Below are 54,303 nucleotides of genomic sequence, written 5' to 3' on the forward strand. Positions count from 1 at the left end.
TTTGGACCTAAAAATGAAATATTTTTATTTTTTGTTGGCTTTTACCGGGTTGAGTTCTGAGAAGGCGCCCAGAGAGAACATATGACACAAAGAAGAGAGAAAGACAGGATTTGCCAGAATGCAGGGATGATCCATGCATTCTGCCACTTCTCGTTGTAAACATCAATTGATTTGAAATAAAGCTGCAGAGTACAAAGTTGTGAAATATGTTACAAAAGACTTCATATGAAGCTGCAAATACAAAGTTGAGAATCATATAACAAGTGACCACGTTACCAAATTTACCAAAGAAAGCGGGATTAAAAGAAAAGATTATCCAAACAAATATTCATCCTAATTTTTTGACCTTTGTAGGCAGAAAGTAAAAGCTTAGTTATCAAAGAATAAAATAGTTTCAATCCATCCAGTTTGGGAATTCCCAATCCAACCTGTCCTAGAATTATATAGGATTTAGAATGATGGTAGAGCGCCTAGTTCCATTTCCAATCCATCTTAAAAACATAAGTAACTTCAATCCATTTGAACACCTAATCTATACTATATATAAAGGGAGGTTCATATAAATAAAGCAATTAAAAATGGTGAGTTTTAACACCATTATATTTGTTCCTCCGAGTGTATTTAATGAAAACTTCTTATCATCTTCTTTCACATTTACCAAGTTTCTATAGATGATATAGATTCAGTTAGTAGTCGAACAAGTCATTTGGCAGATAACAATTTTCTTGAAAGTGCTAGTAGTTCAGTCTTTTCTTAATCTTCTTCTTAGACATATATAAGTGCCAATGTGTGGATTACCTCATAGCATATCCAACCCACAGACACGATAACAGCTACGGCCAAAGCATTTGTAAACTTCCTGTAAATATCCAGTTTAACAACCATCCGTCTAGCCTGTCACACCACATAAGCAAATAAAAGTCATCATCTAGATCTTTGTTTATTAAGATACAAAATTAGAAGAGGAGGCATTAATGAAGCTTAGGGCTTAAGCAAACCCACCCAATTCCAGCATATAAGGCACAAACAGGTAAAAGGTTTCACAGAGTTTAATTGTCAGGGCCTATTGTAAATGGACAGGTGTATGGAAGATTACAAACCAAGAGACAAATAATGAACATTCAGGATTTCAATCTTCTATTGTTCTCTTAATTTTTACAAAAACAACACCAAACACATTTATGTTGGTGCAGTACAAAGCACTTTGAGAAAACGTTATGTTGATTCCTATTATTATCAAACAGAAAATTCATTTAAGCTTAGCCTGCAGATAACTTAAGAAGGGTCATAATTGTATATAGATGCTTAGTTTGTTTTCAATTTGAGAACACAACAGAAAGGCCACGTCCTACACTACTCTGTTATGCCTATGACCCACTTACTTAGCATTGAGGAACAAAAGAAGTAGCCATCAAAACCATAAGATCTTCAAGAAACATAATAAAATATGAATAAGAGAAGATGCAAACCAAGTACCTGAAGCTTACTTAAAGTTGCAGAGAGGGAAGTAAATATCCAAAGAATGAAGAAAGCATCCAAGACTGCTACAGGAAGAACCAAAAAGAGTCTTGCCTTTCCTGAAAGATCGCTTATTGCACCGACATTTTCTACCAACTCAAGAACTTCAGATGCCACAAAGAAGGTGGCTCCAAGCATGATCACCTTTGAAGTAAGCCCACCAAGGGTAGGTCTCACAACACCAAAGCCCATCGAAACCATTAACATTATCAAACGAGCTACCGTACGTTTAACAGCGCCAAAGGTGACAGCCCACATGGTTATCCCAGTTGGTCTGATTCCAGTCTCATTGAATTCAGCATATTCAAAATACCAAAGAGTCATCTCAAACATGCCCAGTGCTATCACTATTGTTATGCAGTTCTGCAATGGAAGAACTTCTTTCCAAAATCTTGCATACTGAGAGAACCAAAAGATCCCAAGTATCACGAAAGCAAAGGACATGAATCCATAGAAATTCATAAGTGGTGCCATTCTACCAGGTAAGTAACCAGCAGGATTTTTCCATATTGATTTTCCCTCCACAGTCAAATCTTTAAGCTTTGGATCACAATGAATGAAATACACGTTATACATTCCAGTTTTAGTTATCTCTATGGATTTCGATGGCAACGTTGCAACTTCTTCATCTAAATCAAATGAGACCCCAAACACTTTGGGCCAACCAGGGTTCTCAGTAGAGGGGCGGTGAATGATTTCTCCTTCTGAACAGACACCTAGTTTTGCAAGATCTGCTGTGCAACAAACAGCTCTTTGACCCCCATAGGCTGAACCCCCAATCGTCTCTCTATCTTCCACCTCAAAAACAATGGCGTGCAGCAACCCCGAGCTGAAGTTAGCCAATTCCTTGCCTCTCCGGAATTTAACCTTCTCAAAACTGGTTTCATATTACCACATAAGGTCAGGCATTGGGAACAAATAATTCAAACATGGAGACCACAATGCAAGAGAGAAATGATGAAAAATGTTAAAAGTGTATGCTAGTTCTATCAATATATTTCTCTTAGTGTAAAATGAACACCATCAACTTCATTAAAAGCTACACTTAAAACTGCATCACCTTTATCCCGTAGAACACTAATGCCCTTGCCAGTACAAAAATTCAAAAAATTTCTCACATATTATAAACAGCATGTTGAGAGAACACACAACCCTTTTTTTTTTTTTTTTTTTCATACAAATTCCACAGTTAAATCATGTAACAACTTCACTTTTTTAAACTTTATTTATTCATGGAAAAAAAAATGATTTATTAGAGGCTCTCAAGTTGTGATCAATTTCGCTCAACTACAACAATACAAAGGGTCCGTTTGGTTAGGTGTTTTGAGAGCCTAAAAGAGCGTTTTTAAAACCCAAAACTCTATTTTGCAACAATAACTACTCGTAACTTTTTTTTATAAACGCTCATTTTAAACTCAAAACACAATTTTGCAACCATTTATACAAATGCACCCAAAGCCTTAGTTCCAGAACTACAAGGTCAAGAATATATCCTCAACAAACTAATTGGATTCATTCACGTGCATTCTTTTGCGCCATTCTATCTTATCCAAAATCATACTCTCAATAATCTCCTTAATTAACATGTCCTTTTTTTACTAATTCTAAAGGTGTTATTTTAGATCTTACTTTCATTCCCTCGACTTGAATCAAATCACTCTTCCTTCATTCTCTCTCTCTCTCTCTCTATCTCTCACGCGTAAATTTTATTCACCAAATTCAACATCTTAGTATGAAAATACATACAGATTAACAGTTATATTGACAGAAATGAAATTTTGACTTGGTTTGGTGCAAGAATCCGAATGTTCATTTATATTCTTCAAAAGCGTAACTCAGTCATTATCGTATTGTTCATACTTCATATAATCAATAATCTCAGCCCCCCTAAATTTCAGTTCGCATCAAACTCACACACACATTTTCGCACCAGATCTCAACAAAATTCACATAATTGAAACAAAAATTAAGCACAGATTCTTCAAAATTACCGAATGTACGAGTCGCCATTGTCGGTGAGGGAGGTGGAATTGCGGTGAGAAGGGGCAGAAGAGTAAATTCCCTCGCTTCCGCCGTGGACGACGAAGGCGCCACCTTTGGCGACGAATCTGTCGCCGGAATATTCGTGCACCGACGCCTGTACCGTCACGTACTCACTGCACGCAAAGTACAACAGCAACAGAAGCCGCAAGGTCAGAACCGTACGGGAGGAACCGGACGGCCACGTCATTTTTCGATTCAAAGATTTTGGACACAGAGAAGGTTCTGGATCTGAGATTCTGAATTGAGGTAAAGAAGAGTCGGCCTTTATGTTTTTTTTTTTGTCTGAAACTGTGAAGTAAGATACTTTTGGGTTTTAGTAAGTGAGTCTCAGTCTATAGAAATTTTATTGTACTTTGGGTTTTGCTCTGCTGGCTTACTTTAATTTTTTGGAGCTTAATAATTAAGGTTTAACTGAGTGAGGTTAGTGAATGATTGGGAGATATACTCTGTGGCAAAGTGTATAACTAGTTGCATTAAATTAATATTAAGATCATACTCCCATGTTGGATTTTATCACATTCCTATTCAAATAAATTTATTGGTTACGGTGCTCTAAGACAATTGTTAATAAACTATTTTAAAAAAGTTTTGATAGCATTTTTTTTACAATTTTTTATATTTCTCATAAAAGTATAACAAAAATATTTTTAAAATGGTTCATTAAGAGGATCCTTAAATAAATATTGACTAACATTATTTTAGTATCTATTTAAATAAATATTTACTAACTTTGTTTTAGTATCTATTTAAAATTTTGATGACGTGACAAAATCTAACTCACTCATCTCACAATATGTTAAATAAAATTTTACAATGGAGTTACCAACATTTGATTCGCCTAATATTATATTGCATTGTAATGTTAGATCATAGGAATCTTTGATTCATGTAATCACGTTATAACAATAAAAGATTATAACATTTAGTTTATTAGTCACATTGCCATCATAATGCCATGTGTAGTTTGGTCACTTTTGTGGTTAAATGTTCCCCCATATTGAATTTAACCAAATAAATGCAATTTGTTGGGACTTTTATTTGGCTTAAATTTATTTTACTTGGATTTACTCAAAAATAAATAAATTACTTGGATTGCCATGTCACTTGTGATTTTTTTTTTTATATTAATTTTATTTGAGATAGAATTCTACTATAACATAATCAAAGTATATGTGTTTAAAACATTCTCTTGAAAACTTCAATCCTGACCCTTATGATTTTCTAACTGTTTATCTCTTGTTTTGCCACTTATACCATTTAAATTATTATTTAAACCTCAGTAATCATTTTCCCATCCTCTCCCTTTATTAATTACATGATACACCTCCCATTACATTGAGAGAGAGAAGAAGAAGAAGAAGAAGAAGAATAATGGATACATCTTGCACAAGCAATAATCCAAATACTAAGTATAGATTTTGGATCAAGAAGCAGGGTGAAGAGTGCATGGTTCTTGATAGCATAGTCATAATCTATTGGATTACATAGATTTCCTATTGAAATTGATGCGATTCAAATCCAATTTTGTTGGGTTTGCTACAGGTGGGGGCTGGATCTAGCTATAATTTTTGGATAATTTAGTTGTAATTGAAGAAGGTGGAAGCAAGGGTACTAGACACTTGATTAGTTCATCTCCTTTTTGCAAATGGGTACTTTGATGATCTTCTGATTAAAATGTTGTGGATAAACAAAGGAATACATAGGAAATATCTACAGCTTTACAACCAGATTTTTAAAAGGATATCTTATATTTCTATATAAAAAAAAAAATAAAATAAAAAATAAAAAAAGAGAGATTTGAGAATTTTAAAAGTGACACACAACATTTAACATTGGACAAAACACCCAATCATTTACCCCTTCAGCTTCAGGGGTTAAAAATGATGCAAGTTCTTGTCCTGGTTATAGTATTAGTTTAAATTCATCAAATATATTGCAAAATTATAGAAAGCCAGCTCCATCCTTTACTTTGATACTCGAGAAAGAGATGACCCTGCATAAGATATTGGTAACTTTTTTGGAAAGGGCATTCCAAGTAGATAGTTCTTTCAGTTAAAGGTGCATAATTATACTTGAACTCTCCCTATTTGAAAGTCTAGAGGCCGATAAGCTAAGTTTAGTCAAGTTTTGAGAGATTTTAAAGGTTTAACAAGTGATCCACATTCAAATATTGAGTGGATTTGTTTCATCAATTAATTTTAACCTCAATTTGAAGGTGCTTTAGTTCCACAAAATCATCTAACAACAACTTTTGCAATGACAAAATCAACTGAAACACTATTACACCAATTCCAATCTTCTAAGCTTTCTCAACAATTTGAGGGTATATTTTAGATCCATAGACAAAAATATTACTGTAGTTCTTAATCTGACTGATAGGATTACTTTAAATACTAATAAAGATTCACCCACTATCAGATATGTGATCCCTAAAAGTACTCAATTGCTAAGTTTAAATTACTCCACTACTGATCTTGATAACTCATATTAATATCAGTTAGTTTAAATTTAGAATTTAAACTTACTTATCAAATAAACATGTGGACGATCCATGGGCCATGGTTTATGAGTTGGGTCAAAATCAACCCAATTTCTAACAACGACAAATGTCCGAGTACTGTTCTATGATTAACTTGTTCATAGTTGACAACCACAAACCTATTGTGATCTAAGCTTTTGATTAAGAACTTTGTTCTTTAATCGTCACCAATATCTCAATGCATGTCCTAGATTTATCCATGAATCATCTAAACTATACCAATAAATTTTTCCAACTAAAATAATTTGTTCAAGCAATTGCATCAACATATTTAAGAGACTTATCATGTTACCAAGAGCCTTATAACTCAACTAGTTGGCATTTTATGGTATTTCCAAACAAAAATGTTAAAGATTCAAATCCCTCATCTCCTTGTAACTATTGAATTATTTAAATTAAAAAAAAAAAGAAAAAAAAAAGGAAAAGACTCATCATGTTGATATTATTTGATTGGCATCTAAGCAGTGTGATCCCCTTTTATCATGTAAATTGTGTTTTTCTCTTGTAATTTTAAAAAATGTATTTATTTATGGACAAAGTTTGACAATAAACTTGAATGTAGGTTAAGGCGTCAGATCCATTCAATATCTTTTTATTAAATGTAAAGTTTAACAAATCTACCATTGAATTACATTTTCTTCTTATATTCTCTATGCTTGCAAAATTTTCAGAAGATCAAATATCAATAGTTATGTCATCAATTTTTTAATCTAAAATTATGCATAAAAAATAAATTTATAAATCGAATAATAAATAATATACGATTGACATGAAATTTGACATGTGTGTTAATTATAAACAACATGCAATCTATCGGTTAAATTTTCAAAATATGTAGTCATGTTAATTATTTTAATAGAAATTGTAACCTTATATTACAACCAAATTTATAGTCAAATTTTATTCTTTATTTATTTTTCAAATCTATAATCATAACCAAACATGTTGTTCTTGAGCTACAAGCATTCTAATCAATCTCTCAGCTTAGGTTTGGGACAACATAATAACCAACCCAATATTTCTCTCCAAAATAATAACAATAATAATAATAATAACTCAAAATACATGTTGTACAATGCCCGGGGGCTATCTTTTTTGTATTTATGTGTGTTTTTTTTTTTTTAACAAAAGAAAAATTCTTTCAAGAAATAAGCTAAACAATCATGGCTTAATAAAGTAAGAAAGAAGAAACTTTCAAATTCTTGAGGTGCATATAAAGATAACAAAATACTAGAAATTGCAATTTAGAAATATAGAGAATTAACACTTGTTGGCAAATCTAAAGAATGCATAAATACGAGTTTCTCAAATTATATTTAAAATTGGTGGAAGATTTAAATTTTATAAACATAAAGATGTAATTTAGTGTCACGTAATTTAAAGCATCAAGTATAATACTGTCAGTTTTAGCTATTATTTAGTGAAATTATATTTTAAATGATATGAAACCACATGCATTTTTCAATTTGTTCAAGTTACACCCTTACTATGAAATGAAATAATATCAATCAATTTTAAAATAAATAAAAAGAGAGATATCTATTATGTCGCAGCATTTAATATCTTTTCTTATTCCACCAAATTTTGAATGACCATGAACTATGTATAGCTTCTTTATTTTTTTTATTTTTTTAAGAGGTACAATTTATCACTTTAAAATTTTGAAAATATCCCTTAAAGAAATTTTGAAAATATCTTTTTATTTTTTTATTTTTACAATCCTTTTGACCCTTAGATATATGAGAACAAAATATTTTCTTCACTAAAAAATAGTATTGACAAAAATGAAAAAAGAATGGAGACTATTATCATTCTAGTGAAGTTGGATTCACAGATGGAGAAATACAAAGGGTGCAAGTGTAATCGGGAGTTTCTGAACATTTCTACTTCTTTATAATTTGCTGATTGGCAAAAGTCATTGTCGGTGATTGGCTTGCATTTCCTTTGTTTTTTGAAAACGGCTTGCATTTCCTTTGGTGGTATCTTTTTTTTTTAGCAAATCCTTTTGTATCCTTTTCTCTCTTGGAATATAATTTGTTTTTTTCTACCCTCAATGTCTTGTCACTAATGACCTGAATAGTTGCTTGCATTTACATGAACCAAACTGATATACACACACCCATATATATATATATATATATATATATATTTTTTTTTTTTTTTTCAACTAATTCATAATAATTACTTTTTATCATAAAAGTCAAAACACAGATTAATTTTTGATGTAGATGAATGTTAAATACCATATTTTTTATTCAACGATTTACTGTTATTTCATAATAATTACTTTGTATCATCAAAAAAAAGACAACAGTTGATTTTTGGTATAGATAAAAGTTGAGTACTAAGTTTTTTATTCAACTATATGAGACTTACAGACATACTTACAGACATAATTATGTTTAAAACAAAGAAAGAAGAAAGAACTTATATATATTTTTCAATGGATTGGGTATTTGTCTTTGTAATACAACAGATTCAAGCCATCATCAACCATACAAATCACCTAATTTCCCTGTGTCGTTGACTTGAGAAAGGCAAAGATAACAATTTGACCAATAAATTTGAACCAAATCGTCAAAAAAATTATTTGCGTGAAACCCGCCAAATAATAGAAAAATTAGAAAAAGTCCACACTTTGGTGAGAAATTATTCAATTATCCTCTATTACAAATCAAAAGCTGCATTCCAAGATAGAGACCCCATTGATTGACGGATGGGGAAGTAATCCCATTCAATTATTAAAAGCTTCCATTTATAAATGAATTTTTCACATACAAATATCTATGCTATAGCTGCTATGAATAGTTAACATGTCTTAATTGATTTAGACATGTACAATGAATGTTGTATTAACATAGCTTGTGATTATGATTATTTTATTTTTATGATGTATCTTAAACCCATGACCTCACATCCCACCTAAGACCTATAAAGAAAGATGTTGATTGAGGTTAAGCTCATTGGCAAGTATATGGCTAAAATAATTGAACACATTTTAAAACTTTAAAAGACAACTTGGCTTAGAGGAAGCACTTGCCCTCAAGCTTGCTCGAAATGAAAATGTATGCTTAAAACCTATTGCATCATCCTATTAGAACATACTAACCATTGTAGATTTCAATGACTATGTGGAACTCCTTGAAATTAAGGATGGATAAGAAGTAGCTTCTCTTTATTTGTTGAAATGAAAATATGGACACCCTTCTATTGTTTTGAATAATTTCTCATAATTGAGAGCATTTGTTAACTACACAAGGGTTGCCACCAGTTAACAGGAAATTACAAAGCCATCATATTCATATACATGGAAAATAGCTTTCCACTAATTTCTTTTTTTTTTTTTTTGGTTAAACTGTTAGACTTTACAAATTACAAGTGCAAGCATAGCAATGGTCCATGAATTTCAAATCCGAACTAAAGACATCAATCTTCTAAAGCAGACAAATACTTGTATGATGTAATCACTCAAACAAATATTACACAGAACGAATTTGAACAACGTTCAAACTTCAAATTCTAAATTTCTAATTCCCAAAGATTTGACCATCTAAGATCTAACATAACCCAACCAGCCAAAAGATGGGGAAAAAGAAAGAACAAATTAAAAAAAGAAATGAAAAGAGAAATGCCGCTATAATATTTGCGGGTCGACATGTGAAGAACTTCATGAAGTAGCAAATCTCATTAATCCAAATCAAGGAATTCCATTCTTTTCCTCATGGTACCTTTAAGATCTGAAGCCTCCCTTTCTGCTTTCTGTGCCTGCACATTTATGATACAGGTCAAAATTTTTGATGAAATCCAGTCAAAAAAGCAGCCCAACTTTCTCACGATCTTCATTACCAAAAAAATGATGAAAAATTGAACTACACAAATGATTGTAAGCTCAGCAAGTTAATAAACTGGATTACATCATAGACCTGGAGTATGATGTTGAGAGTATCAATCAAAATCCCATGTAAAAGAAGATCCTCTTTGAGAAAAATGATTGAGCTATTTGACTCCAGAAAATCCTATCACATATACTAGTGCACAAGAAATTATGATGTGGGAGACACAAGAAGATTTTTATTTAGTATTATTTATGTTTGCAAGTCAATTGTATTTTTATGCTTTAGTAGTTTATTAGCTATTAGTTTATTAGCTATTAGTATTTTAATATTTGGAAGCAAGATTATTTTTTGTAACAATTAGAACTAGGGTTTAGTTTTGCCTATATAAGCAAGCTATTGTACTCTTTTTGGAGATAATTGGTATTTTGATGAATGAAAAAAATAGCTAACTCTTTGTGGTTTTCCCACTTGGTGTGCTGACATCTATGTCATATCCATTTATTTTTATGTCTTTCAATTTTACTGTTCGATTGTTCTGGTTGTCCTGCATCATTTTATCTCAATATGGAACTTACAATATGGAAATTACAGTGTTATTTACTAAAGATGGGAGATATACCATCAATGTATAAGTTGACTTGCCAAATATAAAAAGAGAACCACACTTCAGAACTGCACAATCCACCTAATACTCTCACTTTGCAGCTTTTATTCCTCTAATTTTCTAAGAGTTTACATTTCTTTCTTTGTAAAATAAAAAATATGTTTCTTCCTTTTTTTTTTTGGGAAAGGTAGATAGTAGGAAGAGGGAAGAGGGGTTCAAACTATAGACATGGAACACTACAAAAGATAACATTACAACTGGGCTATCATACGAAACTCTTATTTATTTTTAGATACGTAGATAGTGAGGGAGGGGAGGGGGGCGGGGTTTCAGACCACATTTTTTGAAATCATGCTAAAACAGATTGGCAAGATTCCAAATTTACTACTGTACAGCTTCAAACAGACTGTTGTATCACAGCAATATCCTCTCCCCAATTACACGTGCCCTATTTCTTACTTTGTTCACATTCCTCTTCTTTAAGCATTTCTCTTTCAGGTCTTAATTGTATCCTTCTTTCCCCATTTTCAAAAAGTCCCACATGTGGCTTCCACTCATCACTTCTCACCTCACATTTGCACTGGTAACTAAATATGACACGCAAGATAACCCATTGAGCACAAAATTTTCAGATGCCATCATCTAGACAATGTCCCGACATATTAGTAGAAACTATTGCGTGAGCATCTATGGTCTAGCTATACAACCAAGGGCTTTATGCCACAGATGATTCCACACCTCTTTTGAATAACTAACTACCAGCTCTCTACATTAATTCTGCATCTCCCTCCCAAACTAGCTTAAAGTGCTAGAGTAGAACTCCGCAGTATTGCACTCATATTTTTTTGGCATGGAACCTCAACAAGACAGGGCCTTTGGATCAACCCCTAGGAAGTAAACCACAGATACACAACCCTACCTGCCAAAATCGTGTATCAAGTAATCTAGGGAAACTCCTAGTGGGATCGAACCTAGGACGATTGGGTCTACAGCTCATCCCAAGCCTCCAACCACTAGGCTACACCCTGTCTGGATATTGTACTCATATCTGAACCTTGTAATCTGTCTATCCCATCAAATTTCATGGTAGAGAATATGAAAAGAAGCATTCCAAAGGTTGGGCATCTCAGCCAATCAGAAGAGTTTGTTTTCAAGGTAGACCTTCAAAATAACAGAAGCAAAGTTTTTGAAGTTTCATTTAACCTATGTTTGGTGGAAGCAGCTAGTAACAGTTGACTCAAATATGTCATGTGATCCCTTAAGTGACAGGAATATGAGCATCTACTAATATTATTGGGGTTTCAGTCTTCACTACTCAATAAAACCTTCTACATTTGTTACTGCATCTCTAATTGAAGAAGCCTACTCAAATATAGGTACATAGTCTCATATAATAAAAATTCATTATAGTCCCGAACAGATAAAAGCCATTCTCAAATTGTACTGAAAAAATGAAAAATCTATCCATAGCTCAACCAACTCCCATCTATACGAACTCAGTAACTTGACATGCATGATGTAACAAGTAGATTTTGACATGATAAAGCAGAGAAGAACAAAGTTTGGGAGTTCTTATTCAATCACAATGCACCATCAAAAAACAATGCACCATCAAAAAAATCACAAACACATTCTTTTTAATGCAAGTAAAATCACACATAAAGAGACATCAACAAATTCATAACTTGATACACAATCTATATTTATTTGTATTATGACATCACACATTTACACTTTTGTGTATTTGTCTACCCCTTCTTCTCAACCTCTATAAATATCTGACCTTATACTTTTTTTTGATAAGTAATAAGATATATTGATATAAAGGGGACACCCTAGTGCACAGGGAGTGTACAAGGGAAAAGAAATCAAATACAAAAATTGCAAGAGTCTAGGAAATCAAAAAAAGAGGGGAAAGATTTATCTTGCAAAGCAAACAACCAATCCCTTAAAGTTCTGAAAAAGAGAAGCTTGAGGTCAGGAATAGATTTCTCAGTATCTTCAAAACATCTACTATTCCTCTCCCTCCAAAACATCTACTATCTTCAAAACACCTTATATTTCTTAAATAGCAGTCATTTAAATGAATACTAAATATAAGACCAACCAAATTAATCTCTGACTCTAGGGCCTATATTATTACAACATGACAAAATTACTAACCATATCATCATTAACTCCACCCCTAAGGAAGAAATAGCATAAATATATATATATATGGGTGGGTCAAGATCAAGTTATAGATGATGTAATTTTAAGCAATGTTACACCATAAACATAAGATTTCGTGTTCAAAAAAATCCCACCACTGGACGCATGACAAATTTAGTGCCAACTCGATGTTATTTACTATTCAATCCATAAACTCAAGTTTTAAGTATAATTTTAAAATACCAAAAATTAAACATTTATAGATGAGATAATAAATAATCTTAGATAATCTTGAAGTTTTACAAGTAGAGTGGGTATAAGAAGAATATGTAATCCAACTGTTCATTTGTTAAAATTTGTATCCGATTAAAAAATATTGAGTAGTGTAACAATATTTAAAGTTAAACTTGGTGTAACTTGAACCCAACCTTATATATATTTAAAGGGACAAAACTAATATATTAAAGGAAACTATGGAAACAAGGTGAATTGAAAACCCACTACTAGAGCCATGGTTTATGTATATCAAAGTATACTTTATTATCTACAATAATTTTTTTCTTTTAAACCTTAATTCATGTACTAAAAGAATATCAAGATTCAAGATAGTTGAGCTTACGCTGCTTACCCTTTTAATTTCTGCTGCTGAAACACGAGTCATATGTGGGGGAAGTTCCTCTTTCTCCAAGTCCTAAAAAAACAAGTACAATCTTAAGAAAACACAAGGGTGTGTATTACAAAGGAACCATCGACAGACATGAAAGGAAATAACAACCCATCATACCAGCTCGCCAATTAGAACAACATTCTCCCCACGAATTATATATAGGCCCAAAGGGATGTCACAATAAAGTTCACCAACAATAACTCTCTCACATGCCTCCTCAAGAACAGCATTGGCTGCAATATGAGGAATACTAAATTCTCAGTCACTAAAGAAATTATAGCAAATGAAACCCTACACAATGAGAGTAGCAAAATTCATACCAAATTGATCAAAAGAACGGAGTATCCCCAAGAGCTTTCGACCATCTCGCAGAAGTACAAGAAGTTTCTCTGCAGCATTAACAAGTTTAAGACCACAGAAAATAATCGCAAGAAGAAAAACTGCTCCAAACAATTTATAAGCCAATTTGAATATACAAGTCATTTTGATTGTAGTTCCATTGAAAATGAATTGCAGGTGGAATACAGTGGAAACATAGGAAAAGCAAAAGTCTAAATATGAAAAAAAAAATGCTAAAATAGAACCATTCGATCAATATCTCACTAGAATATAAACACAGGGCCCAGAAAGGTTGAACCTTGAAATTCAGAGCACCAAGCAGGCATACTACTTGAATTTTCCTGGTTACTAATAAAACCATATAGAGGGATAAAAAACTAAATTAGCAAAAACCCAGATGACCCTTTGCATACTAGACCAAAATTACAACAACCCATTAGTATAGACATGTCAAAACAACTAGCAGTCCATCTCTTTCTTGCTTATCATAGAATCATACATCATTTAAAAACTCAACGCAGGAAAAAAAAAGATACAATCTTTAAACTAGTAATATCCAAAACCAACCATATCAAGAAGTTCAAAGGCTAATATATGCATAGTGAATCATAACCCAGATTACAAAAAAATCAATCTTTAAACCAGTAGCATCCAAAATCAACCATATAGAGAAATTCAAAGGTCAATATATGCATAACCCAGAAAACAAAAATCCAATCTTTAAACTAGTAGCATCCAGAAATCAACCATATCAAGCAATTCAAAGGTCATTCTATGCATAACCCAGAAATCAAAATCCAATCTTTGAACTACTAATATCCATAATCAACCATATCAAGCAAGAGAGAGAGAGAGAGAGAAACAGAGAGAGCATACTGTCAAGATAGCTAGCAAGAGAGGTAGAGAGGTAGATATCTTCAGGGCCTGCCCAAGACATTGATGAGCTCAAAATGAAGCCTTTTTCGGTCTCAAAAAAAACACCGAAAAATAATCCTTTCTAAACCAAACCAATAATGGCATTGGCAGCCCCAAATTTCTCTCTGATTTTCCCACCTTATCAAACCCTTCAAAAACCCTAAATTTCTCAGATCCAAAAAAAAAAAAAAAAAAAAAAAAAAAAAAAAAAAACCCCACCCTAGAAATTGAATCACCAAACAACCTGAGGTAATTGGGATTTTTTTTTTTTCTCTTCCGGATTGATGGGTCTGTAAAAACACTCAGATCAAATCTCACCGGAAGAGATTCAATATGGAATATTGAGAGAGAACTCAAAAAATATATATTGTTTTGAATGGAAAGAGAGAGAAAGTGTGGGAAAACTTTTTAAAGGTGTGATTTTTTTTTTTTAATTTTAATTTTTGGGTTTTTTGTTTTGTTTTGTTTTGTGGGTTAATAATGTGTTGGGTTTGTTTAGGGTTTGAAAGAGTAGAACATGGTTGCAGACTTGCAGTGTGGTGGTTTAACTTGGGTTGTACTGTAGCAATTGGTTGAAGTTTAAAAGCTAGTTCTTCCATTTGGGTTTTGGGTTTGGATTTTGTGTGTTTGATTGATAGATGGAAAATTAGGAGGGTAAATTTTGTGTGTGTGAGCGTGACATGTGTGATTTCGATTGGTAAAATGGTATGGTAAAAAGTTGGTAATTATATGTTGAAAGTTGGTAAAACGACTTGTAGCACAATTGTGGACCATAGAAAACTTGCTTTTTTTTCTTCTAATGTTGATGTATTCTCTGCTTCTTCTTTTTTTGGGTCTTCTATACTTCTATACTATTATTTAAGAAGCTTCCCTTATTTGGGATCTTTATTTTTTTTTGTTCAAAAATGTTCCTACACTTCTATGTTTAAGTAGAGACAAAATTAAAGAACAATCCGATAAAAATACAACTCTAATTCCTACTAAAACTAAGGTCGGCCCTTCCACTGGGCTAATTAGGCAATTGCTTAAGGCCCCTAAGTGGAAGGGGGCCCCAAAATTTTAGAAAAAAAAGGGTAGTAGGGGCCAAAAAAAAAAAAAGTTTAGGGTGAATTACAAAAATTTGGCACATCCTTTTAACCAAAAAAACAAAAAATTTGGTAGATCCGATTAAACATTGGTTCTAAACAAAATCATTGCCCAAAAATAACATTATTATCCTCTAGACAAACCAAAAATCAACAAGATAAACTACAAATCCGGTCTAAGAGATTAACCACAAAACAATTACAAATAAAACAACTCAAATCCCTAAAAATTTTACCGTTCCCTTTGCTTCTTTCTCTTTGCTCTCCGCATCTCTCTGTCTCTCATTCTTTCTTTGATATTCTCTCCACTGTTCTCAACTGCTCAAGCAAGCTTCCTCCGCCTGGACCGCCTCTCTCAACTGCTCAAGCAAGCTTTCTCCGCCTCTCTCAACTGCTCAAGCAAGCTTTCTCCGCTTCTCTCATTCTTCCTCTGAATCTGATTCTTTGCTCTCTGCCTCTCTCAACTGCTCACCGTATCAAACTATCAAGTATAAATATTTGGGCGCTTCATTTGGCTAGTTGGCTTTCTCTTCATTTTATTTGTTAAGATAATAAGATTGGGCATTTGGGTTTGTTTGGGCCTTCAATTTTATTTTATTTATTTATTTTTTTTTTTTTTTGGGGTTATAGATAGGATTTGTTTTATGTTTTTTTGTGGGTGGGTCTTATTAATAGGCTTTGTGTTATGGTTGTGTTTAAAATTTTGTTATACTTGTGCTTAATTTTTTTTTAAATTTTAATCTTGTGTTTATATATATATATATATATATTTTTTTTTTTTTAGTTAGTGGTAATATATTGAATAAGTCTTTATTTATGCAGGTTGAGATTGCTAAAAACTTGTTATTGTTTGGCGAAATTACAACAATACTTTTTATATAAATCAGATTCTATTTCTCATTTGCTCCCCACTTGAAAGTTATTTTTTATTTTAGTCTTTATAAATATATTATTTGATTAGAAATGTCTACTAGAAAATATGCATCTGGATATGAAAAACTTAAAAAAAGAAAAAAAAAAAATTAATGGAGTCTCAAAAAGGATCAATGGATAAATTTGTTATTAGTAATAAACAAAATATAACACAAAATTTAGATGAAAATATCACAAATGAGCAAGAAATTCACCAAAAAGAGTTAGAAGATAATGAAATGATACAATTGCAAGATAACAATGATGTTCAATTTTGCAATACAACAAATCTTGATAATGAACCTCAAAATAATTTAGAAGAAAATGAAAATAATGATGAAAATATCACAAATAAACAAGTTCACCATAATGATGTTCAACTAGAAGAAAATGAAATTAATAATGACATGTTGAATTATATTCCTTCAAATATTTATGATCCAGGTAATTGGAAAAATATTGACAGAAAATTAAGAGATTAATTAGTAGAAAGAGATCCAATTAGTGACAATGATATAATTTTTCCTAGAGGTGATGACACTAGACATTTTTCTACTATTCATTACACTCGAATATTATCAAATTGGGAGAAGCATGATAGAAAATGGCTAGTGTATTCAAAAGATACGGACCAAGTATTTTGTTTTTGTTGCAAATTGTTTGAGTCTAAACGTACTAGCCAACTATGTAATGAAGGAACTCGAGATTGGAAAAATATTAGTTCTAAAATTAGAAACCATAAAACAACTAGAGAGCATATTACTAACATGAACACTTGGCTAGACTTGGAAATGAGATTGTCAAAAACTAAATTATAGATAAAAATATCTAAGAACAAATTAACAAAGAGAAAGATCATTGGAAAAAGGTTTTATTAAGAATTATTGCTATAGTAAAGAATCTTGGTAAAAATAATTTGGCATTCTGAGGAAAAAAATGAAAAGATTTATGAAGAAAATAATGGAAAATTTTTAAGTCTAATTGAAATGATTGCAGAATTTGATCTAGTTATGTAAGAACATATTAGACATATTCAAAGTGGAATCCTTAAAAATTATCTTGGACATAAAATAAAAAATGAATTGATACAACCGTTAGCAAATGAGATTAAATGTAAAATTATCAAAAAGATCAAAGAAGCAAAATATTTTTCAATTATACTTGATTGTACACCAGATGCAAGTCATCAAGAACAAATGTCTCTCATATTATGATGTGTTGATATTTCAACAAGTCCAATAAAAATAATAGAACATTTTGTTGAATTTGTAAAAGTTGATGACACTACCGGAAAAGGTCTTTTTGATGAAATTATAAATGTAATAAATATTCTTGAGCTTGATATTAATGATATACGTGGACAAGGATATGATAATGGGTTTAATATGAAAGGAAAACATCAAGGGGTACAAAAAAGACTTCTTGATATAAATCCTAGAGCACTTTACACACCATGTGGTTGTCATAGTCTTAACCTTGTACCATGTGATATGACCAATTCTTGTCCAAAAGCTATATCATTTTTTGGAGTTATACAACACATATATACATTGTTTTCTTCTTCTACAAAAAGATGGAAAATTTTACAAGATAATGTGTCAGGTTTAACTTTAAGTCATTATCACAAACATGCTAGGAGAGTCGCATTGAAAGTGTAAAAGAAATAAAATTCCAAGCTCCACAAATAAGAGATGCTTTATTACAATTAGCACAAACAAGTGAAGATCCTGAAATAAATAGTGAAGCTGATTGTTTAGCAACATATGAAATTGAAAGTTTTGAGTTCTTATTGGGTATGACTATTTGGTATGGCATATTATTTGATGTCAACTATGTTAGTAAAAGCTTACAATCAAAAGACATGCACATTGATGTTGCTATAGATCAATTAAATGGTCTCATTTCTTATTTTAAAGGATATAGAGAAAATGGATTTACATCTGCAATGAATTCATCTAAAAAAATTGCATTGAAAATGGACATAGAACATGTATTTCGTGAGAAACGTATAATTCATAGAAAGAAACAATTTGATGAAAATGTTCATAATGAGACAACATGTTCTGTTGAAGAATCTTTTAGAATTAATTATTTCTTATATATAGTAGATAAAGCAATTAGTTCAATTGAGAATAGATTTGAACAATTTCAAATATATGAAGATATTTTTGGTTTTCTATTTAACTTCACAAAATTGAAGTCACTAGATGATGATAGTTTACAAAAATACTGTCTTAAAATTGAAGATTTTCTCAAACATGATGTTTATTATGATATTGATGGTTTTGATTTACTTTCAGAGTTAAATGTTTTAAAAGAAATTTGACAAATAAAAGATTATACTCCAATTGACATACTAAATTGTATAAAAAGATTAGATTCATTTCCAAATACATGCATTGCTTATAGGATTTTACTAACAATACTTGTTACAGTAGTTTCTGCAGAAAGAAGTTTTTCAAAATTAAAATTAATAAAATCATATCTAAGATTGACAATGTCCCAAGAAAGATTAAGTGGATTAGCTATATTATCGATTGAAAATGAGATGTTAGAAGAACTTGAATACAAAAATTTAATTAGTCAATTTGCATCTCAAAAGACAAGAAAAATAAATTTTAAATGAAATATATTATAATATAAAAATATTAAATAAACATTAATTTAATTAATATATAAGTATAAAAAATGTCTCATTTTTAGTTCTCACCTTAGGCCCAAAATATTTAGGGCCGGCCCTGACTAAAACATTGCCTAAGAAATAGAGTCACTCTTCTGTTAATTTTCAAATTACTTTATTCACTTATAAATTAAATTCTCAAAATAAAAATTATATATAATAAGGACATTTTTTTTTTGGCTATAAAATTGGACCACAAAGCCCAATGTCACTTTTTAAAAATAAATAAATAAAATTATGAAACTAAACCAAAAAAATACATATTTCAAAAAATATATGAGGCTAGTCTATTTTATTAGGATGTTGCATACCATGATTACTTTCAAAAGAGCAATAGGCAGATCAGAAAAATATATTTCTAACTTATTTATTTATTTTTATCTTTTATAATTTGATATTTGATGATGGGGCATTTGAATCCTATAAATGTATTTGTTAGAAATACAACAAGATATCAGTTGAGCTATATAACTCTTGACTTCTAACTTATCTTTTACTTTATTTATTTTTGTGTGTTAATGGTAAGACGCTCTAGAATCAAAAGATTTTCTATTAAGACTGACTAAAACAAAGTATATGGAATGTAAGTTCAGTAAAAGGATAAAAATAATAATAATAATAATAAAGGCGTTGTAGACTCGATAGATGAAAGATACCAAAGAGTGACAACTTTTAATATCTTGGATCAACAATTCCTAAAGATGGAGAGATTGAAAACGATGTGAATCATAAGATAAGAGCAAGATGGATGAAGTGGAGAAGCTTATCAAGAGTCCTGTGTGATCATAGAATACCTATAAAGTTGAAGGATAAATTTCACAAGACTACTATTCTACTAGTTATGCTCCATGGTATTGAATGTTGGGATTCTAAGAAACAATATATTCATAGAATGAGTGCAACTGAAATGAGAATGTTAAGATGAAAGTAAAAATACACAAAAAGATAAGATTTGAAATGAAAAAATTTGATTAAAGACAGGAGTAGGCGAGTAGCCTTTATTGATAAAAGATGAGGGAAAGTTACTTGAGATGGTTTGATCGTATTTACAAAAATGCGACTAATATACCAATAAGAAATAATGAGTTGATCTATGGTAAGGGAACAAAAAAAGATAGAGGAAGTCAAAAAATCACATTAGTAGAAGTAATAAAAAATATGTCTATTAAGGAATTAACAGAGAGTATAACTTTAGATCAAATAAATGGACAAAAAAAAAAAAAAAAAAACATGTGGCCGGCCCTAACTAATCTATTTGAGAATAAATAAATGACCCCAAAATTTTTGAGACTAAGACTTGGTTGTTGCTTGTGTTATATCCTCTTAAATTTAAGATATAGTGTATTAATTATTGTTCTTTTAGAAAAAAAAAAAATTGAAAATTTTAAATATGACCAACATAAAGAGACAAGGAGATCAAGTTGTATTTGTTTTCGTTGGAAAATTTATAGCACACTTTTATGACTAAAAAGGACTTTTATGAACCTCACTTGCTTAATGATTTGTGGTTTTATGCTAACATGCATGGGATTCTGGTATTGGTCTTGGGGTTTACTCAAAACAAAAATTGTGCAGTTAAATTTTATCATTTGTTGTCAAGAATCTTGTGATCCAAGGATTGATGGTTGTCTACCATTTTATTTGAGAGATAATATATTAAATATTATTCTTTTAATTTTTTTTTTAAATGACCTACAAAAAGAGACCAGGGTAGTTGTACTTGTATTTGTTTGGTTGGAAAATTTATAGCTCACTTTTACGACTAAAGGACTTTTTTATGATGGACCTCACTTGCTCAATGATTTGTAGTTTTATGCTAAACTACATGGCATTATGGTAATGGTCTTGGGGTTATTTAAAAAAGTTTTACGATTAAATTTATTATTTATTGTCAAGAGTATTGTGATCCAGTGATATTGTTTAATTATCCCTAGTGAGCATTCACATCGGCTCTTGGATAATTGTGTATAAATGTGGAAAATACACATTTTGACCATTTTTACACATTTTGAAGCAAAAAACACACTACATCAGTCCATTTAAAATCGTGTATAATCATCTAAAATTTTCAATGAGCTACAGTACCCGTGTAAATTTACACGGGCACTGTAGCATGTGTATTTAGTTTTTCATTAATTTCCGTTCGCACCAATTTTTCTCTCTCTTCTCCGTGCACAACGACCTCAACTCCTCATCTTCTTTTCCTCATATGCACACAAACACATCCTCAGAGAAAAATCAACATAGAGATATATTTGCTAAAAAAAAATCTTTTCCTCAGATGCACACAAACACATCCTCACAGAAAAATCAACACAGAGATATACTTGCTGAAAAAAAAAAAAAAAAAAAAAAAAAAAAAAAAAAAAAAAAAAAAAAAAAAAGATACACAAACACACCCACACACAAACAAACCCAAACGGAAAAACAAAAAAGAGACAGATCGGTGCTTGTTGGAACGATCGGAGCTTGTGGGTCTCGCTTGATCGGAGATCGTGGGTATGGGTCTTGCTTGATCGGAGCCTGATCGAAGCTAGGGAGATCGGTGCTTGTGGATCGAAGCTAGGGAGAACTGAGCTGTGGATCGGTGCTTGTGATCAGAGCTATGGATCGGTGCAGCTGTGGATCGGTGCTGCTGTGGATCGATGCTTGTGATCGGAGCTGTGATGATGTGGATTGGTTTGTGACCGAAAGGGAGAGAGATGAGATAGAGAGATAGACCGAGAGGTAGAGACTGGGTATGGAGAGATAGAAGAGAGAGAGAAAAAAAAAACAGAAAATATGAGAGAGGGAGAGAGAGAGCGCGTATAAAAACGGGTTTAGGTGAGAGAAATAATAAAATAATTAAGAAAATTGATTATTTAAATAAGAGAGGTGATAGAATAGATGAACTGATGTGGGTGTTTTGTAAAAGTGATGGTGTAAAATAGAAAAAGTAGATTTTTGGTGTAAAATAGACGGAATATTTTAGATGAGCTGATGTGAATGCTTTAAAGAGAATTTGGATTCAAAGTTCTTTCCCCACTTGTTGGAATTGAAAAAAAAAAGGGTTGATCCTCCACGTTGATATGTTTGGTATGCAGACAAAAATCCATCCTTTTTCAACGTACGTACTAATAATAAAACACTTTTCCTTCACAGATGCAACCTTTTCAATAAATAATAATAACTATATATTCATATTATATACTAAAAGGCACCTAAAGAAATATTCTTCAAACATGAGAACCTATAGTAATATTCTTCAACCAATTTTTCTTATTAGTACTAGAGAGTAAGCTATGGAGGTACATCTTCTTTTTTTCTTTAACCTTTTTTTTCTGGACCAATGTGTGAATGTGATTTAGATAAAGGAGATGCTTCCTCTTTGCCAAATGCCAATTGCCTTATAGCAATGAAAATTGTAATTACATTCTGTGGAAGCATGTTAATTCTACATTTTGTGTTTGGCACTTTGAGAACTTTTTATAGACTTCCCTCAGCATCCATTTTGTATGAATGGGATGATGAAGATGATGTGTTGGTTGCACAAATCTGATTTAATAAATTAAGAACTCATACTAGTCAATAAGCTCTGCTCTACTCAAAGCCTTCTATACATTGTTGGGAGTTGGGACTTTCATTATCTATTACTATAATTTTTTTTTTAATGACAGTCACTTGCTATCAACAGAACTTTATGCTATACACATCAACTTATTTTGGCGGGGTTACTGCCTTTATAACTTATAAACAGCCTCCTTTATTTTTTATAATCCAATAGTTAAAGGAGGGGATTCACTCCGTTGAAAATACCATAAAGTATCACTTAAGTTGCATGACTCTTAGCTAAACGGCCTTCTTAATATGGTGTTATTGTAACGAAAGTTCTCAAATGCTTCACAGAGATATATTATCAGGACAACCCTTTCATCTTAAAAAACCCCAAATGTTTCCTCAACAACTTATTTTTGAAGTATTAGATTTATTTTTTAAAGCTAATGAATCTTTTTCTCCATTGAATTTTTTGTTATTTTCAAGTTAAGTGATTTATTTTGATAAGCCCACTATAGAACGACCCAGTTAATTTGATCATTTGGATCATGTTATAATTTTTTTTTTTTCTCTTCCTTTTTTCTTTTTCAGTTTAGCTGTAAATAAAAGGCATTGGAAATTTTGCAGCATGTCACCGAATTGAATTGTTCATCTATGGCATCTTGAACTAACTGGAATATAAAACCTGCTTAGCTACAAGAAGCAAAAACGCTTCCATGGAAATTAACTTTGTTGGGTGTGCATTGCACCACGTGGGTCCAGCCAACACTTTGTCTTAGCTCATAAAATGAGCTTGTTGACAAATTGCCAAGAAGTCAGCAAAGCAAATTGAACTTGCTGGAGAAGCTTTCCAATGAGAAGAATTGAAGTCATCTTTATGTACAAAAGTCCAGACAAGTTGGCTTGCATTTATTGTGACTTGATGTGAAGAGTGTGGAAGAAAGAAAAGAAGAAAAAGATGAAGAAATAAAAGGAGAGGCCATTCGGCCAGTGAGAAAGAAGAGGAGTCCCAGTGAGTGAGACTGAGGAGGAAAGTGCTGTCTTGGAGAACTACGTGAGTAAGAGCAAGCAAAAGAGGAGAAAAATATAGAGAGTAAGAGAAAATTGGGAGAGATACACAGTAAAGAAAAGAGTAGTGAGTGAAAAAAAAAAGATAGTTTTTTTTTTTTACTCAAGTTGTATCTCTAAGTGTTATAATCTCTAGTGATATTATTCAAAATTTATCCCGTGGTTTTTCCCGAAAAAGGGTTTTCACGTAACTCTTTGTGTTTTTGTGTGGTTGTACTTCCACTGTGCTTGTTAAAATTTATTCACAGTTATATAGAATTTTTCCCAACAAACTTGTCTGAATAAGCTAAGAGTATCTCCATGATTCCATGTCAATCTAATATTATTCCCCTTAAAATATCTTACAAAAGGTGTAGTAAAATAGATTGAAAAATGTAAAATAAATGCTAGCATTGCCAGTACAGCTACAGAAACCCTTTTGACGATATTTCATAACATGCACTGTACCGTGTCTATCCACAGATACAACCATGAAAAAAAGGGGAAGCACCGTCAACAAAAGAAAGAAAACTATATATATGGATCAGCCAATTTGTGGTCCTCTCATGAGCCACCACTAAAATGAATCTTGATGATTTGTAATCCCAACTATCTGAGATCCTTAGAACCCAATCCATAAACATTTGAATCCTGCAAAATTATATTTTTATTAGAAAGCATATTCAAAATTATACTCTTAAGAAAGATGAAATTGTTTTCTTTGGTGAAGCTCAAAGAGGGGATTCCCTTACCTTGTAAGTGAAGTGATAGTGTAGATCAAAGCAGATTTATATCTCTAGAACAATATCTGCAATCAAAGAACATATCCAATTTATGCCAGATTTTGTGCAATATTCTTTTATTGTATTTTGAAATCTATGTCTTAATCTATTTGTGTTTGTTATGTATGTGAATTTCATTCTAATTGCAAACCAAAAGTAACCTTACATTCAGAATCTGTCTTGACCCATTTGCATCCATCATTGGTTTTGTTCCGCGGTTCATCATCTTTTTCCTTCTTTGGCTTTTGTTTGTCCTCTAGATATCTCTTTGCAGATGATGGCCGAGCATTATTTTGATGGTTCATCTTCTTGTGAAGCATTACTCTCAAAAGCTGTAGGCCAATATGGCAAAAAACTCTTTTAGTACTAAAACAATATGTACAAGTTTTATAAATCTAGCCTGGAAATAGGATGGTAATGTTATAAAAGTTTAGCATATGCACAAAATGATGTTAAAATTTCAGATCCATGTTTGGTGGGCTTTGCCTCAAAATGGAATGCATTTCAATGCCAAGACAGAGCAGCATAGGCAAGCTCAAGGTGAATTCACACCTTGGCCAACTTGCACACATTTGATACATGTATGTGTGAGCATGTAGGCTAATACATATTTGTGTGTATACCTTCTCCATTCTTGACTCTTGAAGTGTATCTCTCAAACTGGGTGCTGGTGCAAAGCCACTGCTACAAACAAACATTTTCTTGAGAAGGAAAGAAATTGATTTCTTCCCAATCACTTTCTTGTTATTATCTGCACAAATGTCTTTACATTTATCAAGTATGACACTAATTGTCCGGTCGATATCTTCATCTCTTTGATCTGAATCACTACAAAGAGCATTACTAATTCTTCGATCAACCTCCAAGCTTGATGGGCAATTAAGGAATCTATCCAATGGAAGATCAACAATTTGCTTCTCCACATTTGGTTTACGTAAGAGCTTTGTCAACTCCTGTTGTAACTTTCCTACTTCTTCTGGAGTAAAATCTACTATTTCTTCAGATGAAGAGGGACCCTCTTGAGTATTTTGGCTTTCAGAATTTTCTTTTAAATCATTGTTTCCAAAGGTTCCAATTGCTAGCAAACCATGGGGCCAATCATTGAATTCTTCACGGGGCTCTTGTTTCACATGATCTACACAATAGAAGGACAGAAATTTTACTCATCTAATAATATGTGCTCAAGGCTCATTTTAATGAGATAAGATCACTAAATAAATAATAAATAAAACATGGAAAATCTAGCAGATAGAGGTTACATAAGTACCAAATTTTAAGAATTAGAAATATGTAGTTAGCTTTCAGAAAAAAAATTTAAAAAAAAAAAAAAAAAAAGAGAGAGAAAAGAAAAGAAAAGGAATGTGTAGTAGTTAGGCAAAAAAAAAAGGTTGAAATATGTGAAAACAAAAGGTATCCTTGCAATTCCAATGAAAATATTTTAATTAATATATTATACAATATACAGATCAGGCATACCATATTATGAGTTATATACTATAAATCAAAGAGCTGGGTTGAAATGATCAAGGGCTACTGCCATTTTATCAAAAGCCTCTATATTATCAAGAGGTAGGATTTGTAGTTTCGATAGGCATAACATTTTTCACAATTTTTTTCTCATACTTTCTAGTATAACTTATTATGATTGGTACATAATAAAAATAGTTGTGGTAGACCAAAGTCAAGATGATGTTGCTCCAAGCACAAAAGAATATATCAATTATAGTGGAAAAAAATTTGTGAAAAATATTATATGTTACCAACAGGCAACAATACTCGTTCCAATAAGATATCTGAACAGACAAGCGGTCCAAATTGCTATGGAAAAATGGACTAATAAAAAATCAAAGCACTTTGGGATCTGATTTTTGACTCACTGGAATTACAATTAATTATGGTATAGTAAAGAACTTCAAAAAATTTTCCTAGGAAATCTCATAGATAGCCAACAAAAGTATAATATATTTGCAATATAAATCTAGTGACATTTCTATTTTCCCCATAAACAATGTGCCAAATAAATTTTTTTAATTCTAACCCAAGCACACTCTAAGTTTGAGGGAAGTGATAAATAAAATCAAATGCAAACTTTACGTCAACATGTTCTGAACTTGTACGGTTATTGAACTTAATCAAAACATTAATTTGAATGGGATTAGGATCCATCCTATTGACTTATATCTCTTTAATAAGATCTTGATCCAACCCGTTAACTAAAATCTTTTTATAAGATCCAACTTGTTGACTTAAATTTTTTTATAAGATCCAATCCGTTGACTTAAATATTTTTTTTTATAAGATCATGATCTGACTCACTAAATATCATAAATATTTTTTTTGTTTCATGATTAAATTAATCTTAATCAGCTTGTACATCAATCTTTTGACCTAATGATAAAGCAATCATACAATGAATATTATTCGTCTAAACCTTAACTATTACAATATAAATAAATATTTAATCTTAGTAAATATAGATATAAATTCAAATTCTAAAATCGGATCTAGATCCAACCCGTCAAACACACACACTTCAATTCCTTCAATGTTGAATTGAACATGAATGTTGATCATACCAAATTAAAATTAATACTTTAATTTAACCTCTCTCTCTCTCTCTCTCCAACACAATTACTTGAATGTTTATAATCCATCAATATGGATGGCTTGTTGAGAGAGCATTTGCATGAGGAAGTAAAGAGAGTGAAAACTGAAAACACACCATTGACAACGAAAAAAGATAATACAGAAGTTGATAGAATGCTTACTAGTAGTTGAAGCTGTGTGTGGTTTTTTGTTCCCTTGTTTCCCATTAAGCTTATTTTGCATCCAACTAAGAAGCTGCAATAAAAAATAATAAAAAAAATTGACAACTATCATTTGAGAACCATAAACTTCAATCCATTTTACGTGAGAGTGAATCTCTCCATCTTTCTCTTACTCAGAGAGAGAGAGAGAGAGAGAGAGAAGCAAGCACAAATAAATGAAATAATGTAAACTCTCTCTCTCTCATACACACGCACACACAAACTTACCTTCATTTTCACAATAGAATTGAGAGCTCTTTGAAAGGTGGTGGATGTGGCGGGTTGTGACTGAAATGAGGTGCTTGGAAAACTGAGGTGTTCAAAGCAGATCTTAAAAGCCAATGAAAATTGAGCTTTGGGAGTTTAAAATTCAAGATGGGGTTTTGCTGAATTTGATGGCCAAGCAAATTGTGAGAGTGATTTTATATTGGTTCAAGTTCCCAAAGACGGCCTTTTAACCCTTCATCCCTCTTTCCCACCTTTATGTCTTTGTATTGAAACCTTTCTTCTCTAACCTCTCAAACTCATATAAACTAATTATATATAAAAAAAATTCATACCCCACTAGCATAAAAGACATTCTCTTCCAATTTAGAATGCATGTGCATGTCTATAAAATATATAACGCATGGGCAAGTATAGAGGGGTTGATTCTGGAACATAAGCTGTTTATACCTAGGAGACCTCGTGTCACCATTTACATCCACTAGATCATAATTTTACAGATCTTAAGACAACTTTTTCAAGTAAGAAACTTGGAATCAATCTCAATACATTTGTTATCGAATGGTAATTGGAGTGACACGAGGGGATCCCAAAGATGTTGTTACAAAAGTGGTTCAATGACCACAAGTTTTTATAATTTTTTTTGAACCTTTTCACCTTTTTGCTTTCATGACTCTTCTTCAACCCTTTATAGCATTAATTGGCCGTACCATTAGTCACACAATGTTCTTCTACGATGATACAATTGCGCTTGCAATTGATCATATGTTGATCACTTGTCAATTTTTCATAAATTAGATAGGGAACCATTCATTGAAGGTTGTTTTGAGGTCGATGGTTTTTGCTAAATTACTGTGGATGCTAATGATGTAGATCAATTTTTCATTTCAAAGTTGGGCAACTTGTCTACATAATGTAGTAATTGAGTAACAACATAAAGCGTTGATATAAAGCTTGGGTTCAAGTCGTACAAAATACATTAGTATCAAAGTTGGCAGGGTCATTTAGCACAGGAGTTTAACTTGTCACGATGAAAAGTGATTTGTTCTCAAGATTCCACGTTTTTATTCAGGAAAAAAAAAGAGCAAAATTTCCATCATTAAGACTATACGATTGTCCAATCACATTGGCAAATTGGCAAATATGGCCTAATCCATGAACTCTACACAAATACGACACATAGATCATATTCTAATCTTAAAAGATTTAAGTGAATTCATCGAACCAAATAGGCACGATTTCCGATTGGGGTTGACTCACAATAGTTTGCCTAACCCGAATTTTAAAGACCATTTTTACCATATTACTCATTTTTAAGAGTCTTTTGGCCGAATATTGCTAAATCCGGAGTTTATTTGCGTTATAGGCACTGTTCCAAGTTATTTAGGGAATTGAGGAAAGAGAGTGAATTTCGGCAACGGTGTTGCCGAAATTCAACAAAAGTATGAGAGAGAAAGAGAAAAGGTGGGAGAAAGAAAATTTTGAATTTTGGTAATCACATTACCGAAATTCCTGCTACCCAAACTTGCTGACCGAAAACACCATTGCCGAAATAGGGGAAAAAAAAATTTTGTGGCAATTGTGGCAATGCCATTGCAGAAAATGGAAGGAAAAAAAATAAATAAATAATGGTTGCCAAAATCTGGGGAGGAATTAAAAAAAATGCTACATCCACAATATTTTTACAATATTTTCACAACAAATCATAGGTGATTAGTTATTATTAGTTCAAATTTGAATTTAACACTGAAATTACTTTTTTAATCCAACACCCTTCCTATTTCGGCAATACCATTGCCACAAATCCATTCCACTTTCTTTTTTTTTTTAAGAAATTATATGTGCACACAATTTTTACAATATTTTTACAACAAATTTTAAGTAGTAGGTTGTTATTGTTGGATTAAAAAAGTAATCTCAATGTTAAATTCAAATTTGAACTAATAATAACTAATCACCTATGATTTATTGTGAAAATATTGTGGACGTAGCATTTTTTTTTAATTCCTCCCCAGATTTCAGCAACCATTTATTTATTTTTTTTCCTCCCATTTTTGGCAATGGCATTGCCACAATTGATTTTCGGTCAGCAGGTTTGGGTAGAAGGAATTTCGGTAATGTGATTACCGAAATTCAAAATTTTCTCTCTCACTTTTTCTCTTTCTCTCTCATACTTTTGTTGAATTTCGGCAACGGTACTCTCTCATACTTTTGTTGAATGGTATTGTCGAAATTCACTATCTTTCCTCAATTCCCTAAATAACTTGGAACAGTGCCTATAACGCAAATAAACTCCAAATTTAGCAATATTCGGCCAAAAGACTCCATTTTTAAACCCCAGCTATAACCTTTTTTTTTTTTTTTTTTCTCCCTCTCTCATTCATTATTAATATTTATCCTCTTTTGCTTGTTTAATTAGGAGGAAAAAATACTTTTGGCAGACAAATGGCCTGAGCTATTTGATAATGGGGTAATAAGCAGCATGGGGCAACATCTCAGAAGTCAGAATAAACTAAAGTCCCCCAAAACAAATTAACAAAGTACAAATAAATATGATGAAGTAAAGTCAAGGAAGATATGGGTCATATACTCAGATTCAGGGCCAACAGGAGGAACACCTAATTAAAGAAACCTAATTTTGGCATGGGAATGTCCCTCACTAACCAGACCAGCTACTGAATCCCACCCGCCCTTTGTTGTGGTGCCCTTTAAATCCTTCTGGACCCTGATTTGATGTCATGAACTTTGGTCACTAGGGTCAAAAGGAATCTGATGATAACAATGGGTTTTTTTTAATAATTTTATTTTGGGGGGTTTTCCTATCATGTCAAATTAAAATATTTATCAATGTCATTTGGAATATTATGAATGGATTTTCTGGTTCAAATGCATCGACAAAAAAAAAAAAAAAAAAAAAAAAAAAAAAAAAAAAAAAAGAAAGAGGGTAAATTGTAAATTATATCCCTAAATTTAGTGGTATTTGGATTTTACAGCCTAAAGTTTTAGAATTTGAATTTTACCCCCTGAAGTTTGGAATGTTTGGATTTTACACCCTAACGTTTCAGAGTTTAGATTTTACACCTACAAATTCTGAAACTTCAGGTGTAAAATTCAAACACCCTTAAATTTTGGAGAGTAAAATCCAAACACTCTAAATTTTAGGAGGTAAAATTCAAATTTTGAAATATCAAAATGTAAAATTCAAACTCCCAAATTTCATGGGGTAAAATCCAAATTCTGAAACTTTAGAGTGTAAAATCTAAACACTCTCAAACTTTAGAGGTGTAATTTGTAATTTACCAAAAAAAAAAAAAGCAATTTTACTCTTGAAGTAGCTAGATGATCACTTGTCATCTTCACTCGTGTCTTGAAATGTCAATTGAGAATTAGGGGAGAGCTAATAATTATGTTTTGGAAGGGAGAGTTTGATGAAGAATTTTTTTTCTTTAGGAAAGAGGACCAATCACTGGAAACTATATTAACACATGTCCGTTTGATATTGGTTTCTTAATAAATAAGATACGGTCTCGTCCCGAGAGATTGTCCCATGCATAATAATGTATATGACCACCGCCATAGAAAATCCTAGAAACCCAAAGCTTCTTCGAGCAAATTAAAGTGAGCAGAGATCTCTCTTGACAAGAGAAACGTGATGAGCTAACTACAAATCCCCCATGACAAGGGACACACATAGAAGAACAGTTATGGATGAGATTGAAATGCTAATTCAGGCTATCTCAGTGTAAACTCATACAAGTTGGCATGTTAAACTACAAAAGGTAGCTAGACATATCAAAATTCAAACCCAAAAATAAAGTAAATAAGAATGAAGATATAATAATCCCTTATTCCCAAATTAATTAATATGAAGATTAAATTTCACCACATTAATGAATATGCAAGTGCAAGATGCAATCACCATGAAAAAATAGGAGTTGGCCTCCCAAATATTTAAGTTAGTTTGATGATGCCTTTATAAAATTAATTGGTCTAACAGTTACAAAGACAATACTTTATTTTTCTCAATTTCATTTTTTTATTATAAAATATGTTCTTATATCTGTTAAATTTTTTATAAAGTTTGGCATTAAATACGTTTGGATCTGTTTTTTTCAACCCATTATGTGGTGATTAAATAAGTTATTAACTTATTTCAAAAAATATTATGACTAAAACCATACATGAGATATCTTTTTAGTTGCCACATAATGGGTTAGAGCGAGATAAATTCAAATATGCTTGAAGCTAAACTTGTTCCTTTACGTTTTGGATCATTCATGTTTTTTAAAATTTAATTAGTTCAATTGAAATATTTTTTACTCAGTTTGGTATACAATTTGAAACAATACTAAGTTCTTTTTGTCTTGATTAATATATTAAGAGTATGTTTAGATACTGCTTATTTGTTGAAAACTGAAAATTTATTGTTGAAAATATTGTAGCAAAATGTTTTTTAAAAGGCAAAATACTGCTCACTTGCTACTGTTCATGCGTTTTTGTGTTTTGGCTAGTCCATGAATAGTGTCATGGGACCAACCAAAAAACGCAAACGCAACTTCAACGCAGACGCGTTGCTAAACAAACGCACACTTAGTGTCACAACTTGGCCTCTAAATAAAAATTTATGGCTATCTTGATGAAATGGTTTCTAATCGTCATGCATGACGCTCGAATAAATTTTGGTTCCTCAAATACTCCCTATCATTTTTTTAATTTCCAGTAACAAATACTTCAATTTGCACTTTTGACTGTTTCTTTTACTTGATCGGCTTTAAGTTCATTGAGTTAGCAAAGATATTACCATGGGTAAAAATGTGTACCATACTTGGATGGCACGAGCAACCATGCCATGTGACAGAACTAAAATTCAACAGCAGTAAACCGAGTAATGTACTTTCCAATTTGCCATTTACGGATTTACCAGTACTATGTAATATAAAGTACTCGAACTTTTCAGAAACTCACAAACAGAGATGTACAACCACAACTAAAATTGGCAAGAAAACCAGACAAAATCGTCCTTCATTAGTGTAACTCAATGTATGCTAGATATTGTCCTCTTTTCAATTATCTTCCTTCATGTTTTATAAAATTTAATTAGTTCAATTGAAACATTTTTTACTCAGTTTGGTATACAATTTGAAACGAACATAATTTTGATGGAAAATACTAAGCTCTTTTTGTCTTGACTAATATATTAGTGTCACAACTTGGTCTTTAGACAAAAATTCCTAGCTACCTTAGCGAAATGGTTTCTAATCGTCATTCATGACGCTCGAAGAAATTTTGGTTTCTCGAATACTCCCCATCATTTTTTTAATTTCCAATAACAAATACTTCAATTTTTCCTTTTGACTGTTAACTATTTCTTTTACTTGATCGGGTTTATGTTCATTGAGTTTACCAGTACTATGTAATATTAAAGTACTCGAGCTTTTCAGAAACTCTCAAACAGAGATGTACAACCACCACAAAATTTGGCAAGAAAACTAGATAAAGTCGTCCTTCATTAGTGTAACTCAATGAATGCTAGATATTGTCCTCTTTTCGATGGTTAATAGTAAGTTCAGTACCATTTGCCACCAAAAACAAGAACATCTCTCAATAATGGAAATATGTACAGTAACGTTCCAGCTAATGTAGTAACTTTGATCACTGCTAAATACACGCGTGGGTTAATGCAAAAAAGTCCTTTATAGTATAGACCATTATCAATCACACCCTCTTGCTACGAAATTGACCTTTCAAACCTTTTTGATAATTAGAATAACACAATCGGTCCTTCTGTTAAACTTATGTTACATTTATTAGACAAAAAATGACCGCATAACGTTACATGAACCACAAAACATGTACTCAGTAATCAATTATTACCTACCACATATGTTAATATGGTCATTTTTCGTCCAATAAAAGTGACAAAAGCCTAACAAAATGATCTATTTATAATTTTGAATATTACAAAAGTTTAAAAAGTCAATTTTATAACACTAGAAATATGTTTGATAATGACCCATATGAGAGGAGGTGTGTTCCACACTATTCTTAAAGTACCATGTTGAGTATGAGAAAATATCTCTTACATATGATATGCACATATTATCTCTTTTATGATATGTTCTCCATATAATTGTAAAATTCACATACTATAGAAAAGATGATATATATATATATATATATATATATGAGGTAAATTATTGGTTAAGCATCAATCCAATCAAATTATGAGATAAATTATTGGTTAAGCACCAATCCAAAGGGTTTAGTGACAACAAGAAAGCAAATTCATGTTATACCCTCCCCAGAACTTAATAATACACGGTACTTTCCGAGAAGGAACCTCCAAATTGCCTAGGTGTTGCCTTCAATGTTCAAACTTCTTCTTAAGATATTAGAAGATAATGCGGGCCCGTTGGGCACCACCCAATCACATGACTGGTTGATCAAGTGGGACCATGCTATAGCCTATCAGTTATTTTATATATGGACACATTTCTCCACACACTTTAACACAATTTACACATTTGTTAACATATGATTGAATAGTATCACTTATATACAGGTCCATCACTTGAACTTAGTAAAGAACAATCCAATTACCGTTGATCTCATCTCTAAGTTGTGTTAAAGTGTATATAAGAGTGTGTCACCCTAAACTTTTTGATAGTCCATATAGCTTACTACATAAATTACCACAATTTTTGTCACAATTATTTTTTGATAGTCCACAATTTACCACATGGACAGCTTGTAGCACAGGTTAGTAACATTTTATATAGTGTTAGAATTTTTCTTGAATAAGGCAACAAAAATGGCAGTTGGCTACGTGTCACGACAAAGTAAATCCCATCATCTTATGTCGGACCTACACGTGCACCAAAGGGGTCGGGTTGACTTCAAACGTGAGGTAACTTTTATGAGTTCCCCCAAGTCCCTAATAAACTCCCAATTGGTAGAACAACCATCTCTCTTAGATTTCAGCATTTAACTTTTTCATTAGCCAGATCTTCACTTAAACATGATTGGACTTGGCTATTATAAACAGTATCTAAGGCAAACCATGATAATTAAAATGGGCATAAGCACAATTTACTTGGCTAAGTGTTCTGTTTCGTCACTCACTCACATTTCATAATACAATAAATAATAAGGTCATGTTTAACATTTTCCATCTGATTGGTGGACATAAGAGTAACTCACTCTCTCTCAATGGACCACACTCTTAAACAACCTACATGCCAAAATGTGCCAGCCTCCAAGCAAGGTGCACCACAAAAATATGCTAAAGATTGATTAAAGCATGTAGTTTAGGATTTAAGGATGTTTAAGAACTCCAATGAGCTACGTGTAAAGAATTTCAACACAACTAAAACAAGTAGCATTGCTCAAAAACCCTTATGATCAAATTTAATCAATGAATGAAGAATGAAAATATCTTAAGCATATATCGTCATTCAACCCGTCACTACTCACTACAATGCTTAAAAGTTTCCTTTTTTTTTTTTTCCTGAATTGAAAACTCCTCGAGATTGCAGGTAAGTGAAAAGAGTTGAAATGAATCACTCCCACCAAGAAACAACTTTTTAACAAAAACAATAGAAGCCATGTGGTTATCGCATCTACTAGATGTCTAGGGTTTAGGAATCAAATCTGAATAAAGCATAAATGGAGTAAACTTACTATTTGTGGAATGTTATACACTTACCCCAAAGTAAACTAAGACCTTGTATGATGTGGACCTCTATCCTCCATAATGGTGGTGGCCATCATTGTTTGACTAGCTCAATTTTCGTTGGACTTCGGTAAAATTATTAAATAAAAGTGTTTTGCATTAAGATTAAGCAAATGTTTCATCTTGCAAGAAAACCCCTTCAGACCTCACTAATCAGCATATATTATCTTACTAACACGAAAATAATAAATTATGGCCTGTGTCCCTCAAAACACAAATTGAAAGCCATTATTCTTGGCCACTAATTAGGACCTTGTTGGTATCCTTTCTTTCGGATGGAGGGCAAATCCTGTAGTCAGTAATCTAGCTGTATTTTTAGAAATCTCGGACCTGTGATCATTGCCAGTAGTAACCGGTAGCTTTTGAATAATCACATTACAACTTACGATTATAAAACAAGCAGCCTTAAACTCGTGGTATAGTTTCAAATCTTTGGGCTCTGAAAGAAAAGAAAGAAAAAGGTAGTAATCATAGCACCATTTAACCCCTACATGGTTTTGAGCTTGCAAGTTTACTTTTCTTAAAGAAAAAGGCAGTAATCATAGCATCATTTAAGCCCTAAATTCGAGCCCTAGTGAAGGATGAGGTCATGAGTTTAAGACCCAATAGACGCGTGTTTAACTTAGTACCTGTTTGGGTACTAATGAAAAGGCAGAATCTTGCATCTGCGTTTTCTTCTTCTTTTTTCTTTATTTTTTTAGATGGACGTTCTGTGGCTGTGGTGTGTTTCCAATGGGTCTCGTGTACTATTTACAGGACCCACAAACCTCTTTTTTTCCATGGTTTTGAAACTCGGACCATTCAATGAATAGTAAAAGAGATAAATTCAAGGTTTTTGAGGTTGAATTGAAGTCAAACCGTGATAACGTCATTATTAATTTTATAATTATTTAAAATATAAATAAATATATTAAATTAGTAAAAATTGAAAAATTTTATCTAAAAATAAAGATAAATAATTATATGCATACATATATATATTTAAAAAATTTGTTAGAGCTCTTAAGTCATGACAAATCTCATTTGAGTACCCAATAATTTTTATTTTTATTTTATGAGACCTAATAAAATGGTAAAGAGATAAATTAATCTATTGACAACCCAAACAATTTTTTTATGCCCTAAGCCCATTTGAATAGTCCATCATTTATGAATTAAAAAAGAAAAAAAATTACTACTGTAGGATATCCACCCATTTAAAAAAGGTTAAATAGGAAAGCTAGAGCCTAGAAGTGGTTGACAGTAAAGCAAATGTTGGTGGTTGACAGTAAAGCAACAGCCAAAAAGAGGACTCCGTTTACCAAAAACAGAAGAAGACTCCATAGGGAAAATGAAAAAACAGCATTGTCAAAAACGCAGAGAGGGAGTGCAAGCGAGACTGAGAAGAATAGGAAGATGGCAGTGCGATCTCAAGTCTGATAGCATCTCACAGTGGTTGAAGCTTCAGCCTTGAACAATGGCGGTAAGCGTAGAAGTACTCTGAAGGGAGCTGCGTGATGTACTCTAAAGGGAGTAGAATTTAAAGTTTTTTTTTTTTTTTTTTTTCAAGATTCAGATTCAAAGAGAAGTAGAGAAGCGTGAGAAGTGGTCTGATCACGGTTCTTAAAACCGTGTGATTGGACTGTAGTTTGAACGGTTCTTTGCTTTTTTGACATAGGCCGATTCTTAAGATTAAAAAAACTATGTTTGTGTATTTGTGAGAGGTTGACAATTAACCTAGTCAGACCGTACGGTCGGATCCGAATTTAAAAATCATGTTTTTTCAACAAAATTTTCATTAAAAATAGATTCTATATTACTATTCACACATTTAAAAATTATTTTAATACAATATTTTTAAATATCAATTTTAGCAAAATAAACAATATTTAAACGCACCCTTACCGATCAAAAAAATATTTAAAACAACAAAACAGAGCACCATACCATGCCTTACATGCTATACAAACATGAGACATCATAGGTCTCTAATTCTAACAAGGTTCTAGTCCCTATTTATTTACTTCAAGGAATCTGACAGTTAAAACTTAAAAAGTGATTTACCTATCAAAAAAAAAACTTAAAAAGTGATTTCCAGAAAGCAGGTGGTGCTTGCAACCTGTTAAGAGGTTTTTATTTTTTAATTTAATGGAAACTGAATTTGTACATATATATATATATATATATATATATGAACTCTCTCTCTCTCTCTCACGGCCCTTGAACCAAGGAACTTGCCTGAACACATCTTATTTGGACATCTCTCTTTCCCACAAGAATGACTTCAGTCATAGGATATCTTATAATACTATTGATGACCAAAAATAGTTCTTATCTGCAAGTGATTACCTTACTCTTAAGACAGTCGTTTAATGATGTAAGAATGGACCATCCATACAATAAACATCAAGTTCAAGGTGGAAAGACTGAGCTATAAAAAGATCCAAGGTGTTGAACATGCCAGAAAGAAGAGTATAATGTAGACTGATAAATGGAACAATCTACATAGTAAAGTGTACCAAACGAGATGATAATTGGGGTTCCAGCCTAAAAATGAAACTATGAACAGCCATTGAATAAACAGATTGAGATATTAACATCCATGCTAAAATGTTTTCTTCCCTCTTCCTCTTTAACATATTTAAGACTACAATATTTTACTACATTGATGCTTTTTGAAAGGTAGACACAATACTTCAACAAAATTTTATTTATCTCTATCACATAGGAGAAGTTGGAAAAATAAATAAATAAATAAATAAAAATGAGCTAGATGCATAATAGGAGAAATTGAAAAATTTGTCTATGTATGCTAGTGCCTCAGGTTTAGGAGGATTTATGAATTTATGGTTTAGAACCTTTAGAAAGAAAGGGTTAGGATTCAAGAATGACTAGGGTTTTAATAGGGAAGAGAAAAGAATTGATTTAGGATTGCAAACAAGTAAGAAGAAACAGAAACTGAATCTGCCCACAATCTGCCTCAACACTAAACCCTCAATGAATTGAACCAAAACCCACACATAAACACCCATAACTAAATAAAACTTATTAATAAAATAAAACCCAAGGCCCACAGCTGTGGCCCCATACCCAAGAATTATGGAATTTACTAAAATACCCTGGACTAGAGAAAAACTAAAAAAAATGCTAATAACCTAATTATCTATCATGAACATTTATTCTTGGACTTTGCCTTAATCTTAGGTTTCCAAGGAGATTATTGTTTCCTCTAACAACGTTATGGTTGCACCATCACCACATGCATGTGCAATCAGATAGATAAATATGATTGATTTTTCCTGGCTTCTAAGATCCTGCATTACTTAAGGCACAAAATAAACCTTTGTAAATTTCAATTGAACAAGTTCCAAAATGCAGATTCATTGACTTTGCATGTCCATGACCAATCTTACAAAAAATTCATCTTTACCTACCACATTTTCAGTTTATGTTCTAAATAATAAACTGTCAGCATCATATTCCCTGTAGAGAGCTAAGCATCACATCCTCTAATAGAAATAAGATCACTTTTTTCTCAAAATTCACCCTCCTTGATTCAGATTAACTATGGTGTGTAGATAAGTAATTAACAATCTCCTCTATACTTCATGTTGCTTTTCAGTGACTTCACCATAGCCACACTGGATAATAACTTACAAAAACTAACTCTTATGTAAAAGGGACCTCCTTCCAGAAAAAAGTAGTAGCAAATAAACAGTTCGGCAATCTCCATGGAATTGTGCTGACTGAATTTTCAACTGCTTCCCTAAATATAAGTAGAATCTTGCTGACAATGTTGCTTGAATCACTAAAATAATAGAAGTTTTGTATTATCTGACAGACAAACTGTGCCGGTGTTTATATATCACAAGAACCTATTTAATTGCACAGGACTTGAAAGATTTACGGGACAACTTTTAGCAACAAATGGCCTAACCAACATAAAGGAATTGCCAGAGAAGTTATCCAATTTGGAAAATTGTAAGAGTAGAAGTGTAAAGGCTAAAGAGACTTGTACCCGTTACAGTTCGTCGTGTTCAGTAACCACTCCTCCTGTCAAAAAAGAAATAAAGCAACCAAAATATATTTCAAGTGTTTCCTTTCAAGCAAGATGCAATTTAGAAGTATAAAGTATTAGATATTTATTCAAGTACAAAATGGTTCTTTTTTTCTTGTGCAAATCAAGTGCTATATGTCATGTTTCAGTTCATCTCATTTAACGAGTTGATCCCATTTTATCTTTCCAACGTAAATAAAAGAACACCAAAGCCACAAATTGATGTTCACACCAACACAGTGTACCTTCCTCCCTCTGCTGGTACAAGCAGATCATCATAATCCTTTTCATTTTTTAGATTGCAGATTAGACTTTGATTTGGATTCTTGCATCTATTTGGGTTGGAATGTTAGTTACAAAATTTTAAAATTTAAATTTGCTCTCCTTAATCTTCAACAAACGGAGCTTCAAAAGTAAGCAAAGAAATAAGCTACCAGAGGAAAAAGGAGAGTAACAGACTATTATCATGATTACAATTAATAATTTCAAATATTTGGGTTCATAGTTGGACAAAATATCAGTGTATATACTGCATATACAAGTTTGAAACACAAACTTGTCACAATCCGATCTCCCATGCTATATCACTTGAGATTTGGATTCTCACATCTATTTGGGTTGGAATGTTAGTTACAAAATTTTTTTAATTTTCAAATTTTAATTTGCTCTCCTTAATCTTCAACAAATTGAGATTCAGAAGTAGGCAAAGAAATGAGCTTTGAAACACAAACTTGTCACAATCCGATCTCCCATGCTATATCGCTTGAGATTTGGATTCTCACATCTATTTGGGTTGGAATGTTAGTTACAAAATTTTTTTAATTTTCAAATTTTAATTTGCTCTCCTTAATCTTCAACAAATTGAGATTCAGAAGTAGGCAAAGAAATGAGCTACTAGAGAAAAAAGGAGAGTAACATATTGTTATCATGATTACAATTCATAATTTCAAATATTTTGGTTTCACAGTTGGACAAAATATCAGCGTATATACTGCATACTCAAGTTTGAAACACAAACTTGTCACAATCTGATCTCCCATGCTATATCACTTTTTAAGGCTACTGATGTTACAGAAGCTACTATATAACAACAGATAATTGTCATTCCCCAACAAAGATTGAACAACAAAGAAGGAAAAAAAATTACAAAGAAGAACAAAGGTATCCTACAGCAACCCATACCCAAATGAAAAAAGCTCTCTCTCTCTCTCTCTCTCTCTCTTCCTGTGGAGATATTTATAACTACTTGTTGATGCATATTGCATAAATTTAGTGAACATGTATCAAGATAAATAAAGATCCCGTGGTATGGTGTTTAATTTTATCATTGTGGATGGGAAAGTGAAACTTTCCAAATTATACGATGGCAGATAGCAAATGAGCCAAACATCAAGAGGTAAAGTATAAATTTTAACCAGCAGAGTATCATTTTATCCTTTTTTTTAAAACAAAAAAAAATTCAGTAAGTTACACATGTAGCCAGTGGGTAATGAACCCAAGACCTCAACCTGAAGCTCCATCTTGCTCTTAAAAGGGGAGGATGTGTCATTTGAGCTAGAGCTCATTATACCCAAGAAAAGCATAAGCTTTAGCATAAAAGAACACATCTTTCCATAATGACTGAAAAAAGAGGATAGGAATTGACCTGCAGACACCTCTTTAAAGAAAAATGAGATCTCTCTTTCTGCTGATTGAGTAGAATCTGAACCATGAACACAATTCTTTTCTGAATCTAACCCACACAGTGCTCTTATGCTGAAAATAAAACCAGAACTAATAATTATGAAATCCTACAAAGAACTATTTGACAGATACAATCATGAGATTTTTACTAATTGAATTCAAGGATCTAACATTAAAAGACAAAGTGAAAAGGGAGAAGGGACCATATACTTATAAGACAAACGAAAGACAGACAGAAAAAGAGATACAAGCACAAAGAGGATTAAAATGAGAACATAAATCACCTGTGGGGATGACTAATCTTAGCCTTGCGAGCATCAGTTGGCCCAATTAGAGTGCGCCAATCAGTGACAGCATTTTCCTTCTCCAAAACCATAACCAACACTGGACCACTGGTAGCACCAGAGTCATACAGAGAGAGAAAACATTTCCAAAGTAATTACTATAGACTATTCAATACCATCATAGAAGCAACCTTAGTACCTTACTATGCAAAGTAATTTCATGATCGTTCAAATTCAATATGATGAGAACTACAACGAAAACCAGTTGACAAGGCCATCAATTTATGTAATTTATCGCTCGTTTGTAAAAATAGATAGCCAGAAATTCCAATACAAAGGGTATGGAAAAGTTTGGGCAGGGCTCATGAGTCACAACAGAGACTTCTACCAGATGACTTCTCCAAAAGAACTCAACACCTCCAACAACAAGGCTCTAATAAGCTCCAAAGAATCATAGTACAGAAATTAATGGTTTCATGCGTTGAGTAAATAAAGTCATCAGTCAACAAATTAGTCAAGGAAATACTTAAAGCATGACTATGCTTTTCATAATTTTAGCATCTCAACCATTTCCATGGGCATTAGATATATATCTTTATAGCATATATCAGCACAATAGTGGTTGCTTGGTAAATTATTTTATGAGCTAGGAAAGATGTGACTTTCTTCAATCCAGCAATTTATCAAAAGGATTCAGACAACTAATATGGGGCTTGCCAAAGAATAAATGCCAACACTAGAACAGCAGGCAATCCACTCAAGAACCAATTTTCATAACCTTAATTTCTCATATTATTATTATTATTATTATTATTATTATTATTTTAAAGTAATTAAAAATAGCATGTGACAAATCACAAAAACATAATGGATACCTCATCATGTATTTGACAAGGCTAGAAAAGAAGCTCCTCGTAGAGTGCTCAGCATAAAAGTTTGCAGCACTGTCCTCATCAAGTTGAACAACCTTCTCCTTGAAAATGATGAAACCAGATTCCAGAATGACATTCTTTATCCTATCAGTATAGTTCCCAAACAATCCATCTGGTTTTATCATAGCTAATGTTTTCTCATTCAGAATACTCCCATTGCTTGAAGACCTGTTTTCCCCAAGCATTAACATAGCAGGCCAATAAAATTTAAAAATTAAAAAAAAAAATTTTAACAAGACATTGACATAGAAGTCCCATGACAAAGTTTTCCTCCAAATGGAGACATCTCCTCTAAACTATTACATGGCATTTCAAAAAACTGTCAATGTGTATTTTAATCACATGACTCATTAAGGCATTTAAACAAACCAAATGACCAAGTCATGTGATTAAAAGCACACACAAATAGTCATTTGAATTACCATGTAGTAGGTTGAAAGAAATTCATGCAAACTAGTTTAGAGGAAATTTTGTTGAAGCCCCCACACCAAAAAAAAAAAATGTTGAAACGAGAAAAATACAAGTCATTCACAAATTTCTTGTCAAAAAAAGGTTCAGATGAAGTTAGAAACAGAATTAGCGGCATCATTAAAACTGGGAGATGACTCCTAAATCCTAGGACAACAACAACAACCAAGCCTTAGTCCCAATTTTTTTGGGGTCAGATGACTCCTAAACCCTAACAAATCAAATTTCAATATTTTGTTTCTTTAATCATCTCCTTTTTTAATAAAATTTTCCTTTTCAAGTAATGCATAGGCATGTAAGCTCACAAAAAGATTTGGACCTCTTAAAATAAAGTAAAATAAGACCCTAAATCCCATATAGAATCTCTTTCATACTTTTATTTCATTCTATGGATTTCCTTAACGAGTAAAGAAAACAGAAATGCACTTCAATTTCTGTATATTGATTGTAAACAACTAAATACTTTCATTCTCGTAACCTTTTTTGGACTCCCTAATATGATATATGACACTATCTGAGTGCTTATTCTAAAGCTCATGAGCTACAATTCTTTTAGCAACCAAACTGAATATAAAAAATTCAAACAGAGCATTTGTACACTTCAATGCTCTAAAATTTCCAGAAATTTTCTCAGAAACCAAACAAAGCAATTCAATACAACACTGTCTGAGTACCTATTCTTAAGCTTGTGAGCTAAAACTTTCTTAACAAAGCATTTTCAAATACAGCAAATTCAAAACCAGAGAATCCATGAACTATAATACTTTGAATTTCCAAATGTTACTTCTCTTTTCTTTTCCTGAATTTTCTCAGCAGCCAAACAAAGCAATTCAATACGACACTATCTGAGCGCTTATTCTAAAGCTCATGAGCTACAATTCTTTTAGCAACCAAACTGAGCATAAAAGTTCAAACAGAGTATAGGTACACTTCAATGCTCTAAAATTTCTCCAGAATTTTTCTCAGGAACCAAACAAAGCAATTTAATACAACACCATCTGAGTACCTATTCTTAAGCTTGTGAACTAAAATTTTCATAACAAAGCATTTTCAAGTAGAGCAAATTCAAAACCAGAGTAGATACACAATAACACTTTGAATTTCAAAACGTTACTTCTCTTTTCTTTTCCCGAATTTTCTCAGCAGCCAAACAAAGCAGTTACTGATTATCAAATTCAAATGTATATATGAAACCCTAACTTTTTACCAGCAAGGGAAAGGCACAGAGACCAGAAGGAAGAAGAATAGAAATTTTGCGAGGAACGGAACGATTCGAAGCGTCATTTGAAGATGAACACTGCAAAAAAATAATAATAATCACTTAAAAAATTCCAGAATTCAATTGAAACACAAAATAATGATAATAACAATTCGGAAAATGCAAAGAAGAAATGGAAAATACGCAATGGATCTTTTTTCTTTCGAGTTTCCTGGTTTCAAAGCTGTGTTTGGTTGCTAAGAAAATGGAGGAAAAGAAAAGAAATTATGAAATGGCTTTACTAAATCTAAGACAAATCAATTAGGCAGAGGTGTTTAGTTTGTAAAAGAAAATTAATAATATAATAAGCGTAGAGTTTTGTTGTGTGATTAAAGTACCTGTAATGGTGAGGAAGAATAACCACAAGGAAGAGAATGAAAGTTCTTGCCATTGAATGTGAGAGAGAGAGAGAGAGAGAGAAGTGGGCGGGAAAATGGAAAGAGGGAAATATTTTGGTGAGAGAGATTGGATTTATCAATTGCGTAAAGAGTAGCTACTTAATTCTACCGGGCTTATGTTTCTCTTGTTTAAACAAAAGTTTTTTGTGTTCAAAAAACATTACACATTTTTTAACATATTTTTTTATTCATATATATTTCCAAAAAAAATAACATTACTAAAAATTTCTTACCAAACGGGTTAAATTGCGGCAATTATCTTACATGTGATTTCTCAAAAATATATATATAGGTACATATTTATCTTATATGTGTGTCATACTGTGATTGGCTACTTATCACTATAGTATGGACTCACCACTTTTTATCCACCATTTACAATCTGCCAACTAGACAGTTATGGCACAAATTTTACTATTTTATGTGGTTTTAAAATTTTCTTGCGTATTGGTGTAGGAACGCCCCAGGCCATGGGCTCGAGGAAGGAAACGGATCAATCAAAATACTTTATAGTGTTCTAAGTAGGAGTTGGAATCTGAAGAAAGTAGAAGTCAGTGGACGATGGGGAAGCTTCTAGCATGGTGCAGCCTATTGCATCCGCATTAAATGGTGGACAACAACTTTATTCGCCACATTGATGAGGAAGTGACCTGAACAGTGTAAACTACAGCTAAGCAAATTCCTTCCACCATCTTCTTCAGATGTAAAAGGTAACAAGTGTCAAAAAATGAGGGAGGTTAGGTGAAAATGGATGATGAAGATGTGATGGAGGAAGAAGTATATAAGGAAAGGGGAGAGCACTGAAAAAGGGGATCGAAAAAAGAGAAAAGAAACAGAAGGAAGAACATTGAGAGAAGAGAGTAAACAATATTATTTTTTATACAAACTTAGTCTCCTCGGGAGAACTTGTGGAGAGCCTGATACTCATTTGTTTCTAAGTACAAACCTTACTTTTCCTTGTAACTGTCCTCGGGCAAACCCCTCTATTGTTGTTAGTTCCCTCCTCTTACAAATTTTATTGGTTGGGGCCAAGGTTGAAAGGTATAACCCATTATTCTAAGTGGGCTTGGGCTACAAATTTTATGGTCCTTACAACTTTAATAATAAAAAAGATTAAAAAGTTAAGTTTTAAAAAAATTGTACTCTTAATAAGTACTAGCCTCTGAGCACGAGCTCACGTACATGTTAGAGGCTTTTCTATTTTTCTGGAAGCTGTTAATAATTTGCATTCGTTATAATTAGGGATTACTACATTTTCTAATCACAAAAATACCTAAAGGTGTGATGAGTGTTATGCGTTTTGGATGAAATAAATTTTTCATCATACCCCTAGGTATTTTTGTGATTGGAAAATGTGGTAATCTCATATTATATGGATGCAAATTATTAATATTTACCAACAAAATTGAAGAGCCACAAAGGCTAGTTTATTTTATTTTTCTTAAAAAGTGATAACTTATTGAATTGTTAAGTTCTAAAAGACTATTAGATCACATACAATTCTTAGAGTGACTATATTTAAGAGTAATATGTATTAATCTATAAATATTTGTTAAGGATTCTATAATTATGTAGGCTAAATACTAATTACTATCTTAAATATTTATAATCCACTAAAAATATATATATATTTATAATCCACTTAATAAAATAAGATTTACAAAAGAAAAAAAAGTGAAAAAACAAAATTACCCAGTACTTGATTTCTTGAAAATAAAGTATCATACAAAAAAAAAAAAAAAAGATAACCTAAGGGAGGTAAAGAATTAAATTTCAAAACACATATAGGCAACTTAAATTTCAATCAAATCACAGGTGAGTAAATTGTAATTTACTCTATTTTAAATTTGAATTTATTAAAAAAAATATAAGTCTCAATCTCATTCCAAATTATATTAAATTTTAGCAATTTAATCTCAAATTTGTTTCACATATATTTATTAATGAATCCAAACTCAACTCTTTATTTATTTTATCTATAATATATATATATATATATATAACTTATCGAATTGTTAAGTTCTAAAATACTATCAAATCACATTCAAATCTTAGAGTGACTGTATTTAAGAATAATATGCATTAATCTGTAAATATTTGTTGAAGATTCTATAATTATGCAGGCTAAATACTAATTACTATCTTAAAATTTTTATAATCCAATTAATAATATAAAATTTACAAAAGAAAAAAAAAATTACCTAGTACTTGATTTTTTGAAAGCACTACAAAAAAAAGAAAAGATAAAGATAACTACAAGGTAAATTTTAGCAATTTAATCTCAAATTTGTTTCACATATATTTATTAATGAATCCAAACTCATTTCAAACTCAACTCTTTATTTATTTTATTTAAAAAAAAAAAAAAGATATAACTTATCGAATTGTTAAGTTCTAAAATACTATCAGATCACATTCAAATCTTAGAGTGACTGTATTTAAGAATAATATGTATTAATCTGTAAATATTTGTTGAAGATTCTATAATTATGTAGGCTAAATACTAATTACTATCTCAAAATTTTTATAATCCAATTAATAATATAAAATTTACAAAAGAAAAAAAAAATTACCTAGTACTTGATTTTTTGAAAGCACTATACAAAAAAAGAAAAAAAAAAAAAAAAAAGATAAAGATAACTACAAGTGGGTAAAGTGTCAAATTTCAAACCACAAGTAGGCAATTTAAACTTCGACCTAACCATAGGTGGGTAAATTGTAATTTACCGTATTTTAAATTTGAATTTATTAACAAAAATTATAAATCTAAATCTCGTTCCAAATTATATTAAACTTTAGCAATTTAGTCTCAAATTTGTGTCACATATATTTATTAATGAATCCAAACTCATTTCAAACTCAATTTTTTATTTATTTTATTTTCCTAAAAAGAGATAACTTATCGAATTGTTAAGTTCTAAAATACTATTAGATCACATTCAAATCTTAGAGTGACTATATTTAAGAGTAATATGTATTTGTAAGGACTCAATTTGTAACAACCCAAAATAATATTGGGTTCGCACGTAAAAAGGCTTAAACAATATCATTTGTAGAGCGTGGGTTTGAAAGGTTAGGACTTGGTCACCAGACGGTGGTTAGTCGTGGTGTTCATACAGAATTAAACCGTATTCGCTCGAGGAGTCTTTTTCCTTGAGGCGGTTTGGGAGGCTCTGGTTCTTGGCCTTTTTTTCCCAGCTTCCTTTTTGGCGCATCAGTCTTCACATTATATAGCCCTTTTTGGCTGATCCTAACCCTCCACCTGTTGATCAGACAGGTGCCTATTCAAGTATCTATCCCATCAGCTGTCTCCCCTTGCTTTTTGTTAGTCGCAATAGCCGAAGCCACACTGTTCAGGCGTCTTTTCTCATTAATATAGTTAGGACGTTTGTGGACGCATTCAATGCGGAGGGGACGTATTTACCTTGAACCACCTCCACACCGTACCTCCACGTGGGTCCCATTCTACTTGTCTTTTCTCCTAGGGGCTTTTTGGAGACTGCCTTTGATGGCATGTCACTCTTCCCTTCGAAGTCTTGGGATGCTGAGGACAGGGTCATCCTCGGCTGCGTCTCTATGCTATTTGGTTTTTTCCTACTCGTCCTCGGCAACTACCCTCCTCGGCACGGGCCCTGGATCCTAGTGGAAAGTGGGCCGGGTCGTAAGTTCTCTGGCCCCACAGTATTAATCTATAAATATTTATTGAAGATTCTGTAATTTATGTATAATTATGTAGGCTAAATACTAATTACTATTTTAAATATTTATAATCCACTTAATAATATAAAATCTACAAAAAAAAAAAAAAAAAAAAAAAAAAAGAAGAAGATAAACATAACCTAAGTTGGGTAAAGTGTCAAATTTCAAACCAAATGTAGACAAATTAAATTTCGACCAAACTACAGGTGAGTAAATTGTAATTTATCATATTTTAAATTTGAATTTATAAAATATATATATATATAAATCTCAAATTTGTTGCACATATATTTATTAATGAATCCAAACTCAACTTTTTATTTATTTTATTTTTCGTAAAAGAGATAACTTATTGAATTGTGAAGTTCTAAAATACTATTAGATCACATTCAAATCTTAGAGTGACTATATTTAAGAGTAATATGTATTAATCTATAAATATTTGTTGCAGATTCTATAACTATATAGGCTAAATACAAATTATTATATTAAATATTTATAATCCTCTTAATAATATAAAATTTATAAAAAAAAAAGAAAATTACTCTATACTTTATTTCTTGAAAGTAAAGTACCGTACAAAAAGAAAAAAGATAAAGATAAAGATAACCTAGGTGAGTAAAGTGTCAAATTTCAAACCAAATGTAGACAAATTAAATTTCAACCAAACTACAGGTGAGTAAATGGTAATTTATCATATTTAAAATTTGAATTTATATAAATATATATATATATATATAAATCTCAATCTCATTCCAAATTATATTAAATTTTAGCAATTTAATCTCAAATTAGTTTCACATATACTTATTAATGAATCCAAACTCATTTCAAACTCAACTTTTTATTTATTTTATTTTTTGTAAAAGAGATAACTTATTGAATTGTGAAGTTCTAAAATACTATTAAATCACATTCAAATCTTAGAATGACTATATTTAAGAGTAATATGTATTAATCTATAAATATTTGTTGAAGATTCTATAATTATGTAGGCTAAATACTCTTTACTATCTTAAATATTTATAATCCATTTAATAATATAAAATTTACAAAAGGAAAAAAAAAAATTACCCAGTACTTGATTTCTTAAAAGTAAAGTACCATACAAAAAGAAAAGAAAAGAAAAAGGTAAAGAAACCTCAGGTGAATAAAGTGTCAAATTTCATACCACAAGTAAGTAACTTAAATTTCGATCAAACCACGGGTGGGTAAATTGTAATTTATCATATTTTAAATTTGAATTTATTAAAATAAATAAATCTCTATCTCGTTCCAAATTATATTAAATTTTAACAATTTAATCTCAAATTTGTTTCACATATATTTATTAATGAATTCAAACTCATTTCAAACTCAACTTTTTGTTTATTTTATTTTTCTTAAAAAGAGATAACTTCTCAAATTGTTAAGTTTTAAAATACTATTAGATCACATTCAAATCTTATAGTAACTATATTTAGGAGTAATATGTATTAATCTATAAATATTTGTTGAATTATGTAGGCTAAATAGTAATTACTATATTAAATATTTATAATCCACTTAATAATATAAAATTCACAAAAAAAAAGTGGAAAAAAAAATTTACTCAGTACTTGATCTCTTGAAAGTAAAGTACCATACAAGAAAAAAAGATAAAGATAACCTTGGATGGATAAAGTTTCAAATTTCCAACTACAGGTAGACAATTTGAATTTCAACCAAACCATAAGTGGGTAAATTGTAATTTACCCTATTTTAAATTTGAATTTATTAAAAAATATATAAATCTCAATCTCGTTCCAAATTATATTAAAAATAATTATCAATTTAATCTCAAATTTGTTTCACATTTATTTATTAATGAATCCAAACTCATTTCAAACTCAACTTTTTATTTATTTTATTTTTCTTAAAAAAAGATAACTTATCAAATTGTTAAATTCTAAAATACTATCAGATCACATTCAAATCTTAGAGTGACTATATTTTAGAGTAATATATATTAATTTATAAATATTTGTTAAAAATTCTATAATTGTGTAAGCTAAATACTAATTATTATCTTAAAGAAGAGGATGTAGAGCTAAACTGAATGTCTTCAATCTGAAGAATAATGAGAGATAGAAAGTAAGATAAAAACTCTCAAAGTGTACGTGAGTTTGTAGGTCTTAATGTATAAAAGTTTTATTTTACATCTTTGTCCCTGTTAGTTGAAAACTTGCAAGTGAATACGATAGGCTCTTCAATTTCTTTTGGTAAAGATTAATAATTTTTATTCATTATAATATGGGATTACTACATTTTTAATCACAAAAATACCTAGGAGTGTGATGAAAAATTTATTTCATCCAAAACGCATAACACTCATCACACCCATAGGTATTTTTGTAATTGAAAAATGTAGTAATTTCAAATTATAATAGATGCAAATTATTAGCATTTACCAAAAAAATAGAGGAGCCTCTGAGCACGCGCTCATCGTGCACGTACTCAGAGGCTAGTATTCTATAATTATCACACACTTCTTAGAGGCTCTTTAATTTTTTAAGAGATTACTACATTTTCTAATCATAAAATACCTATGATGAGCATTATGTGTTTGTGGTTGAAATAATTTTTTCATCACATCTCTAGGTATTTTTACAATGCTATCCTCAAGTTTTGTATGGCTGAAGTTATTAATACTTATCACGAGCGTACTCAAAGCCCCTTCTATTTTTTTTTTTCTTCTTAAAAGCTAATGATTTACATTTATTATAATTTGGAATTTCTACATTTTCCAATCACAAAAATACCTAGGATGTGATGAGAATTATGTGAAAATTTTATTTTTCCCACAAATGCATAAATCTCATCACACCCTTGGGTATTTTGTATTTGGAAATGTAGAAATTCCAAATTATGATGAATGTAAATCATTGACCTTTAGGAAAAAATAATGATAATTGGAAGAGGCTCAAAGCACATGCTCACATGCGTGCTCTGAGACTAGTCTAATTATTAAATCAATTTCAATTTGGTAATATAATTATTTCAAATTAAACAATCCAAAAAGGAAGAAGAAAAAATCCTTATTGCTCTCATCCAATTGAAAAGTGACCTTAAGAAAAATATTTTCAATTTAAGCGGTTGGACTTCAATTCCATTAAAAATATGCTTGGGGAATAAATACTTTACATGGAACCTAAGTCCCCTCCAAAAAAAAAAATATATATATATATATATATATATGTATAGAGTAAAAAATAAAGAACATTGTTTTGCTAATTCCCTCTATTCCCCCTTTAGATTGGAAGGGGCATGAAAAAGCTTGATAGGTTGTTCTTCCATATTTTCTCAAAGTGTTTTAGCACCACCTTGTTTTGCCATCTCGGTCTAGTTTGCTCTTGAGTTGGATTGGCTATCTCTTTACTAATTGTCATAACTAAAACACTATTTCGTCTCATGACCTTGATAGGGAAAACCCACAAAGATAACAATATGACAGTAGTCTTCCTATGCACTTTCCAACTTTGATGGCTCATGAACATATTGCAACCACTTCAAATTCTTACATTGAAATGAAACACCAATCCTTTTTCCTTTCTTAGTTTTTAAGGCTTCCATTAGGACCATGGTTTTCTGGAAAATAGAAATTTTTTTTCATATGTTTCAATATTGTTGTTGTCCCTGTTTCCTATCATTTCTCTCGTTCCATATGCACTACATTAAGACGACATTCTATTAGATATCTTCTCAAATATAATATGATCTATACAATTAAAAAAAAAAAAAAATTGCTTCTCCTTCTGAAGGCAGCAATGGAGAGATACACCCCAATAATAAATTGAACGATTAATAAAATCTCTTAGTTTTCATTTACTTAGTTGTGCCCCTCTTTAGTGAATTATTGTTTAAATCTATTATGGGAAAAAAGAAGAAGAAGGAACTATTAGACAATGTTGAACAACAATGAAAATGCTATATTTTTCATATCAACATACAACATTGTTACACATACAATAAGCACTTGACCCTATTCGCACAAAGATTAAACTCAACTTTGAATAAAGTTGAGTAATACCCACATACTTTTTTTTGCTAAATAATCATGTATAAGTGAGATAGGCCCTTACACACACTTCAATCATTGAATTTTTAAAATAATCCACTTGAAAGATAAATATTCACAAAAAAATAGTCAAGGAAAGGGGGAAGGAAGTTTAAATTGTTGATTTTTTCTGTATAATCGACCTTCTCTGCTGTTGGTTTTTTTTTTGGTAAATTATTCTATCATACTAATGATCTTCACACATTTCAAGTCACAATTAGAGTAAAGAAATTTGACACAACATAATGACATAAAAAGTCTCAAATCCATTAATTTTTCTAAGCTTCACAATGAAGTCTGAAGGGCACCTTTGCTTTAATCCTATAAAAGATAATAAAAAATAAATGTACAATCACGTAAGTCACTTCAATTAACAGATAAGGGCAGCATAATTGGCAATCCAAATATCAAAATTAGATTAGAAGAAGAAAGATGTACTAAGAATGCCTTTTTTTAGGCTTGAAATTTCTCAAGAATTAAAAAAAAAAAAAAAAAAAAAAAGTTTAAGAAAGGATTCTTCTATCTTGAAACTGCAAAAGAAAGTTTTTGAATTACTGTCCATGGTTCCAATATGAATGGGTTTTCTATTTTTTTCGCCTTCTTTAATAACAGTATTAAAAAGCATGTAAATTATAAAATCCACTTCTTGATGGGAGTAATTGAAAGAGTTGGATACTAACTATATAGTGCCACTCTATTTTCAATTCTCTAGGCTGAAATCTAGGAAATAATCGAAAGCTAGGGCCAAGGGCATCAAAATGTGAAGTGTGGTGGTCAATGGAGACAACATTATTGCTTGTATATAAGACTCCCTATGTAGTAATTGAATTATATTTTTCACTTATAGCCGAAGCAAGGGAGACATGGTAAGGTTCTATGACCAATATTGACATAGACGGTTGCTGCTTTGTCCATTTGCAAAGCAATTCTCCAGAGGGGAAGATTATTTGCTATCTCCAACATGTGTTTCTATAACCTACTTAGCTTTCCATCATTTTCTATTATCAAACAAATCTATTTCTTTTTTAAGAAAAATAAATCATGAGTATTCCAACTATAATTTAAAGAAGAAATCGCAACTATAATTTTTGCCACTTCAAATCAAATTGAAGCAAATGGAGGGAACACCCAGATAATAATTAACATTTGTGCACGTGAAAAGAAAAGAAGAGGTCTAGCAAGGTCATCATCATTTGTAAGAACAAATAAGTAAAACTTGAAAAAAAAAAAAAATCAAGATTTACATGCTCAACAAAGGACAATGTGAAAATCCAAGAAAAAATTCCATCAAAGCAAAACCCAATATTATAAACTCAATAAAAAATAAAAACAAACAAACAAATGACACACTAAATCAGCATTCATAAAATCCCAGTAAAAATACTTACCGTTTAGATGGGGTAATCCATGATTTTAAGGTTTGGACTTTGCAAACTTGAATCTCATAATAGGTTCCACACTGCAACCATCAGTTAACTTTATGGGGAGAAGTTTGAAGTGTGCAGTTTTGCAATCAAGAGAAATGAGCATGCATGGGAAGGAACGGAAAAGAGGTGGAAAAGAAAAATTGAAAAGCTGAATGGAGGGTGTGGAGTGCGAAGTAATGAGAACTTGTATTAGGAAGTTGAGTAACATTGATGTAATAAATTGATCCTATTATTTTAAAACGTGATAAGTTTGATGAAGGGGTTATTTTGGAACAAAAAAAGAGAGAGGAATCCAAACAGAGGAAGCCCCTTAAATAGTAGTATAGATGATTTGCAACAGAATTTCCAATATTAAGAGATTTTGAATTCCATTTCAAAGATTGTTTTGGTTAAGAATAAAAATCTTATGTATCGTGGGTTCCAGTTAACTCAACTGGTAAAATTTCTGATGGCTGAATAAGAGGTTTAGGGTTCAAATTCTCGCCTACACCAAAAACTGATTGGTATATTGACATGATGATAAAAAACTATTATTAAGAGTAGACACCATAGGTTGAAAATCTCTTAAAAAAAAAATCTTCTATACCATTTTCTCTGCATCATTCTATATACCATCAATAACATTCT

General features: G+C 31.4%; 4 protein-coding genes across 7 annotated transcripts in view; all 4 read right to left on the reverse strand.

Annotated features, from left to right (window-relative positions):
• Window positions 1–3,882, reverse strand: part of LOC115992303 (transmembrane protein 87B) — a 4,406-nt gene extending 524 nt beyond the window's left edge. The window contains exons 1-4 of the mRNA XM_031116456.1: window positions 3,510–3,882; window positions 1,477–2,395; window positions 799–894; window positions 46–182 (exon numbers count right to left, since the gene is read on the reverse strand). Coding sequence (XP_030972316.1) covers window positions 46–182; window positions 799–894; window positions 1,477–2,395; window positions 3,510–3,748 — 1,391 coding nt within the window. The 5' untranslated portion in view covers window positions 3,749–3,882. The remainder of the gene's footprint in view (window positions 1–45; window positions 183–798; window positions 895–1,476; window positions 2,396–3,509) is intronic.
• Window positions 3,883–9,479: 5,597 nt separating this feature from the next.
• LOC115992668 (sm-like protein LSM1B) lies at window positions 9,480–15,209 on the reverse strand. The gene is made up of 5 exons (XM_031116895.1): window positions 14,574–15,209; window positions 13,679–13,747; window positions 13,476–13,591; window positions 13,320–13,382; window positions 9,480–9,865 (listed from the first exon to the last, which is right to left on the reverse strand). Exons 1-5 carry the CDS (start codon window positions 14,632–14,634, stop codon window positions 9,788–9,790), a joined length of 387 nt encoding a protein of 128 aa, XP_030972755.1. The 5' UTR covers window positions 14,635–15,209; the 3' UTR covers window positions 9,480–9,787.
• Window positions 15,210–24,444: 9,235 nt separating this feature from the next.
• On the reverse strand, window positions 24,445–27,757 carry LOC115989258. The gene is made up of 6 exons (XM_031112929.1): window positions 27,688–27,757; window positions 27,421–27,493; window positions 25,276–25,787; window positions 24,819–24,984; window positions 24,623–24,678; window positions 24,445–24,521 (listed from the first exon to the last, which is right to left on the reverse strand). The coding sequence occupies exons 1-5, from the start codon at window positions 27,691–27,693 to the stop codon at window positions 24,659–24,661; spliced, it is 777 nt and encodes a 258-aa protein (XP_030968789.1). The 5' UTR covers window positions 27,694–27,757; the 3' UTR covers window positions 24,445–24,521; window positions 24,623–24,658.
• Window positions 27,758–38,745: 10,988 nt separating this feature from the next.
• LOC115988728 (probable nucleoside diphosphate kinase 5) lies at window positions 38,746–44,559 on the reverse strand. 4 transcript variants are annotated; one of them, XM_031112342.1, is made up of 7 exons: window positions 44,416–44,559; window positions 44,027–44,116; window positions 42,295–42,519; window positions 41,420–41,527; window positions 41,098–41,207; window positions 39,414–39,448; window positions 38,746–39,161 (listed from the first exon to the last, which is right to left on the reverse strand). In XM_031112342.1, exons 1-6 carry the CDS (start codon window positions 44,466–44,468, stop codon window positions 39,417–39,419), a joined length of 618 nt encoding a protein of 205 aa, XP_030968202.1. In that variant the 5' UTR covers window positions 44,469–44,559; the 3' UTR covers window positions 38,746–39,161; window positions 39,414–39,416. The 4 variants fall into 4 exon arrangements, with proteins under 4 accessions (XP_030968202.1, XP_030968201.1, XP_030968203.1 ...); XM_031112341.1 differs by having other exon boundaries at window positions 38,746–39,203; XM_031112343.1 differs by adding an exon at window positions 44,222–44,274 and having other exon boundaries at window positions 38,746–39,448; window positions 44,416–44,501.
• Window positions 44,560–54,303: the final 9,744 nt, after the last annotated feature.

This window comes from Quercus lobata, chromosome 5 (genome assembly GCF_001633185.2).
Source record: "Quercus lobata isolate SW786 chromosome 5, ValleyOak3.0 Primary Assembly, whole genome shotgun sequence".
Taxonomy (NCBI): Eukaryota; Viridiplantae; Streptophyta; class Magnoliopsida; order Fagales; family Fagaceae; genus Quercus; species Quercus lobata.

Coding starts and splice junctions, on each gene's coding strand:
- LOC115992668 (XM_031116895.1), bottom strand. CDS start 14,634: ATGTCTTGGGCAGGCCCTGAAGATATCTACCTCTCTACCTCTCTTGCT. Junction 13,748..14,573: donor TCTTGCTAGCTATCTTGACA/GTATGCTCTCTC, acceptor TTAATGCTGCAG/AGAAACTTCTTGTACTTCTG. Junction 9,866..13,319: donor CAGCAGCAGAAATTAAAAGG/GTAAGCAGCGTA, acceptor ATAAATGTGCAG/GCACAGAAAGCAGAAAGGGA.
- LOC115989258 (XM_031112929.1), bottom strand. Junction 25,788..27,420: donor ACACACAGCTTCAACTACTA/GTAAGCATTCTA, acceptor TCTATTGTGTAG/ATCATGTGAAACAAGAGCCC. Junction 24,679..24,818: donor GGTCAAGACAGATTCTGAAT/GTAAGGTTACTT, acceptor CTTTGATTGCAG/ATATTGTTCTAGAGATATAA.
- LOC115988728 (XM_031112342.1), bottom strand. CDS start 44,468: ATGGCAAGAACTTTCATTCTCTTCCTTGTGGTTATTCTTCCTCACCAT. Junction 44,117..44,415: donor ATTCTTCCTCACCATTACAG/GTACTTTAATCA, acceptor ATTTTTTTGCAG/TGTTCATCTTCAAATGACGC. Junction 41,528..42,294: donor CTTGTCAAATACATGATGAG/GTATCCATTATG, acceptor TGGTGCTACCAG/TGGTCCAGTGTTGGTTATGG.